This window comes from Ictidomys tridecemlineatus, chromosome X (assembly GCF_052094955.1).
Source record: "Ictidomys tridecemlineatus isolate mIctTri1 chromosome X, mIctTri1.hap1, whole genome shotgun sequence".
In the NCBI taxonomy this organism is placed as follows: domain Eukaryota; kingdom Metazoa; phylum Chordata; class Mammalia; order Rodentia; family Sciuridae; genus Ictidomys; species Ictidomys tridecemlineatus.
The window spans coordinates 49098458-49170546 of NC_135493.1; the positions used below are offsets into that span (position 1 = coordinate 49098458).

Sequence of the window (72089 nt, forward strand, 5' to 3'; positions counted from 1 at the left end):
GTTCCATTTTGATTTTGTAAGCCACAGTATTAAAACAGAAATTTAGTCATGTCCTCTTGATGTTGCTGCATCACACTGGGAAAGGGGTAAGACAGAAAGAGTAAATGAAAATTCCATAAATTTTCTATTATTTTAATATAACCTTTTTTTGATTGAGCAGTGCTATAATTTTTGCTATAGGTATTTGATTATATTTCAGAGCTCCTATAAAGTTATTTCAGTCAGAATGTATTAGCTTCTTTTTTGTTTCCATGGGAAAAGAAAGGCCTAGAACTTCTAGTCTGCTATTTTACTGATGTCATTCTGTAAATTGATTTCTTGTGCTCAATACATTCTCTTATGCTCATCCATTGCTATTTCAAATTATTTTATTTGTATGTGTATGTAATATTTTTCACTTTTTCAAATATGCTAGGTTTTTATAGTCTACAGTTCTTTCTAAATATATTTATGCTTCTCATTTATTTCCTAGACATTTTTAACACAATTAAAATTTTCATCTGATAACACAAATATATAAAGTACTTGTGGAAAGCTTTCTTCTGATTTTTTCTGATTTTTATCACAAAGTGTTCTATTCTATTTTGTTTTACTTTTCTGTGAATTTGTTGAATGTGAATTGCTAATATTACTTGAAAAAATAATTGTTGATAATATGTGAGGTCTAGGGCAAAGATATAATCCATTGAGAGAATTTGTATTTACCATAGTCAGATTCTTTGGGGCACTACCATCATAAAATTACTATATTTTGTTTTGGCTTATTTTGAAAGTATGATTCTGAAGTGAAATACTGCAAGAAGTGATTTTGAGTATGTTCCAGTATCATTTATTTTCAATCCTACACTTCTCAATATTAGCATTCTAACTACAGTGTCTTAGTGCATATGATGACATAGTTTATTTCTTTTTAAATATCTTTTATTAGAGCTTCATAATTATACATAGTAATTGGCTTAATTTTGATAAAATCATACATGTAAGGAATTTGATTCCAAGTCCCATCTCACTCTTTTCTCTCCTCTTTCTCCAACTATTCCCCTATATTTTATTAAACTTCCCTTTTTCTACTTGTACATAAAAGTGAAATCCCCTTTTGGTGCCTTTAACATGGATCTCTTAAATTAATTTCATTTTTCTTTTCTTTCCTTTCATTCCTGCCTCTTGTTATTATTCTGATACTCTGCTCATCTTCCCTGTTTCTTTATGGCATCTGTATCCCTCCCCAAATACCCTTCTTACCTCATTATGTTCTAGCTACCACATATGAGAGAAAATATTCAGCCTTTTATTTTCTGAGTCTGACTTATTTCACTTAACATGATGGTCTGTAGTTACAACCATTTTCCTGAAAATTCCACTATTTCATTCTTCTTTATAGCTGAGTAAAATTAAATTATATATATATATATATATATATATATATATATATATATGTGTGTGTGTGTGTGTGTGTGTGTGTGTGTGTGCGTTTTCTTAATTCATTTATCTGTTGATGGGCATCTTGGTTGATTCCATAAGCTATTGTGAATTATGCTGCTATAAACACTGAAGCAACTATATTATGATAGTATACTGATATTAAATGTTTTAGAGAAACACCTAGAATTGGGATAGCTGGGTCATAATGTAATTCCATTCCTAGTTTTTTGAGGAATCTCCACACTGGTTTCCAGAGTCACTGTACAAATTTGCAGTCTTACCAACTTTGTAAGAGTATACATTTTAACCCCATTCTTGCCAATATTTATTATTATTCATACTCTTGATAATTGAGATTCTCACTGAAGTGGATGAAATCTTATTGTTGTTTTAATTTACATTTCCTTAATTGCTAGAGATGTAGAACATGGTTTCATATATTTCTAGGCAATTTTTTTTTCTTTTGAGAAGTTTCTGTTTAGTTCTTTTACCCATTTTTTTGATTTGGCTACTTGCTTTTTTTGTGGCATTGAGGTTTTTAGTTCTTTATATACTCTGGATATTAATCCTTTGTCAGATAAGTAGCTAGCAAAGATATTCTCCAATTCCATAGGCTCTCCCCTTACTCTCTTAATCATTTCCTTTGTTGTTCAGGAGGTTTTTAATTTGGTGGCATCCCACTTATTGATCTTTGGTTTTATTTCTTGAGCTTTAGAGGTCTTATTGAGGAAGTTGGTGCCTACATCTATATGATGGACTGTTGACCCTATGTTTTCTTCTACCAGTATCAAGGTTTCTGGTATAATATGTAATTATTTGATAAATTTGAATTGACATTTTTGTATGGTGACTGTGTCTTTTCTTTTTGAAAATGATTTTAGGATTTTTTTATTGTTCTGTGAAGCATGTCATGGGTATTTTGATGGGCAATACTCTGAATGTGTATGTTGCTTTTGGTACGTCCATTTTGGCCATATTTATTCTGGTTATACAAGAACATAGGTAGTCTTTCCATTTCTTGATGTCCTTTTCAATTTCTTTCTTTAAGGGTTCCATAGTTTTCATAGTAGAAATCTTTCCCCTCCTTTGTTAGATTAATTTCCAAATATTTTTGAGGCTATTGTGAAGGGGATGGTTTTCCTGATTTCTTTCTCAGTGAAATCATTGTTGGAGGTCAGAAAAGCTACTGAATTATTAGTATTGGCCTGTTTTGTTAAATTCATTTATCAGATTTAGAAATCTTCTGGTGAAATTTTAGGTCTTGTAGATACAGGATAATGTCACCAACAACAATGATAGTTTGACACATTCTTTTCCAATTTGTATCCCTTTCATTTCTTTCTCTTGCCTGATGTCTTTGGCTCCAGTTTTATAACTATATTGAATAGCAGTAGTGAGAAGAAACATTGTTGCCTAGTTCCAAATTTTAGAGAAAAAGCTTTCAGTTTTTCACTAGTCAGTATGATGTTATCTATTAGTTTATTGTATATAGCCTTTATAATATGGAGGTAAATTCCTTCTATCCCTACTTTCTCCAGTGTTTTTAACATGAAAGTTGCTGAATTTTATCAAAGGACTTTTTTTTGCATCTATTAGGATAATCATGTGATTCTTGCTCACAATTCTATTTATTTGGTAAATAAATTTATTGATTTGTGTATGTTGAACCAGAATTCCATTCCTAAGATGAAGACCACTTGATAATGGTATATTATTTTCTTTATGATTTTGAATGTGATATGCTATTATTTTATAGAACATTTTTGAATCTATGATCATCAGAGATATTGGTCTGTAGTTTGCTTTCCTTGATAGGTCTTTGTCTAGTTTTGCTCTCAAGGTACTACTGAATACATAAAATATGTTTGGAAGTGTTCTTTCCCTTACAATTGCATGGAATAATTTGAGAAAAACTAGGGTTATTTCCTTTTTAATGGTCTGGTAGAACTTTGTTGACAATCCTTCTGGTCCTGGGTTTTTGTTTGTTGGTAGGATTTTAATTGTTATTTCAATTTTATTACTTGCTATTGGTCTGCTTAGGCTTTCTATATCTTCTTGGTTCAGTAAGGGCAAATCGTATATGTCTATAAATCTGTCAATATTTTCTAAATTTTGCAGTTTATTCAAGTATAAATTTCCAGAATAGTTTTTCTAGTGATTCTCTGGATTTCAGAAGTATCTGTGGTAATCTGTCCATTTTCATCTCTGATCTTGTTGATTTGGGTATTGTCTCTCTCTTTTGATTGGTTTGTGTAAGGGTTTTCAATCTTATTTATTTTTTCTCAGAATGAACTCTTTGTTTGTTCATTCTGTGTATTGTTTATTATTCTCAATTGCCTTAATTTTGCTTTTTGATTCTTATTATTTCTTATTCTTCTACTGACTTTGGAGTGATTTTATATTTTTAAGGCTTTGAAGTCCAGCATAATTATATTTATTTGTAATTTTTTAATGTAGACACTAAAAGTAATTAATTTTCCCCTTAATACTGTCTTCATACTGTCTAAAGATTTTTATATGTTGTGTCTTAGTTTTCATTTGTTTCTAAGAATTTCTTGATGAATTCCCTTAATGAATTCTCCTTTGTTCCATTCTTTATTTAAAAGCATATTGTTTTATCTCCATGTGTTCATGTACTTTGTCTTATATTTTTTCTTGCTGTTGGTTTCTAGTTTTATTCCATTATGGCCCAATAGAATGAATGGGATTATACCAATTTTTTTAACTTACTATTATTTGTATTGTGACCTAGAATATGTTCTGTTTGGGAAAAGGTTTCATGACCTGCTGTAAGAAGGTGAATTCAGCAATTTGGGGGTGAAATAATCTGGAAATATCTATTACATCCATTAAATGTATAGTGTTACATAAGTTGCATATATTTTTTTGATTTTATGCTTTTGATATTGTTTAGAACTTCTGCTTTGCTCAGGTTTATTTGGTATCATATATTCATGTTGTATGTATATGTCTATCTTATTTCTTAGATATGTAAATTTTTCTGCCACAATCTCATTGAAAATATTCTTAATGGCTTCAGATTATATCTTCACATTCTCTTCTATCCCTAAGATTGTCAAGTTTGGTCTCTTGATAGTGTCCCAGATTTTTTGTATAAACTAATTATACCCTATCATTTTTACCTTTATTGTATTCCCTATATTCAAACTCATGTATCCTGTCCTCAAGGCCTGAAGTTCTGTCTTAGAGGGTTGAAGTTTTATGTTCTATACAATCTAATATGTTTGTGATGCTATCAAGTGAATTTTCAATTTTTTTAAAAAGGTCAAATCAAATTTTAATTTGATTAATTGAAGGGTTAATTTCTAGGAGTTCTTATTGGTTTCTTTTCATTATTTCTATTTCTTTATTAAAGTTGTCTTTCACCTCCTGCATTTACACTCTGAATTCATTCCTTAGATTTTCTTTTAATTCAGTGGACATTTTAATAATCGGTTTGTACAATCATTTCTGGAATCTCATACACTTATGTTTCTGTGGGATCCTTTTTTGAAAGGTCTTGAGTTTGAGGAGAGGATTTTTTTTGCCTGTTTTCTCATGTTTTCAGCAGTCCTGGATATTTGTATCAGTTGAAGTGGATCCACCATCCTCTTTTATATGTGTCCATACTTGAATAGTTTTCTTTCTGTTTATTTTAGTTATTTGATTTCTCTATGTTTTGATAAATGTGTAGATGTCAAGAGGCAGTCAACTGATGTTTCCCTCTAGCTGTCCTCCTTGTAGCCTCCTTTTGTTTGGGGAATTTTGTTTCCCCCTCTATGAGTTGAAGTTATCTTTAGGCTAAGGTGGGATTACGATTTTTTGTGGAATGAGATTCATTGTTGTTTGGCTAATAATAATTTCTCAGCAGCAGAGTCTCTTCTCTGTAATATTGTAATGTCCCAATAACTTTCCACCCCCCCTTAGAGAAAGGGATGCCAGGAATAGCACTAAAGTCAGTCACTGATGATATATAAAATAAATGTTCAGAGACTACTTTGATGTTTGTTATTTTAATTGATTGACACCACTTTCCACAAAATTCTCCATTCTGGGCCAATTTTCCTTTTATCATAAATGATTGCATACTAAGCCTTAGAGTGTGAGAAATTCCATAGTTTATTTCCTGTTGAAACTTTTCTATATGTTATATGTACTTGGGTTTCCAGATTTGGGGGAAGAAGTCTCCTGTTTGACACCCCAACTTGGGGATGCACTATTGTTTGCTTGAAGTTCCTCAAATCCTCTTGCTAAATATCTCTCCTTTGGCAAAAATCTTGGGATAAAAGTACAATTTTCTTTACTCATTCGCCTGATAATTCTTCTCTGTTTTGTCCATCTTCCATGACTTTTTTTGAAATTTTGAAGAAATATTTCTTCCAATATCTTTATATTCAGGAGGAGTGTGTGTGTGTGTGTGTGTGTGTGTGTGTGTGTGTATTACTTGCAATCAAAGAATAGTATTATCACAACCACAAGCTCTAATTAGAACAAAGTTTCATTGTGAGATGAAAAATATACAAACAAACACGTTTTATAAAGGTAAGTTTTTCCAATATGTCTCCAAATGGTTTCTATGAATTGTTTGCATCTCAGTTACCCATGATTGTTGTCAAAATAAAGATTCCATTCAATATATTATGGATATATGATGTTTGGTGATGCATTGAAGAAATCTATAGTTTTAACAACCACCATAATAATTTAAACACACACATAATTTTAAGGTTCATGAATTTTAAAGCACAGTTAAGATAATTTAATTGTGTATCAAAGTCCTCTCATTGAAAAGGTCTAGAATAAAAGGAAATTCTAATATAAAAGAAATATCAAATGTTTCAAAGATGGCTATAGCATGAAAAAAGAGAGATAATGGGAGAGAGGTGCAGGCATATAGCTCAGTTGGCAAAGTGCTTGCCTCACAAATATATCCCACTCTAGGTATGGGGGGTGGTGAAAAAATGGGAATAAATTCTACACCTCAATATAAAGTTAATTTTCAAATAATTAGAGAAGTATAACTCATAATTGGAGTATGAGTTGATTAATAATAACATAATATGTTTAAAGACATCAAAGAGTTTTATTTTTTCAGTGATATTTTAAATTAGAAATAGATTTGTATGACAAACAAATTGCTAATCATGCAGTTCATAGCAGAACATTGTGCAGGAATTCATTTGGCATGCCAAAGAACAATCCTCTTTAATCTTTGTGAAGAGTGTATCCTAGAGTCTGACAAAGAAGTTCAAAATATATAATACATGATAATTCTAATAAGTGAGTATCTAAAAATTATGTTTACTCTTCCATTAATAATTTAAAAATCTTGATTTACTAATAATAGTTTGCGTATTATAGAACTAATATCAACATGAATGAAGGAATATGATTGACTTGAAAAATAGTTTTATCATCCAAAAACAGGAAAAGTAGTAGTATCTGGAAATTGTCTTTTAAAAACATGGAGAAAATCTATAAACCTTTACTTCCAAAGTGCTTTATAACTATGTTATAAATGTTGGTTTGATGACTGCTAATATTTAATCTGCAAATAAAAAGAATTTAATATATTTAGGTGAATCATATTATACTCTAGGCATATGTAGACCGGGAGATTATTAGTGGCATAGATAATTAGATAGATGAATGATATACTTCAATATAAACTTTGTATTGTTGAAGACAAGAACATTTTATGAGGCAGACACACATGAAGGTAAATCCCTAATGAGCCAAAACATTACATAAGCTTCTTTCCTCAAGTTTAAACATAGTCTGTGACATTTTACAAGCAAAAGAACACAGAAAAGTTGATAAAATGATAATCCTTTTATTATGTTACATTGTTTTATATACTGGCATGTTAAAGTGAAAGGTTCTTGCTAACCCTAAGAGGTGAGCTTGTGATAGGGCTAAGAGAAAAAAATGTGAAGAACTTCTTGGAACTGGCTGACAGCCAGGAAGAAAATATGAACTTCAGTCATATAAAAATAGAGAAAAGCCTTATGAGCTTGGAAGAAGATATTAAACTCCATAATAAAATGAAGCCAAACCAACACCTTGATTGTAGCCTTCTAAGAACTTGAACCAAAGACCCAGTTAAGCCCTGCTTAGACCTCTGAACTATAAAAATTGAGATGATAAATTGGTAATTATTTAACCTACTCGAAATGCTATTTTCTATGTTAGTGATATAATCAGCCAAGTTTGACTTACAGCAACAACTTTCAGTACTAATTAAATTTATTACAACATAATTATAAAGCACTTTAGAAGTAAAGGTCTCTAGACTTTCGTATGAATTGGAAAACAATTATTACACTTTGATATTTCCTCGAGCCTGGCTACCATTTTACTATTAATTTTGTGCCTCAGATCCAGTTAGGTTATCTTTAAAATTTAGGTTAATAAGTAAAAACATAATTGTGTTAGTCAGCTTTTTATCACTGTCAACAAAACACTTAACAATAACAATTTAGAAGAGAACAGCTTTATTTTGGGCTCAAGGATTCAGAGATTCCACCCATGGCCCACTTACTCCATTGTTCTGGGAACAACATGGGGCAGAACAGCATGGTGGAAGGGCATGGCAAAAAAAACGTTGCTCAGCCCATGGAAGTTGGACAAGGCAGAGAACAAGGCAGAACAAAACATGACTCCCATGAGCATGCCCCTAGGGACCTAATTTCCCCTAGCCATGCCCTATCTACCTAAAGTTACCATTAGTTATCAGTGATCCATTCACATTATTAATCCACTAATAGTTTACAGCTCGGGTAATCTAATCATTTCACCTCTGAACTCTCCTGCATTGTCTCGCACATGAGCTTACGGGGGATGCATATACAAACCATAACAACAAACATATTTGTAGTTTTATTAATATTTTACAAAGATTGTGACTATAAGTGCAATGGAAATAAGGCAAAAGTTCATGATTGAAGACACACACTCTAGACACTGTGATGAATATACTAGTATGGAAATGTCAGTCACACTAAAAAATGCTCATACAAATCATGTTCAAATTAACATACAGTGTAAGCTATTGATAGCCACATAACCTGTAAAACATGAATGTGGTTATTCAGATAAATTGTTTACCAAGCAAATTAGAATTCAAAATATCAGAATGTATAAGTAAATTGTATAGTAATAAATGGGTATAGTCTTCAATTACTTACTAAAAGATGAGAATTACATTACAAAATTTCAAAGAGAGTAATTAAACTTCAGTAAAATATACTGTGCCCTTATGTTTAAGTAAAACCCATACTGACTTTGCTTTATTTGAAATTTTAATTTTCAAATCTTTAGTCCCTTCCCAGCCAAATTTTAAACAAAAAATTTTAAAAGATAAGAAAGTATAGAAAGTTTAAAACTCAATAATATTCTAGTGATGCCTAAAATTTATGTTATAGCATGCATCAATAAGATTGAACATTAGTTTTTATTTCACGTGTGTCTATTTATCATCATAGTTCTCCTTACTACAATGGGAAATCAATGAATGCTCTACCTAACGATTTTTTACCAGTAATTATTTAATAAACAAATTTTAGATATTTGCAATGCTTCAAATGAAAAAAGTCAATAATATAAAATTTGTTATTGAAACAAATTATTGACTGTGGTGACAGTTAAATTTATGGGTCCATTAGTTAGAATACAGTTTTCAGATATTTAGTCAGAAATCAGTATTGATTTTTCTGTGTAGGTTGTTTTAGATACGTTAACATTAAAAACAGTATATTTTTATTAAAACAGATTACCCTCCCTAATATGGGTGAGCCTCACTTTATCAGCCAATGGCCTTAGGGGAAAGAGGACCTAGATCTCCTGGGGAAGGGCGCATACAGCCTACAGACTGTCTTTGAACTGAAAATGAACACGAGGAAGTGTTCAGTGTGCTGTCCTACCTGTAAATTTCAGAACTTCAGGTTTTTAAAATTTGTATGACCCAATTCCTCAGAATGTATCTCTATTTAATTTTTTTCTCTTTCTCCTCCCGTATATGTGTGTGTGTATGTGTGTGTGTGTTTGTGTGTGTGTGTGTGTGTGTATGTAGAGACACAGAAACACATATCTATTGGTATTATTTCTCCAGAAAACCTGAAGAATAGAAATCTTGGTGTCAAGAATATTTCTAGAAGAACAGAACCATAAGGATGAATTTTCTGAATTGATTTGGGATTTCTGAAATTGTTTTCTAATATTATTAGCTTTAATGGCACTAATTATTCTATTACCAATTGGGAGGCAAACACTCATGGTCCATAATCATAGTGTGAGGTTGCAAAAAAAGATATGACTGGATAACTACTGAGATCCAGGTACCTATTGAGAATCCAAGCTACCGTATGTGGATATTTTTTCTGATATATGAGATTTTCAAATACCTTTGTCAATTAAGTAGCATAATGAGATGGCTGGGTATTCCTAGTTTTGTAAGAGAAATTGGGAAAAGAAAGAATGAATTCAGGGATTCAAATTTTGTATATATATTTTAAAAGTTTCAGTGCCTACCCCAAAGGAAACCCTTATCTGCTATAGCCACAGAACTGAGTATATCTGAAAACCAATCTCATAATCATATGATACCTGGTATCAACTTATAAGACAAATTGATTCACAACCTTTAGTGTGTATATTGATAAAGTTAGGACATTGATTAAGAAAGACCAGGAGCCTTAAAGTTGGAAGGAGACATATGGAGATATCTTAATGAAGTTTGAAAAATTGATCCCATAGATTCTAATGAATCTTTGCCAGTAGAAGTACACATGACACTCTGAGAATATAAACTCTCCTTTAACTGGGGAAACTTTAATGGAATGAAATGAGGAAACCATTTACTTCTCCTGAAGTACCCCTGTGTTGACATTGTTAGTTCTTCTCAGGATCTCTCATTCATCCTCTGCTTCTAAACTTAGAATTGAGCCAATATCCCAAAAAATCCCTAAGGTTGAAGTACAAAGTGTGACCCATGAAGAGGTCTACAAAATTATTTGGAATATAAATACAATATGAAAAAATCTTTCTCAGTATGAATGACTTTTTAAGTATCATTTTATTAGTTCTTTTTATATATGACAATAAAATTTATTTTAACATAATTATAAATGCATGGAATATAATTTGTTCTTAAATCCCTTCTATTTTTATGAAAATCCCTTTTATCAATATTTACTGTCTAGCTTCCACACATGAAGGAAAGCATAAGACACTTGACTTTCTGAGTTTAACTTATGTACTTAACATCATGCTCTCCAGTTCCATTCATTTACCAGAAAATGACATAATTTCATTTTTTAAGAACTTCTTCCACTATATTTTGCAAGCCAAGGCTAGTGGTAGCAAATTTCTTAAATTTGTGTTTGTCTGAAAAAGCTTTTATTTTTTCCAACAGTTTTCATACTATACAATGACTTAAATTCCTTGTCTGATAATTTGAACATTATTGCCATCTGATTTTATATCAGAAACTTTTTCAATCTCTTATAACTATATATTTACTTTTTAGTATGCCTTGTATTTTTTTTCTTTTTGATGATGTTGTTAAAAGGTGGACATGATGTGCTGGGTAAAAAGGAATTTGTATATATAAGCTTTCAGTAATATAGTGGTAGGTGTGGGGCAAGGTAATGCATTCTATAGTCTTATATTGCTTATCAGTCTTTTGATTAACCTGTGTCCCTAGAATATGAACTTTATAAATACTTCTCAGATCCCCCTTTTCCTGAAGTGGACAGGGTGGCTGAAGGGAACTGCAGTTAGATATTTCCCTTTTCCTAGGTGATAGGTGGGTAGAGCTGGCTAGAATTGGATATTTCCTTTCTTCTGGGTAGGTTAGGGTTACATATAAACCCAGCAGATTAGTCCCTAGTAAAATAGTTTCTCCTGAGGGCAGGGAATATTAAAAGGTGCAGCATGTTCTGGCATATTTCATAATGGTTCACTTTTTCTATTTCCTTTACCAGATGCACAAAGTTTTTGTTTTCTTTTTTTTCCCCTCCAGTATTCAAAGTGAGGAACTGGTAGAAGATCCTGAATGTAAATTTTACAAAAATATGCAGACCTCCCTATGACTGCATCCTCATGGAATTTTCATCTATCAATCTTGTCCACATTGAGCTTCCAGCAATTTGTCCATTACAATTTATGTTTTCCTACTTGGGTATGGCTCCTGAGAAAGTTTTGCTCCTGGATTTCTTCTCAGGTAAGTTGCAAGTCAATGCAAATAGATCTGCCCCTATATCTGTGGTTCTCTTTGTGTCCCACTTTGGAGATATTGTTTTGCCCTGTGACCTAACTTCTTTGGTGATTCTTTTTTTTCTTTATTATTTTGCTACTTATGCTTGCATCTTCAAATATTATAGTTAGTATTGCCTGTATTAAAAGAAAAAAATATAGACAAATTAAATTTGTCAAATTTTATTTAAGTAATGCATTAGGCAGCACTCCAAACCAGGAGAGGTTAAGGAGCTCTTCCCAACAAGTGGACAGGCAGTAACTATAGAGAGAAAAATCCAGTGACGTATACAAACAGATTGATTAGTTAAAGCTTACATTTCACTTATTTGAGTGTTGTGTGAAGAATCATGTGCCTTATATGAACACATGATTAGTTGGCAGTTTGTGATTGGCTAATAATTGGCTACCAGAATTGACAGATATTCAAACACCACTTATGAGAGAGGAATGAAATTTCTGAGTCTAAGGATATGTATTTATCAGTTTTTGAAGTGTTTTTGTAGTTGTAGATGGACACAATACCTTTATTTAATTTATTTGTTTTTATGTGGTGCTTAGAATTGAACCCAGTGCTTCACACATGCTAAGAAAGTGCTCTAACACTGAGCTACAACCACAGACCTGTAACAGTATTTTTATTAGTTAACTCCCAAACTATTTTCACAGTGGTCTTATGAGCTTGAACCCTCAATGGCAGAATATAAAATTTTATAATGTTTTAAATGTGTTTATATTTATACATAATATTGAGGGGGTTTTGACATAATCATATATGCGTGCAATATAATTTGCTCCACTTTAGTGCTCAGTATGTCCTCTTTCCTTCTCCTCTTTCCTCTCACTGTACATCTTCCTCTATTCTAATGCTTCTCCTTCTATTTATTTATAGTTTATTTAATTAGTGCTTTATAGATGTGCTTAAAGTTGAAATTCACTGCAATGTACATATAGCATAATTTCACCAATTTCATTCCACAGTTCCTTCCTTTTCCCATTACTTTCCTCCCCCTCTTCTTTCCCTTCCTCTACTTCACTGATTTCCCTTCTGTTTTCAGAGGATTCCCCCCCCTTCTCCTCAATACTTTACTCTAGTTTCCACATATCTTAAGAGTGGTAGCTTTCAATGTTTCACCACTAAGAATGATACTTTTCTACTTTTTTAATATGCTCCCTATTAGACTAAAGAAATTCACCACTGTTAATAACAACTTAAATGTTTCTAATACAGAATAAACAAGAGTATCTGTAGCAGCATAAAATAAATTTAAACATTATAAATTTCTGCACTCTAGCATTATATCGTGATTCTTTTGTGTGATATTAAATTTGTATTTTCTTGATCATTAAGTCAGGAACCTCTTTACATATATATTTTGAATTTTGATAATTTCTTGTGAATTCATATTCAAGATAATTGCCCATTTTAAAAAAATGAACAATATTTATGTATATTTTTCTATAAGTATATATTATATATACTCAGAGAAATTGTTCTGTGTTATACATTGTGAATATCTACCATATTTTAATGCTATTTATGATTTTTAATTAGTGGAATTTTTCAAATTTAATATATACTAATTTGTCAAACTTTTCCTTTGTTATCATATAGATATTCTCTAATACAGACTCTAGAATGTTTTGTATTGTTATCAATTCTACCTGGAATTGATAATGCAGTGAGTGGTATGTATTGTCTCTGCATATATAGTGTTCCAGAATACATTTTTTTTAATTTAAAAATTGTCTTCTTTTCACATCTTTTCTTCAGATCAAACTTTGTCCTATAATATCCATAAAGATGTTAAGGTAACTTTCTGGGCTTTATGTTCTGTGCTATAATGAACTCACTATCTTTATTATTACAGTTTTATAATAGTTTTTCTTGTAACTTTGTATACTATTAGTATCTAGCAGAGCTCTTTCTACCACCACATTGAAAAAAAAACGTTCAGTATTATCCTGAAATAGTATTCTTGGCTCTTTGAGTTTCCATATACATGTTAGAATTAGCTTACCAAGATTATAAGGAAAACAGTTTCAAATTTGGCTGGTAATATTTTAAAGCTATAAGTCACTTTGGGATTGATCTCTTTTAATAAACAACTCTTGCAGGGCTCAGTGGCACAAGCCTGTAATCTCAGAGGCTCGGGAGTCTGAGGCAGGAGGATCACAAGTTCAAGACCAGTCTCAGCAATTTAGTGAAGCCTTAAGCAATTTATCGGAACCTGGTCTCAAAATTTTAAAAAAATCAATCAAAAGAATAAGAAGTGGCTCAGTGGTTAAGCCACTTTGGGTTCAATTCCCAGTACTAAAACCAACCAAACAATCAAAAATTACTGTAATCTACAATCATCATAACTCACTCATCTATTTAGTTCTTATTTCATAACTCAAGATGAATATTTTCAATTTTTATAATTTCCTGTTGTCCATTTCCTAGTTAGTTGATATTCTTGAGCCATAAATAATGATAGTTTTAAATATCTAATATTTTTGTTTTCATATAGAAAGACCAATAAAGCTATATTGATCTTCTGTCCAGCTCACCATAGAACTCAAATTTTCATCCAAATTATTTGTTGATTAATTTGCATTTTCAATCCACAAAACTATATTTAATGTGATTAATAGCTTTATAATTTTTTAGTTGTAGATGGACACAATACCTTTACTTTAATTGTTTATTTTTATGTGGTGCTGAGTATCAAACCCAGTGCCTCACACATGCCAGTAAATGCTCTACCACTGAGCTTCAACCCATCCCTAAATAATAGCTTTGTTTCATTATAATCATTTTACCTTTTATTAATTTCTGGATATATGCATTTATCTATTTATTTATGGCTTACAGAACTGTCTAAGACAGTTGGTACATGATAGCAACATTTTTGTCTTGGTCCTGTGCTTAGAATATTGATTCAGTTTTTAAATGATTAGGCTAACTGAAAAAAAAAAACAAATTTAATATTAAATTGGAAGGGAATGAGTTCTAAAACTATTCAATTAATTAAACTGTCTATTTTTAAAGTCACCAAATGTATGACTTGCTTCATTATTTTTGGGCTCCTTGCTAATTCTGCAATGGTTTTACTATTAACTTTATTTTTTGTTGTTTTGAAATAGCCTTTCACGCTTACACTTGCACATGCCAAATTTATCCAGCTTTGGGGTATTTTCTAGTAATAATTTTAAAAACATATAGACTGAGATACTGGAAACAAAGTTGCTAGTAAGTTTTAAGATTCTGAATGTATTTGAAGACTTAGTCATCATGATTTCCTGACATATTGAATGTGGGGCATGAGACAAAGAAAGAAAACAAGAGTAACTCCAAGATTTCTGGCCTATGAACTCCAAGAAATTAGCTGATATTTACTCAAATAAAAAAAAAAGATACAAAGAGGAACAGGTTTTAAGGGTGAAGACATAATAAGTTCAGCTATCATGTGATGTATAAAATAATGTTTTAAAATAGTTGATTTTTTTATTAAAGAAGTTCTACATTTTTACTTGCTTTATGTCCCACCAAAATTCATGTAAAAATCTTAACTCTCAAAGTGAAAGTTTTGAGAGTAAAGGCCTTTTAACAGGTGATTAGATCATGAAGGTGGGACCTTCATGAATGGGATTAATACCTTTATGAAAGAGGCCCAAGGAAGGGTGGAGGCAGAGCCTGTGAGGATCATTCTCATGAAATGCTTGTTCTGCCATAATCTTGATTTTAGGCTTCCTAGCCTTAAAAACTGTAAAGAATAATTTTACATTTTTCATAACTATCCAGTCTATATCATTTTCTTATAGCAGCAGGAACAGAGTAAGGTGATCCTCTAGAGCAGTGTTTATAGATTAGGATTTAGAAAACTAGAAGTTGAAAGCCAAATCTTGACTGCCTCTTGTTTTGTACAGGCACAAGCTAAAAAATATTTATAATTGAATACATTTATAAGAGATCTGAGAGTTGAACCCTAAGTAAGTAAAATGTAATCCCTCAAAATAGAACTGTACTACTAACTGCATTACTCTTTTATTGACATTGTCACCACTCTATTTTGAATTTATCAACTTTAAAATATTTGGAGTTTTTAAATTTTATTTTATTGATTGATAGATTAATTGATATGTAAATGCCTATATAATATACTTGATGTTTTCTCTTGACCAGGAAGGCTGAAATATATGCTATCTTGTCCTTTACCAGAAAATATTTGCAGATCTCTCTTCTGGATATTTTAAGTGTGCATAAGAATCTCCTGGTGGCTATGAGAAAAATGTAGATGTTTTCTTTACCCATTATGCTATGAATATGAGGCTTCCCTCAAAAGTTCATGTTTGAGAGAGGTTAGGAATGTTAAGGTGTGAATGATTAGATTATGAGAGTTTTAACCCAATCATTGTATTAATCCACTTGATGGATCAGTAATTTGAAAGGATTACTATTCTCGGTGATAACTGTAAGCAGGTATGGTATAGCTGGGGGGAGTAGGTCACTGGAGGCATGCTTTGGAAATTCATGTTTCGTCCCTGGAACTGTCCCTTTCTGCTTCCTGGCTGCCTGAGCTGAGCAGCTAATGCAACACCACCATCACCACTGCTAGATTCATTTTGATTCAGTAAGTCAAGATTGAATTCTAGGAATCTGTTTTAACAAAACCACCAAATGATTCTGATACACCTTGAATCAATTTTTGGGAAACACAGAATTGTGACTTTCACTGAGTAGGTTTCAGTGCTATCTTTTTACTAGAGTCATATATAGCTTAACAACAGTGATATATTCTAGACAGTGTTTCCTTATTAATTTCAAGTATATATGAACATCATAGAGAGTGCTTACACAAAGTAGGACTGCTACAAAATCACAAGGTGATGCAATCCTTTTGGATTACTTTTATATATGCCATCTGTCATTTAATGAAACATTGTTATGAGGTACATAATTATAATGTAAACCAAGCTTCCCCACTAGCATACATAAATATCATTTTAAGATCTCTCCAGAGTGAATTGCCACAGGTCTGACATTTACCTTTGGCTCTTTCAGCCAGTCATCCCTTCTCCAATTACCTTTATTAGAGCACAACCTTACTTTGGAACCAAAGCCAGTAATACTAATTTGAGCCTATATGATAAAGGATATATTGTTATTCCTGTGTTCTGTGAGTTTGTTCTTAAGTATCTTTTTATTCTTACTTTATCAAGATTTATCATTTATATATGTATATATGTATCTGTCAACCCATCCATCTATCCATTTATTTATATATCCATCCAATTTCCCTACAAACACAAACATTTTAACTTTACTATAATTACCACTCTTTTTCACACCAGCTGCCATGCAAATCTTGAATTTTAATAAGTATTATCTACTATTTGTGTCATAGTAATTGAGGAATTTGCCAATATTCTTTGAGCAATGTGGGGAAATCTGAGTATAAGTAATAAAACAAAGGATCTCTTAAAAATCAAAACACTTTAGGACATTTTTAGTCATTATTATGAGAAATTAGAAATTATTGATGGAATACCTTATAATTCTAAGATTTCTTGGAGGTTTTGAGAAGTATTTATAGGATTAAAAAAGAAATAATGCATCTTCAGTGACAATTTCAAACATTAAACACTGATGCTCTTTAATGATGTTTCAAGGAGGTGCTACAAGTTCATATTTTTAAGGGCAAAATGTTTACTTTTTCCTACATTCTCTTTGTCCTTTGGGCCAACACAGATGGTATAACAGAGACACATAGCATTCCTCTCACAGTTGTGAATAATTTTTGCAGCTTTTTTTTTTTTTTACCATTTTGTATCCAATCATTACTTGTACAAATTTTGTGAGAAGTCCCCCACTGGGGAGAATGTATTAACAGAATCATAACCTTCATTTTTTCACTGTAAAATTCATTTATTTGCATTTCAGAACACATGTATTAAATTTTATTTGAATCTTTTCTTGTCTTTTTTTAATATTTATTTTTTAGTTGTACTTGGACATAATACATTTATTTTATTTATTTATTTTGACATGGTGCCGAGGTTTGAACACAGGGCCACCCTTGCACATGCTAGGAGAGCACTCAACCACTGAGCCTCAATCCCAGCCTGAATCTCTGAATCTTTTCTGTTTTTAAATAGTAGATTCAGTTTTTTGTTTTTTTTTTTTTGTACTGGATATTGAACTCAAGATGCTTAACCACTGAACCATATCCCTAGCCCTTTTAATTAATTCATTCATTACTTTTAGATACAGTGTCTCACTGAGTTAACTAGGGCCTCACTAAGTTGCAAAGGCTGGATTTGAACTCACAAGCCTCCTCCTCAGTCTGGAGTCACTGGGACTACAGGCATGCTCCACTATAGGTATCTTTTTTTTTTTTAAGAGAGAGAGAGAGAGAGAGAGAGAGAGAATTTTTAATATTTATTTTTTGTTTGTTTTTCAGCGGACACAACATCTTTGTTTGTATGTGGTGCTGAGGGTCGAACCCAGGCTGTGCACACGCCAGGCGAGGGTGCTACCGCTTGAGCCACATCCCCAGCCCAGGGTCTCTTAATAATATATTCTTAATGATCATTTAGGTCATCTACTACAGTGTTAATCATTCACAAAGGTGTAATTTTGATTTTCAGGAAGAGATTCCATACTACTTCATGTATTTAATAACGTTTTCAATTTAATTCAGAAAACTGAATGATAAATTTGCCTTTGCACATCTACCAGGCAAAGATAGCAATAGTCTAAAAACATATGACCAAAATATCAACTGAAACAATTTTCATATCCCCAGGTTCTTGGTCTCAAATTCCAGGATAAATTTTATGCAAGCAATTATTTATATCAAAAATTGAGCTTTAGGGGCTGGGATTATGACTCACAGGTACAGTGCTCGCCTAGCATATGCAAGGCCCTGCATTGTATCCTCAGCACTACATAAAAATAAGTAAATAAGGGCTGGGGTTGTGGCTCAGGAGTAGATCACTAGCCTAGCACATGCAAGGCCCTGGGTTTGTTCTTCAGCACCATATTAAAAATAAATAAATTGATAGTTAAATAAAACTTATTGGGTCAACTGCAACTAAAAAAATAAATATTAAATAAATAAATAAATAAAGGTATTGTGTCCAAATATGATTTAAAAATAAATATTTAATAAAAAACTCAGCTTTAAATGATCTTTATGTTCAAAACTTCTCTGATAAAAATTTGTGGTACTGTTTGCCTGTTTATATATCATTTTGTAATATTTTAAGGAGATATATTTGTGTGTATATATATATATATATATATAAAACAAACTAAAGATAAATATAGACAAAGTGATCCAATTGTCTGAGAAAATTATTCTGTCTAAAGTAAAATTGTTTTTCTTTTGGATACTCCAGTAAAAGGCATACCTGGCTCATACATGTTATTCACTCTCTCATGGTTTTCTTCACTTGCAACAATATATAATAAAAGTTTCAAAAGACTGTATCTTCCTCTGTATTTTTTTATCTGCCTAAAATTTTTTCCTTTACTGTTGTATGTCTTCAGAAAATAAAGCCTGCATATAGATAATTGTATCACCTATATTGCAACTTGAGAAAAGTTGAGCAGTTTCTCTTACCAATATCTCTTAATATGGTAGGAATATGTTTTCAGGCCTCAAAACTTATCCCACATTAAACTATATATTTCTAGTTGTACTATGCAGTCTTTGGAATTCAAATGTTCTAGATCATTATATGAAACCACAATTCCAGACCCCATAGCTTTGTTGTTGCTTTAATTAGCATCATTGTGAAATGTACATTCTTTGAAAAAGTGTATCTTCAGTTAAATACATTCATTCATATAGAAACAGTAGAAAAGTTTTCCACCATCTACTGTGGCTTAACATGCAAATTCTGAAAATTTTTTCTTAACAAATTTGCACAGTGTCACAAACATGCATATCTAATAGCTACAAATAAATTTTGGAATTGATGTTTAGACAAATTACATAAACCAGGAATACCCTACATAATCTTGAGTATTTGCAAGGGTGGGGTTCAGTTTGAATGGAGGTAAGAAAGTAGAGGGGTGTTGATTAGCATCAATAATTCTTTAAGAAAACTCACTTACAATGGAAATACTCCTGAGGTCTAATATCACTGTAGTAGTCATATCAATGATAAGATTACAAATTGAATACAAACTGTGATGCTTCACCTTAAAGCAATATCATACTAGGCAGAATTTTAATGGTTTACAGTATTCATTTACATTTCTAACATGTACATTACTATTTTTCTATACCCCTTCTCTCAGTTATTGGTGAGTTGATTTACAAATATCCCACATTTGCATTTCTATAATGAAAAAGCAAACAAAATTTTGTTTTCTACTTTTTTTCTTTCTCTCTTTAGGAAACAATTTCGTCTTAAATTGCACTGCTTGGTTAATGTCCGCATCATAATGTAATAAAACCACCCTCTGTCAAAAAGAGTACAGTAAGGTATTCATTCCCTTATTCAAGAACAAATTTTTGTGCAATAAAACCACATATTGACATGGCTTAGGAATTCTGAAATACTGAAAAGAATAGCATGCAATTTACTCTCTGTATTTTTTTCATATCATGTATTTAGATTGCCCAAATTTCTCAGACACACGACCTAAAAAAACAGTTTGTGTAAATTAGCTTAAAATTTCTTTTAAATAGCCCCACAGATAGATATATAAACTCCTTGATCTTTCAAAAACATAGTTTACCCTTCTAGATGTTATAAATGAATCCCCAAACAATATAAAATTATTTATTTAACAGTATAGAATGCTTATTTTAAATTCAATGGTCTCAACATCTCGTGTTTCACTTATTGATTAATTCTAAACCAAAGAAAAAATTGACTCTGATGACTGTAAAAGTTGTACTATACAATATCAGCACACATCCCCCTTTTCCTATATTTTCCCTAAAACTCTTTGAATACCTTTTTTAAAAAATGAAATAAACTGTGAAGACCCCAAATTGTTGATGAGAAATTTAGTGAGAAGACTCTTTTTTTGTGTGTGCCAACTAATAGCTATTTAAAAATTGACTGTGACCTTTTGAGGGTGAAAGTACTTGAAATTAATAAGAATTATATATTTAGTATTAGTACTTTTAGCTAGTTAGGCTTTTGTTTCCTCAAATTTCCAATGGTGGCCACATTATTTATAAATACTATGATCCCTTGGAGCCACTAGGGATGGATTAATCCTCTTGAGGCTCCAAGGAACCATTTGTTAGGTTACATTTCAGGGTCAATAAAAAGCATCCAGAAATGTATAAGAATCCATTACAGATGAGCAAACACTAGTATTTCAGGGATAATTGTGGTCATATTGTTCAACATAGTAGCAAGATTGTGCAGAATAATATTGGTCTTGAAGCAGCATACCATTAAATTTTAAATAAGTGTTCAAATAAAAAAATAAAAAGTTTAAAAAAGTGTTACTCCATATATAAACTTTTATTTAAGCTATGACAATTACTAGAAATTTTGTGTTTCAGACAGGCAAATCGACCAAGAATTGGACAAAAATGAAAAACAAAAAAATAACATGAGAATGAATGCATTAGTAAAACATTAACATCATATAAATGAGTCCACATAGCCAAGACCTTATGCATAAGCACCAGTCTATGTGACCAATCAGTTCTGAACTAGTTTTTCATAGGATATTTAATAATATCACATATTGTATAATAACACATTTACTTTGATACATATTAAAATGAAAATTAGGAAGCTAACATCTGGAGGAATATAATTTACATTATGAATGCATTCACTCAACAAGTATGTGTGAAATTCCTACTACATTTCAAGTATTTTTATAGGTACTGGGAACATTTCTATTACCTATCTTCAGTCATTTATTGATATATTTATCATTACTTATTAAAATAAATGACCTTAAATTATGTCATTTATTTACAAGGAACATAGTATTTTTTTCCATTTCCAAGTTTCTCCTTAAAGAAATATGTATTCTTGCCTTTTTACACTGTACTAAAAATATCACTTACACATATAACACTTTTTTCCCCTCAATCATGGATATTACATTAGGACCAGTATGTGTGAAACTTCATGTACATAAGATCCTCCCCCCAAATAACCTTGATGATGAAGGTTTTAAATCACAATATTCTTACTTTTCTTCTCTATGGAGCTATTTAAAGTTTGTACAGGTGACTGTTTTAAAAATATAAGCAAAATAAAACTCATATTATACAGTCCATTCATAACCTAAACATTCACAGTATAGTTTTACTAAATGTACTAGAAAAAGATAAACAATAAATTTCTTTTTAAATCTTGGCATAATTATTTATAGTCTATGAAATTTCAGCAAAAATAAAACACACAAGATTGAAAAATTATGAAGATTAAATGTCATTTATATTTTCCCTCTGATTTTCACCAAGGGAATTTACAGAGTTTATTCAAATGTTTGGCAGGGACATAAACACAAGGATTTTACCAGGACTTTGGCATATTTTAATTTCTCCTGTTTTTTGTTAATACAGTCTGACCTTTGAAAAATAGAAATAATTTAAATACATAATCCCCAAAATTTGCATTAAATACTTATTCTTGATCATTTTCACTTTGTAGACATCTTTCTAGATTTATATTGAATCAAAACATTTGTAAAACATGGAAGCTAACACTGATATTTTACGTTTATAAGTTTAAATAAAAACTGGTACTATATATAAAGAAACAGAGAGTATATGTGATAATTACCAATGTAACTATTTAAAATTTTATTTGATATGTCAAAATGAACACAATAATGTAAAGCAACTAGATTCGTAACATATGAGAAAACTGTCTCCTGTTCTATAGATTTCCACTTGTCAATTTAAGTGCAGATTATATATTAAAGTTTTTCCTAAATTGTGTTAGATATATATATAAGATGTGCATTTTAATTTGCTAGCAGATATAATCTTTTACATCATGGAGATACTTTTTTCTCTGAACACATATAATTCACAATGTTTTTAAGAAAGAGATGTTCATCATGGTATTGTTTATAAATGTAAAAAAATATTGAAAACATATAAACCTTTTTTAACAGCAACCTTTTATATACATTATAGTATATCCACACAATGGAATACTATGCAATCACTAAATTAATATAAATTGATCTTTATTGCCATGAAAATATGATTATGGTTCAGTTTATAATTAAAAACAATATAAGTAGTAAGTGTTTTAAGTAAAAAACACATGACCTTACATAGGAAAAAAGATATGACAGATATGCACATACTAAAAATATTAATAGTGGTTATCTCCAAATTGTGATTATTTTACTACCTTCTTTTGCACTGTGTACATTTTTATAATGATCAAATATTATGTTTATAATTAAAAAACAGTGATTTTTATTTTGAAAATACCTGGTCATAAATCACATTAAATTTGTAGGTAAACCGAAACAGTTTTTTCTCATTATTTTATAGTTCAAAAGGTTAACAAGTGTTAATAAAATTATATATTTATGTTGTAGTATGTATGAAAATGAAGATTTATATATAATGAAATAAGAACCAAATAACAATATAAACAAAGCATTTTCTTGTGTTTGAATATGTGGTAGAAGTGAATCAGATTATATAAAATCAGTTATTTAAATTTTACATAAATTAGGTATTTATCTCCTTCTCAAATGGATTTGAACTGGTATGCATAAGAAAGGCAATGAAAACGATATAAATGCAATATGGATGGGAGGCAGACAACGAGAAGAGGGAACTGCAAGTGAAATGTGGAGAATTTGCAATCTAGAAGTTGACTGACATAAGTAACATCAGTATCAAACAGAAACATTATTTTTTCTGAATTTCCAAGCAGCCACAGACATAAACACAACTGTGTCAAGTTAAAGGTTCTCACAATGGACGGAAACCAAGAGACAACCTGTTCCATAACTTTGAAACTTCTGTGTTTGTTATCATATGGATACATTCAAGAATTTACAAGGGATAATAATATGCTTAATATATGATCTTTAAAGTAGTTTTCAACATAATTCTATACATTATTTAATATTAACATTGACACTTGATAAAAGATGAAGATAAAATATTAAATTATCTATGGATAAAGGCAATTTAGTGTAGTTATTCATCTTTTTAATTTAACATTACCTATGTATGAACTAAGGAATTTAGAAATATAAGAGTGGTCCTTACAGCGTCCTGGAATATCAAATATTCCTTGAAAGGTATATAAGATGCAAATCATAATTTAAATAGCCACTACATAAAATGTTAATTTCCAAAGGTACTTATTGTGAAAACAGGGCATGAAGTTAATACAGAACTCCCAACACTACTTAAAGCCACTACCAATTCTGCAATATAGTCACAATATATTTAAAAGGGAAAAATACAAATAAATAAGGGAAGAAAAGAGAAATCTCACATCTTTCTAAAAGAATATTCATATTAAATAATGATTTAAGTGAAATTATGTATATGTTTATTGGATCATTTTCCAATAAACATTTTCCCCTGCTCTGCTGATTTCTCAAACAGCAAGTTAGAAGTTTTCACTGTGATGGACTCAAAAGTAAGGACAATGCCAAGAACATTTTTATGGAAGAAATTAAATGAAGTATTATTGAATTAAAAAAGGAAATATACTCAATCAACTGCCTCACCTTGGCTGTTCAGGAAAAATGTGGAATAAATTTTATTCTACATATCACTAAGGATATTATATCAAAAATTGTATAAAAGGACAATTTTACAATTAGAAATTATGTTCACTAAAATGAACAAGTCTTTCTAGTTTCACTTTGTTTTCAAAAGAAAGTATTCACTTAAAAAACAACAACAACAACTGTGAATTGGCATAAAATAACCCCTTATCACAAAGGAGCCTGAACTAGGCACCAGCTAAGGCTGAAACAAATTGAAATTCTGATTCTCACCACCTGCGCCTGGCCTGGCCCAGGGTGACATGCAGGGGCTTGGAGCCCACTACTCGACCATTCATCTCATCCACTGCTTTGGTAGCCTCTTCAAAAGAAGAAAAGCAAACAACACCAAAACCTTTGCCTTGCCCTACTTCCATCATCACTTTGGCTCTGCTAATTGATCCAAATGAAGAAAATTCCTCCTTCAGTTTTTCATCATCGATGGTCTCATCCAGGTTTTTAATATAGATAGGCACCCCCGGAGGTCGACTTTTTTCTTTTAATCTTAGCCGTTCAAATCTCCGCCTTAACTCAGCTAGGCGTTCAATTTTCTTCTGTGCTCGCCCTACATACAGGACTTTCCCATCAATTGACTTTCCATGCAGGTCTAGCACAGCCTTTTGGGCAGCCTCGTGTGTCTCATACCTTACAAACCCAAAGCCTTTAGATTTCCCACTGGCATCTCTTATTACCTTTACACTCTCAGTTGGCCCATATTCACTGAAAAGTTCCTTCAGTTTTTCGTCATCCATGTCATCTCCAAAGTTTTTAACAAAAACATTAGTGAATGTTGCTCTATCCCTGGTTCTGACTTCAGCTGCACGCTCTTCTGGGAATTTGAATCTACCAACGTATACCTGGCGATTGTTCAGCCGAACTCCATTCATGTGCCAGATGGCCCTATTGGCAGCGGCCAGGCTGTCAAAATGCACATAGGCATAACCCTTAGAGCCATTGTCATCACATACAACTTTGCAGGAGAGAATGTTCCCAAAAGCTGAAAACAAATAGAACAGGGCCCTATTGTCAATTGATTTATCCAGGTTTTTGATGAATATATTTCCAACACCAGACTTTCTTAAGCGGTCATCTGGCTGTGACCACATGAGGCGGAATGGTTTGCCATTAATCAAATCAAAATTCATGGTGTTCAGGGCCCATTCAGCATCCGCTGGAAAGCGGAAGTTAACATAGCCATAGCCCAGGGGGCTGCGGGTCACTGGGTCACGGCAGATTCGGGTGAAACGCAGAGGGCCAGCGGGCCTGAACTTCTTATAGAGCATGTCCTCAGTGACATCAGGGTCCAAATCACCCACGTACAGGGCGGCCTTGAGGTACTTCTTTTTCTTGCCAGCAGGATTAGGCTCCCCGCTCCCCATCTCTCTTAGCATAGAGAGGAGGCTCTCTTGGGAAAGAAAAAAAAAAGGCTGTTTTCTCTAAACTATGGGCCAAACAGCTGCTCACGAACAGAATAACCCAAGGCAGGCGAAGGCAAGCTAAAAGCAGACTCAATCACTGTTGAGGCTGAGGCTGAGAAAATGAAGTTCAGAAACAGCTGGTCAGCAGGCTCAGAACAAACGCATCAGACAAAAAGGCACCCCAATAACGAATCTGTTCTCCCTGAGGGGACTTAAATTTTTCACCCGTGCAGATTTAAAATCAGTTTCAAAAGCCAGTATTAGTAACGAAAATTCTCTTTCCCCTTTAAATTTTAAGAAATCACCAAGCAGCTGGCTGGTTCCCCACATCTAGCATTGCCAACAGAGGCCTTGAGACCGGTTTTCTGTATAAATATAGGCCTCGAGCTCCTGTTGGTTTAAAATGCTATCAACAAGGGCAGGGGCCGAGTGTGTATTCCTCCGCCGCTGCCTAGCTGGCCGAGGTTTCAGGCAGGCTAGCAGCTTACTAAGGCCGCTCTGCACTCAGCGTCAGCGAAAGGGCATACTAGACACTTGGTGCGTTGGGATCAGCAGACAAGCTGCTGACACCGAATCAGACAGAAAGACAGACAGACAGACAAACGCGCGGGGAACCGGAGACCGCCCAGATACCCAAGATGCCCACTGGGTACGGACCGAGTGAGGCGCGGTGATTTCAGAAGCTTGAAGCTCGTGGCAGGTCCGGAGGGACTGACTCACAGACGCGTAGAGAGGGTCAGCTCAGACGCGAGGCGGGTCCGGACAGATGCAGGGCGGAGTCAAGAGAAGGGCAGATGCGCGGCGGGCGGGCCCTGAGGGGACCGGTGGACTGGGGTTGCTTACCTCAGGATAGACCGATCAAGGGACCAAGAGCTTATAGCTGTGGTAGAGTGCGGGCGGGGCGTGAGGAAACCCGGAACCGTGCTAAGTAACTTCCCGCTTGCTCTGTGCCAAGATTAAAAAAAAAAAAAAAAGCAAAAAAAAAATCAATATGATTTTTTCTTTTAAAATTTGTACTTATTTATTTAAAAATTTAAAATATTTTCTTTATGCTGTTCATCCCCAAATCAGAGGAGGTTATGACAATGGCAGAAAGAAATCATAAGATTTTTTTTTTTTTTAACTAATACCCTAAATCATGTTGCTTAGGAAAGCGGATATAAATACTTTCCTGAGTGCTTTGGAAAGTCAAAGTTGATTGCTGGACTGGGCTCCCAGTCTAGTGCTAAATGATCACAGGGTCAAAGAGAACACCCAAGCCATGTTGTGTTTGGCCTTTATCCTTACTCCATTAATTTCCAGCATAATGGTACCATTATCCCGAGGTAGCAGGCAGAATTCTTTCCTTTGCTTCAGTAATATTATGGTTTTAATGACTGGAGAGTCATAAAATGGCTTTTGATGGTTTCTAGTGCCAAAACATGTTGAAGCTGTTAAACTGAATTCAGAATCATAATTATAAAACCTCAGTTAAAGAGAGTTACAGAGATCTGCAGATTCTGTGCAAAATATATAATTAATATGATAAATGAAGTAAACATGTTAAAGTATTACACAATTATGTATTTGAAAATGAGTTGTCAACTATAAAAAATTGCAGGGAAAAATGTTGTGAGATTAGATTCAACTAGAAGTCTTTCCCCAAAAGACATCATCACTTCAGAGTTTTGAGAAATTTGGAAGAAATTTAACTCCCACATTAAAAAAAAATGACAAAAAAATTGCCATGATTTATCATGCACAAACTAATCCTTGAGAAGCCCCATGCTCAGTTCCCTCCACCACCAAAGAAAACCCAAACAAAACCATTTATCAGTACTCTTATACTGGAAAAGGTCCTGGGGAAAAAAGAATCCAAGAAAAGGACGCTACCTTAATGTATGTTTTCCTAAGAAGTTCTTAGAATTCTAAATTTAGGTTAAATTTAGGTGCTGCTCCATTTTTTACATTTTACAGTTTCTATTAAATTGTACATTTGGGGAGCGATGACATTTATTCAGACTTATTGCTTACTCAAAAATTTAGTTGTTTTCTTTATTGTGTTCTTGTGCTGGCTTTCTAGGGTTCTATGACACATAGTAAATAAAAGTCTATTCTAGGACACAGACTATATGAAAAAAGGCAAATATGAAACAAATATTATACATATAGAATAATAAAACTGATCTTATAACATGAACACAGTGACCTACATGGGAAAACACTTGTGAACATCTGGTTACTTTATTGCATTTTACACAAGTTTTTATAAACATCTTGTCAGGGCCAGTAGTGTTGCTCAGTGGTAGAGTACTTGCATAATACATATAAAGCTCTGTGTTTTATCCCCAGTACCACAAAAAGCAAAATCAAAATAATAAAAATAAGCATATTTCATTACATGCCTGAGTATCAATTGATTAAAACTCTGGTCTGGTTTTTATTTTTTCCTCATTTAAAATATTACTTTATTTTAAATGCTATATTAGAATTAGAAATGCAAAGAATCTTTTCAATAAACTCAGCATTGAAACAAATAAATATTTTCATTTGTTTGTGTGACCATCTAAATGTTTTCTGTATTCAAATTTAATCATCCATATTTTCTCTAAGATTATAAAATTAGGTCCCTAAAATACATATTTTCAAAATAACTTTCTCTCTAGGCTTACCAGAAATTTGGAGTCATTGCAATTTGGGTAGATTACTAGCTACTAGTATTCTGAGGCTACAGCATCAAAAATTCAGGGGTATATTGGGCATGGCAAAGCCATGGTTCAAAAATTTAAAAAAAAAGTGATGTAGCTCAGTAGTAAAACACCTGTAGGTTCAAGCCCCAGTAGGAAAAAAAAATGGCTATACTATCCAAAGAGAGCTATAGATTCAATTCAGTCCCAGTCAAAATTGCAATGGCATTTTTATATAAATAGAAAAACAACCAGAAATTCATATGGAGCCAAAGTATTCTTGAAAAAGAAGAAAATGCTAGAGGTACTTTAATTACAAAGCTACAATAATTGAAACATCATCATACTGGCATAAAAGAAAATGTGTATATCAATGGACAGAATAAAGAGCACAAAAATAAATGTACAAACATATACAGTCAACTGATCTTTGTAGAGTGCCAAGAACCATAAAGAAGAAAGGATTGTCTCCACAATGGTGTTTAGAAAACTCAATAACCACTTGCACACAATAAATTTGGACTATCACTTCATACCTTGCACAAAATCATCTCAAAAAAATATATTATGATTAAAGATTCATACATAAGACCTAAAATTATATAATTACTGAAGAACACCTGGGAAAACTTTATGACATCATTCTGTTATTTTTTCATTGGTTCTTTTAAGTTAAACATGACATTGGAATCCATTTTGTTAAAATTATACATGCATGGAATGTATCTTATTCTAATTAGGGCCCAATTCTTGTGGGTGGATACAATGGTAGGATTCACTTAGGTATTTTAATATGAAAATATTTGATTTATTTTAATGTCTTTCCTATTTCTATATTCCTCCCTTCCTTTCCTTCCCCTTTGTCTAATCTGCTGAACTTCTCTTCTTTCTCTACCCTCCTTTATTGTGGTTTAGCTTCCACATATCAGCAAAAACATTTGGGTTTTGTTTTTTAAGGATTGGCTTATTTCATTTAGCATAATAGTTTTCATATCCATCCATCTACTGGTAAATGTCATAAAGTCATTCTTCTTTATGACTGAGTAATATTCCATTGTGTATATGTGCCACATTTTCTTTATCTGTTTTTCTGTTGAGGAGCTTCTTGGTTTGTTCCATAGCTTTATACTGTAACTTCTGCTGTTATCAAAATTGATGGGGCCACATCACTGTAGTATACTGATGATGGCAATTATCAAACAATACAAGTAACAACAAATGTTGATGAGGATATGGGGGGAAAAGAATACTCACATTGTTGGTGGAACTGCAAGTTGATGTAACCCCTTTAGAAAGCAGTATTGAGATTCCACATAAAACTATAAATGGAGCCATAAGTTTACGTATTTACCCACTCCTCAGTATATATCCAAAGGATTTTAAATCAGTATACTACAATGACACTTGTCTTGACAATGGATTTGTATGTGACACACAAAACTACATGTAACAAAAGTGAAAATAGAAAAGTGAGACCATGTTAATCTAAAAAAAAGATTCTTCCCAGCAAAGGAAATTATCAACATAGTGTAAAGTTAGATTATGGAATGGGGAAAATACTTGCAAATCATAAATCTGATAAGAGGTTAACATCTAAAACATATTAAGAACTCCTACAACACAATAGAAAAATTAAACACACACAAAAACAGAGAAAAAGAAAAAAACTTGAATAGACATTTCTCAAAAAAATAAATAAAAATGGCCAGTGAATATATTAAAAGATAAAATATATCAAATATACTGTCATGTATAACTAAAAAAGAACAAATTTTAAAAGAAAAGATACTCAACTTCAGTAATTCTCAAGGAAATGAAAATCAAAACCACAGTGAGATATCACCTCACATTTATTTAGATTGCTATGATTGAAACATTAAATTATAACAAATATTGGCAAGGATATGGAAAAAAGTAGAATCCATGTGCACTGTTGATGAGAATGAAAAATGGTACAATTGATGGGATAAACAGGGAGCTTTCTCAGAAAATTAAAAGTGGAATTGCTGGGTATACATTAAAAAGAACTGAAATCAGGATTTTAAAGGGATATTTTCATTCTCTTATTAATTCTCAGTACTATATAGAAGAGTAAATATATGGAAACAATGTTAATATTCATTGATGGATGATTGGATAAAGAAAAAGCAGTAAATTACTTGAAACAGAACATGACTGGCCTATAAAAGAAGGAAATCCTGATACATGTGACAACATGAAAAAAAACTTCAGACCATTATTCTATGTAAAAAAAATCACAGAGGAAAAATACTGCACAATTCCTCTATATGAAGTCCATAGAATAGTCAGGTTAATAGAAAAAGAGAGTAGAATGGTGAGTGCCAATAGCTGGAGAAATGGCAAATAGGCAAATGGAGGAAAGTGTATAAAACTTTGGTAAGGCAAGAAGACAATGCTCTGGACACCTGTTGTGGAACATTGTACCTATGGTTAAATAATATTGTGCTCTTAAATTTTTGTTAAGTGTTCATGTAAAACCACAAGAATGAGATCCTAATTAGCATAAGTTATAATCCATTTATGAATAATATGTCAAATATACTTTACTGTCATGTATATCTAAAAAGAATAAATAAATTTAAAGAAAATAGTTTCAAGTTGATCTTAATTTTTTTACCACAATAAAATACAATCATGCATTCAAAGAAATCTGTGTTATAAAAATTATTAGAAAAAATTAGCTACATTTTGGGTTAGTTTGGCTCTTCTTAAGGTTATTTTTTAAATATGAAAATATTTAACTTACCAAGAATGAGTGTATATATTTAAAGTGTACAATGTGATTACTTGATGCACATTGTGTAATGACTATCACAATCAAAATATACAGCACATCTTAGAATTCTCATTTAATTTGATTCTATTACTTTAAAATGATACATAGAATACTACATATGAACTTATGTAATTACTATGTATTCACAATCCAGTTTATCTGGAGTTTTATATCATATGTCGAATCATCTTTTCTGGTATGCTGCATTGAAATAGGTGATTTTTCTCTTAAAACATCGTGTAGACCCAAATCCTTGTTTTGTGCCTAATAACATACTAATTATTCAGGATATTCTTCTGAAATACGGTGCGACTCCTCTTGCATACCTCTCAGTCATTCCTATTAATCCATATAATAGGCAACAGAAACTGTTTAACCATTTTATTTCAAAATTGATTACTATTTGGATGCTTTGTTACATAAGCAATAATTATATTAATCAGGAATTATATTTAAAAGGTAAAGTACCTTCATTTTCTATCTGTACTTTAATTCTTTAGTAAATTAATCCATAAGATCAAGAGAGGAAATACACATTTTAATTATTTTTTATGTTCCTCAATAAAAAATCATCAGTAATGCTTACCTTGTAAATTATACTATAATTAAAATTAAAATAATCATTCATTGACTTGGAGCAATACCTAAACTCTAACGTATTCCCATTAGAAATATAGCCCTCTTTAAATATTTAAATTTAAATGGAATAAAACAACCATAATGTTTCAAATGGGTCTTGGGATAATTAACACTGACTAAAGGTACTCTGTGTCTCAATTTTTCCCATTTATTTCTTTTCATAACCTGTTTGCCATTATTTATAATAGACATTGGTTGCTGATACACTCTTGAAATTGATGTACTATTTAGACTAAAAAGTATTCATTAATAATGAGGGTGATATTTCTCTTTACTAATTTAATTACCTATTTTGGTTCCAATAATATTTAAATGACTTTTAGTATGTTTGGTCACATTATTCATCAACTTAAGTGAGTTCTGTTTCAATGAGCTAGCTAACATGTATGCTTCAATTATCTCTCTCAACACAGTATACATTATTCTTCACATAACTGTTTTTAGAACTTATCCAATTTTCATGACATTTGATATCTGATAATATCAAAGTACATTTTAACATTTGTAGTTTATTGACATATAAAATGTATTTATTTAAGGTCCCCTATTATTAGGCACCATGCTAAGCAAGAGGAATAACATGTTGAACAACAGATGTAATCTCTGCTATATATGCTAGCTTACATTTTAATGGGGAATGTCATGGCCAAATTTTAAAAAAACAATAATTCTAATTTATGGTAAATCTGTATAGAAATATACTGAGTGCTGTGAAAACAGTTAATAATGGAGAACAGACTAAAACAGACAATCTTGAAATATAAGGGACACTAAATACTTATAAAAGGTTTAAATAAATGTATGCTATAGATACAGTGAGAAATCATTACACTGAATGAGCTCTATAGATCCCAGAAAATAAGTCATTACAGATTTCTTGAATAGCAGTTGAGTGAGATATTATATAGTCATATTGAAAAGAATATATATTCAGAATCTGTTATTTTTGTGGTAGTGTTTATTTGCTTTTGGAAGTAATGAGTCGAGCATTAAATTTGGTACCTGTATTAGACTTTTCCACAAACTGAGTTCTTAGAAGAATTACAGAGAAATTTAATCAATCAGGTGAATGAATTGTCCAAGTAAATAAGAATACAAATGTTCCAAATAACTTTGTTTATATTCATAGACACTCTTTTTGAAATTTAGTTCTATCAGTTTTGTTTATTGTTCCCAGCATATGCTGTTGTGATATTCTTGTCCCCCCTTCCGTCTTCCTCTCTCTTCTTTTTTTGGCCAAGCTGGAGTGATGGTTCCTGATTTAGAACAGAAAGATAAAAGTGCTAAATATATTTCTTTGCATTACTGAGCTATGACTGTTCATATCTTCTGTATTGTAATTATCTTACAATTACTACATTCGGAAAGCTAATTTGAAATTTAAAAACAAATAAGCAAAATAAATAAAAATGAAGAAACCTCTAGAATGAAAATATATTAACTTTGAACTTATTTTTTTCCACTTAGGAAGCCTCAGAAATGATTGAAAATTAAATAATATGTAGCACATTTTGTGTATTAAATTTCAACATATATATATATATATATATATATATATAAAGAGAAGAAGGGAATTATATATATTTATATATATATATATTTATATATATTTCAATTTCTTTATATATATATATATATATATATAAAGGAGAAGAAGGGAATTATGTGTATATATATATATATATATATATATATATATAGTATAATTTGTAATTTGAGACCATAATCAATTTTAACTTCCTGATCATTTCCTTAAGAGGAAATATATATATTATATGAAGGGATTTATATATATATAATTCCCTTCTTCTCCTTTTGAAACTCATCTTCAAAACCTTTTATTGATTTTGTTATTTGAAGAAAACCACTTCTAATCTATTAGATAACTCTTTTTCACTTATGTCTTGTTCTTATTTGGGGTCCTTGACCATCATTTCTGAATGAAATTTAAGATCCTATGAAATATCTTATAAATACTGAACTTTCAAAGAAAATATATTTTCTAAGCTCTTATTCATTTTAGTAGAATTGGAATTATCTAAAAATGACTAAATTGAGGAGCTTTCTCACAATCAACAAATATTTAGGGTGTGTGCCTCTCATAGCCAAGGCAGAGAAGATTAATAAGTCTTATGCCACTGAGCTTGTACTTGGTTTCATCACAGATTTGGCAAGCAAGATGTCACCTATTAGAGATCACAGTTCCTCTGAGTTTGTTATTACTTATTACTTTAGTGTGGAATAAATATAGCAATATTATCAAAAAATTTATCATTTCTAGCTTTCATCATACTACTTTTAGCAAGCAGGAAGTATGACCATTTATTTCTGAACCAAAGGAGAATTTTCTGCTACATATATTATATGAAAAGATTAATAATTATTGCATTATGAAGCTTATTTATTCTTCTTAGCGAAGCCTTTGACTTAAAGAAACATCATTCTAAACTCAAAGTATTTTAGCTTCAACTGAGTATATGTAATTCACCTTTTTGTGTGTCAAATACTATTTTCATAAAACATTGAACATCAAAATTTACACTATGAACTATACATATTGCTTTCTATAATATGACTTTCCACCATAAGACTTTAGGTTTATAAAAAGGAGATTATTTAAAAAACAAATTCATCTGTTGATCTTAATTAAGGCTTAATAAATAAACTTTTAAAAATATTTTTTAGTTGTTGATGGACCTTTATTTTCTTTATTTATTTATATGTGGTGCTGAGAATTGAACCCAGTGCCTCACACATGTGTGGCAAGCACTCTACCACTGAGCCACAACCGCAGCCCAAATCCTCAATCTTTTAGGATAGAAAAAGTAAGACAAATCAGTGATACAGCTTTTCTTACTCTAACAGACATATACATTTGGTTGAAACAATGGTAGCAATTTTCACTTTCTATACTGCAAATATATACTCATTTATCTTTGTAATAACATTTTTGTTAAATTAATATTAATGGAAATTTATCTATAGAAAATTAACATTCACATATTTTACTTTAATTTTATGAATTCATCCTATGTTCCCCAAAATTGGATGTATATTCTAAGTAGCTTTATTCTTCCTTTCTTCCTTTCTTTCTTCTGTGTGTGTGTTTGTGTGTGTGTGTGTGTGTGTGTTTGTGTGTGTGTGTGTGTGTGTGTGTGTATGCATGTGTGATTTTAAGAAAAATTCTGTGAGCTCTTAAGGAAATGATCAGGAAGTGAAAATTGATTATGGTGGCAAATTACAAATTATACTATGAGCTTGAGTCTACATTGACTTTATCTTTCTTCCGCTTTTATGTCCATCCAGGTCCTCAACCTATTGAACCATGCCAACAAAATTCAGCGGTGTCTCTCTCCCTCACTTTGCTGTCCCACGATGCCAATCATCTCTGGCAACATTTTCAGTGACACACCAAAATGTCTCTGAATCTTATGTGTGTCTGAATCCAGTTAAATTGACTGTCCAGATTAACTATGACAATTGTCACATTATCTTCCAAAGTGGCTATAACATTCTGCACCCAAAATGAAGAGTTCTCTTTCTCTATATTCTCTTGAGTATTTAGTGTTGTTCTGGATTTGGCACATTCTAATAGTGCTGCAGTGGTATCTCATGTTGGTTTTAATTTGCATTTTCCTAATGACATAATGTGGAGCATCTTTTCATAAGCTTATTTGCCATCTATGTATGATGTTCTTTGTTGAGGTGTCAAGGTTTTTGGCCATTTATTAATCAGATTGTTTTATCATTGAGTTTCAAGAGTTTATTTTATATTTGGATATCAGTTCTTTATTAGATTTGTCTTTTACAAATATTTTCCCAAAATCTGTGGATTATCTTCTGATTCTCTTGACAGTGTTTCTGCAAGAGCACAATTTTGATTTTAATGCAGGACAGCTTATTAATTTTTCCTTTCCTAGATCATGCCTTTGGTGTTTTATCTAAAAAGTGATCATCAATTCTAGGGTCACCGAGGTTTACTCCTATTGCTCTCTTTGTGTTTTATGTTTAAGTCATATATAATTCCCAGTTAATTTTGTAAAGAGTATAAGTTTTTTTTTAATTTCTGATTAATGTTTTCTATGTGTACATCTGATGGTTTCCAGAATCATTTATTGAAATGACTATCATCTCTCTATCATCTCTCTTTGCTTCTTTTTGAAACATCAGTTGACTATATTTATCTGGGTCTATTTTTTTGCTGTCTGTTCTGTTCATTGATTTATGCATCTATTCTTTAGTCAATACCACATTGTCTTCATTACTGTAGCTTTACAGTAATTCTGAAATTCATTAAATGATAGCCATCCAGATTTGTTCTTCTTCCATATTGTGTTGACTATCCTGGATCTTTTGCCCATCCATATAAACTTTAGACTTGATTTGTAGATATCCACAAAATAACTTTCTAGTTTTGTGACTCTGATATCCTTGAATATATAGAATAGTTTGGGAAGAAATGATATCTTGAAAATTTTAAATCTATTTTTTGTCAATTTGAAGAAGTTCCCTGTTACTCATAATTTTTTGAGATTTTCTGTATCATGGATAGATTTTTATTCTATCAAATTGTTGTCTGCATCTACTGAAATATGATATTCTGATTTTTCTTCTTTAGTCTACTAGCACAATACATTATTTGATTTCAAATATTGAATGAGAATTGCCTAATTGGAAATATATAATTTTATGCATTTCTACATTTTATTTGCTGATATTTTCTTGGTGATTTTTATATTTATGTGCATGAGCAGTATTGGTCTTTAGTTTCCCCATTTTGTATAATTTTTATCTGGTTTTACTACAGGGGAATGTTCACTTGGATAAAATGATTGAGGATATATTTCATCTCTTTAATTTTCTATAAAAGATTGTAAAGAAATGATGGAATTTCTTCTTAAATATTTGGTGGAATTCACCAGTGAAATCATCTGTGAATAATACTTTATATTTTGGAGGGCTTTAAATATTGTTTCAATTTATTTAATGGATATAGGACCATTCATAAGATCTATTTATTGTATGATTTTAGAAAATTACATTTTGGAATAAATCATTCATTTCATCTAGGTTATTGAATGTATGGGCTTATGGTTGTTTATTTTTCTTTATTCCTTTGATTTCTATGGTACCGCTAATAATGGATCTTCTTTCATTTTTTATATTAGTCATTTTAATATTTATCCTTTTTTTCTTAGCTCCAGGAATTTCACCCTGGTATTTGAAACAAGAAAGAATAAAGCAGAACATCCTCTTAATTTATCATTCCAAATTATGGAAGAAAAACTTACTTGAAAGCCATACTGCCAACCCAGAAAGTTTCTCCTCAGATTCCCTTGCCTCAAATTTGTTTCTCAGTCAGTTCAAATTCTATTGAATAACTGGGTACAAACATTACAGAGGCCATGTCCAAATGGCTACCTTTCTCTCTGTTGGAATCACTAAGGTATTTTACTTTGGTCTTGATTATAAGAACCTAGTATGTGTTCTATTTTTAAACACATGCCCAGAGATTCATAAAATTTACTTGTCTTTTAAAAGAGCCAATTGTTAGTTTCATTGATTTTATCATAATTTTCTATTTTTATTTTATTTCATCTCATTTACTTGTTATATCATTTATTATGCTTCCTTGGGAGATAATGGCATTTTTCTAGTTTCTGGAGAGAGAAAATTATTTTATTAATTTTATATATTGCTTATTTTTAGCATATGCATTAAATGGATGGATATATTTCCTCATAAGCACTGCTTTTGTAGCAACTCACAACTTTTGATTAAGTTGTATTTTTGTGTAGTTCAGTTATTTCTTAATTTCTCTTGAGACTTATTCTTTGATCCATGTCTTTTTTAAAAGTCTGTTGGGAAATTGTAAGTATTTTATGGTTTTCCAGCTATTTTTGTTGATTTTCATTTTAATTTCATTATTTTTGGACAGCATATGCTCTGTGTTTTCTGTTTTTTATATTGTTTTTATATTCTTTTACTGAATACATAATATCTGGCATTCAATAAATGATTACAAGACAAACTAAAGACAATATAATAGGAAGATTAAAGACAAAAATGAAGCATCAACAAAGAACTAAATCTGACAGTGATTTGGTGATTATCTGGTAGAGAATTCAAATTAATTAAAGTTAATATACTAAAGGATCTACTCGAGAATGTACACAACATGACGATAGATGGATAATGTAATTTGAGAGAATTGAAACTCTATGATACTACAAAAAAAATTGCTAGAAAAAGCAATGAAATGAAGAATGTCTTTCATTAGCTTACCATTAACTAGGACAGCCAATCAGTGGTTCAAAGGTAGGACAATAGATTCTTCTCAAACCAAAATGCAGGAAGAAAAAGATAAATAGACCACAATATCCAGGAACTATGGGACAATTAAAAATGTGTAACATATCTTTAGTGGGAGTTCCATAAGGAGAATAAATGGGAGAGAAAGAAGAGAAGAAGAAATGTTTAAATAATTTTTGTTGATATTTTTAATAAATGACACAACAAAAGATCTAGGAAAACCCAAAATCTAACAGGATGAATAACAGAAAAATTAAAACTACTTATATTATATACAAATAACAAATATTAAAGATAATTTTTTAAAATCTTAAGTAAAACCAGATGATTTGACCTGAATTGCTGTGTCCCCCAATTTATATGTTAAGTGTCAATCACCAATATGCTTATTTTAGGGGGCAAAAATTTGAGGAGGTGGTTAAGTCATGAGGGTAGAGGCTCCATGAATGTCTTTTCCCTGAAGATATGTTTTTTGTTATATTTTTATTTCCAGTTTTTACTTTGGTACCATTATATAGTTTTCTTAGATCTCCTTTGTGTTTAAGTCCTTTGGGTACAATATGTACTGCAGCAGGGTTGTAGAGCATCATTGTCTCTGGTGCCACATGGTTATGGGGATGCCAGCAACCCATACTGGTGTGGGACTAGGAGCATTGGTAAGGTGTCCTTTGTGCTTCCACTCTGAACTTATGCATGTCTGATTGGTAAACTCTCCATGTGTCAATGTGGCATAAAAGAAGTCCAGCAGATTAAAATTTAATTCTTGTCAATCATCTGAATTTCCTTGTTGGCATAATAATAAAGAGTTATGTTGAGGGTACTGACCCATGAGCCTTTTACAGTGGTATATGTGAGCAAAGCAGGGAATTTATGGTGGTCTTTGAAATTTTTATAAAGTGACCTTGTCTTTGTTGCACCTGATCTTTTTAGATTAATATTCTAGCCATGATTATGAGATCATTAGAAAATTAGATGTAAGTACAATTACTGGATTGCAACATACCAATTTTGTGTTGGAGATACAGAAAGTGTTCCTATACATGGAAAGGGAACCACTTAACTCCTGAAATAACAGAGGTTAAAAAAATACTAACAATATTTATGTTTTAGAATTTTCACTACACAAATAAAAATGACTGCTTTGGCTCTTCCAGATTGTTCAAAATATCATTGTGTTAGTCAACTTTGCATTGCTGACTTTTCATTGTTGTGACCAAATACCTGACAAAATAATTTAACAGAGGAAAAGTTTATTTTGTCTTCACAGTTTCACCTCAGGTAATGATCAGTTGACTCCCCAGCTCTGGGCCTGAGGTAAGGCAACAAACACATCATGGAGGAAAGTCAGGAAGAAGAGAAAGAAAGGCAGAGGCTATAGACTGGTATAGTCCAGGTCACATCCCCAGTGAACTATTTCTTCCAACCATGCTCCACCAGACTATAATTAACACTCCATAGTACATTTAAATTATTCACCCATAATATTGACTAATCTGCTGATTAGGTTACACATCTCATAATCTGATCATCTCATTTCTGAACATCCCTACATTGCCTAACACATGACCATTTGGGGGAGACTTTAAAGATCCAAATCATAACCACCATAAATTTGACTCTTGACTGCTTTCCACCATCAGACATTTCTGACCAGCATTTGGTCAACATTTCCCTTAGATTTACCATACATCCTATCAGAAACAGCAAAGAATGGCTCCAGCTTCTGCATCTCCAGAGCATAATACATGTTAACACCTCCAGCTATAATTCCTACTATTATTCCCTTATCCATTACTTACTTATTACATGAAATGAGTTAATGACACCTGACTGGTAGTATGGCATAAACATACAAGACACGTTGAATTGATAGTCTTCAAGCATTTCTTACAATAAAGTATAACTAGAATCAATTATTTGACCTTAACTAGGAACTAAACTGGCTTGTAAAGCTGGACTCTGGTTTGTTAAACTGTCAGAGTGAAAGATGCTGGGATACATGGTTAAATTCAATTTTAGTTGTTGATCTCCTTACACTATTTAGTATTCTGTAGATAGTTGCCTTAATTAAATGCTATATTAGGATAGCATTTTCAATAAATGCTAAAGCAATTTGATAGTTGTAGCAATAAATGAACCTTAGCTTAAATATCATAGCTTATGCAAAAATTAACTAAAATGGATCAGCATTTTAAATGTGAAGTATAAAGTTATAAAAATTTTAAAATAGTATGTCGGAGAAGTAAATATCTGGCACAGAGTTTATTGAAGATCTTTTAGACTTGATACCAATATATTCTCTATAAAAGTATTCCACAAATTCTAACCTAACAAAATTTAAAAAATATATATTTTCTTTGTAAAAAAAATCTTTTAAGGGATGAAAAGATTAGTTACTGAATGGGAGATAATATTATATGGTACATATTTGACAAGTAATCATACCTAGAATATCTAAATTATTCTAAACATCAATAGTTAGTTTTTTGAAAGGGAAATAATCGAATTAGAAAATGGTAAAAGATTTCAAAACATATTTCACAGAGGAGGTTGTACAAATTGCAAATAAACACTTAAAATCTTCACTATTGCTACTGGCAGAAAAATGCAAATAAATAGCATAATGAGATATCACTATACACCTACTAAAAAGTTAAAATGAATAATTGTGATCATAGGCAAAGCTGAAGTGAATGAAAAATACAACTCTCTCATGTATTACTAGTGAGGATGTAATTTATAAAGATACCATAAAAAACAGTCTTTCTGTTAACTTAAAAAAACCTAATCCTAAGCATACAGTATTACTCAATAGCCACATTTTTATCCTTTACCCTAAGAAATAAAATTCCCATCATTACAAAATCCATTACTGATTCTATAGTTTGGTTTTATTTTCATTACTCTAAAGTGGAAATAAAAAATGTGTCCCACAATGACAGTACATTACATCAAGTAGAAGCGGACAAGAAAAATGAAGAAAATCACTCATACACGCAATAGTTGTTTTTTTCTTCTGGGCAGGGTGGGTATGAAGGATTGAACTCAGGGGCACTTGACCACTGAGCCACATCCCCAGCCCTATTTTGTATTTTATTTAAAGACAGGGTCTCACTGGATTGCTAAGTACCTCATCATTGCTGAGGCTGTTTTTGAACTCATGTTTTCCTGACTCAGCCTCCCCAACCACTGGGATTATAGGTCTGCACCACTGAGCCCAGCCATGCAAACATTTCAATGGGTATCAAAAGTAATTAGGCTGAGTGAAAAAAGGCTAATCTGTAAATGTCATGTACTATTTGATTCTATTTATATAAAATACTCATAATGACAAAATTATGGCGATGAAGTATTTGCTTCAGGGAAAGGATTACTTCTTGTGACTATAAAAGGGGTAAAATAGGAGTATATGTATGGGATCATGTGTGGTGATGGAATAGTCCAGTATATTGTGGTTTCATACAGCTAAATATGACAAAAGATAAAGAACCATATATACCTTATGTCAATATCACATTTCTGCTTTTAATACTGTTCAACTATTATATAAGGTGGGAGAAACTGGGTGAAAGCTATGACAGACCTCTCTATTCTTTTTGCAATTTCCTATGAATATATACTCACTTCAGGAAGGCTGATTAAAAATCCAAAACTCTTTCAGTGGAGAAATTCTATTAATTTATTCTATTAGCAAAAAAAAACAAATAAAATATGACTATTTTCAGTAATCCAAAAAGATGTTTAATAAAGTTTACCTCACTTTAATTAAAAATGCTTAGCAAAATAGTGTTAGGAAAGAAATATTTCAATGCCATAAGAGAAATCTACAAAAATTATCCAGCTAAGATCATATTTAATCATTGAACTTGATATTTGGAAGGGGAAATGGAAGCTCAGTACACTTCCATTCAGTGTTGTATGGGAATTCACAAGCAGTGAAATATTGTAACAAGAAACAATGTGATAAGAACAGAAAATTAAAACAAAATTTTCATCCATTTCTATGTAATTTGAAAGAATCCATTGACTATATGTTAGAAGCATACAAAGAATATTTGTCTTTTGTATATAAGATAAATATAAAATGAATTCATTTCCATATACTAACACAAAAAATAAAAATGATGCTAATTAAATAATCAGAAACATCACATATCCGCAGCATTAAATGTTTAATATCTTACAGCAAAAACAATAACATGCTTTTTTGAAAAATTAAAGAAGAATTAAAGAAATGGAAAGAAACATTTATTTAATTAATAAAAAATTCAAAATTATAAATGCAAAAATGTTGTCAAAATTAGACTACAAATTTAGGACCCAATATTCAAATAAAAATACCAGCACTTGCTTTAGAAATTGACAGATATTTTAATAGTTACATGGAAATATAAAAGTTTAAGGATATCAGGGCAATTCAGACTTAATGAAGAAACAGAGGACATAAACTAACATATATCATAATACATTTTAAGTCTACATTTGTTAAAATAGTATAAATACATATATGAACAAATAGTCTAATAAAAGAGCAGAAACATATCAACACATATTATTAAAAGTTATGACAATGGTGATACTGCAGTACATTGAAAAAAGTTACAAATATATATTTATAAGTTCATAATTCATATATGTATATGAATTATGTATATATGTACATGTATTTGCATATATGATATATTCAGATATATAGATCAATAGATAGATAGATCAAACTCATGTCATACACAAGTGCTCTATGACTGAAATACATTTCTAAGTCTAAAGTACATTTTAAAGAATCTTCATTATATATTTATTAAAAAATCATCCAACTAAATAGAATACTGGGCAAAATATTTATACAGACACTTCACAAAAAGAGAGTTTTAAAATGGTCAAAAGGTTTTCAGATAATCACAAATTAAAATCACAATAATGCAATGATACATTTCCCAGAAAACTGCCAAAAATTCTGCAATGCTGATTCTCCAGGTTAAGGTACCACACTTTGAGAATTCTGTTAAGAATAATGAATATAAATGAATTACCTCAACAGGCAAGAGCATCAGTTAACTTCAGATACATAATGTTGAACAAAAGAAGTTTAAGGCACATGGATACATATTTATTCTTTTATTCCAATAAAGGTAAAATATAGGGAAAAGAGTCAGGTTTCAGGGATGACTATGTAGGGAGTAGTATTAGGAAAAATGGGGAAATTATGTTTTGCTATTTTTTCCCTTGATATTGTTGGTACTTTCTTCTGTGCTCACTTTAAGAAATTTCACATACCTTAACATTTATAATTTATGCACTTTAATTACATGATGTAATTTCATTACATTTTCTTAACTACAAAAATTTCAAGATTGACACAGTTGATAGAAATATCAAAAAAAGAGTTTCATTAAGATGAATAAAATGGAAGCCTGATTACATTGGTTTACTCAATATCATTTATATTTTCAAATATCAAGAAGCTCCGTGGTTGAATTCCAAGAATATACATTCTACGTGTTCTACAGCATCTTTAAGATGTTCCTAATGTGCCCAGATTTAATTATCTTTAGTATGAGCATATTACACTCAAATATCAAAGTGTTATAGTTTGTAAATGATGTATTTCCAAGAAGCTCCTTAGTTTATGCAAGAATATTCATAATAAAATGATTACAATATGAAAACTATAACCCAATCAGTCCATTCTAATTTGAATAAACTAAGTGGATAGGAACTGTAGGCAGGTGGAGTATAGTTGGGGGAGGTGGGTCACTGGGGGTTTCCTGGAATGGTACATCTTCCATGCAGTCCCTTCCTCTTGCTCTATCTGCTTCCCAGCCTCCATAAAGCTTCACCCATCAGCCATGATGCGCCTTATCACCTTGGGCCCAAAGCATTGAAGTTAGCTGACCATGGAATGAACTTATGAAACCATGATTCAAAATAAATATTTCCTCTTCTAATTTGGTCTTGCTGGGTATTTTGATCAAAACAATGTAAATCTGACTTAACACAAATCATAATTTTGTCATCCAGACTCTACTAGATCTAAAGAAAGATGATAAATGAAGTAATTAAGTAATTTTTAAAAGATAAAAATAAAAAATAAGATGTGGATATAGGATAAGCAATTATCAGTGTTTTACAATGTAGGTGATTGGATAAGCAACTAGCAGTATTTTACACTGTAGGTGATTATACTGCAAAAAATATCCCATAGTAACAAAATAAATACCTTCAACATAGTCCACATTCAAAATTATGTATCTCATTTATACAGTTCTACACAATAATTGCAATCAGTTATGATACTGCCTCCAGCATTGCTTTTATTGCCCAAGATTGTGTTGCTTACTATGAACTTTTTGTTCTTCCAGAAATGAATTTTATGTCTGTATGTTTCTAATTGGGTGAAGAATTTCATTGGTATTTTGTTGAAGATTATCTTAAATCTTCAGATTGTCCTTAGTAATATGACCATTCAATAATATTAATTTTGCTAATCCTTGAACATGAATTATCTTTCCAGCTTCTATTATCTTCTTCATTTTTTTCAGAATTGTACAATTTTTCTTTTAAAGGTCTATCATCATATTTATTCCTAGGTATTACCATATTTTGAAGCTTTTGTGAATGAGATTGTTTTCCTGAAAAAAATAAAACATGCTACTGGCATAAAAAACACACAGACAAACAGAATAGAATAAAAGACACAATGGTAAACCTACAAAGCTACATTCACATGATTTTTGAAAAAAGTGTCATAAACCTATGTTGAAAAAGACAGACTCGTGGTAAGTGATGTTGGGAAATCTGGATAGCCATATGAAGAAGACTGAACTAGACTGCTATTTCTCACCATGTACAAAAAGCAACCCCAAAAGTGATAAAAGGCCTAGATATCAGAACAGAAACTTCAAAACTTCTAGAAGAAAACATAAAGAAACACTTCATCATATATACAGAGGCAATGACTTTCTAAGTAGGAATTCTGTAGCTCAGAAAATAATAATTATCAATATATTGGATGATAACAAAGTAAAAGTCTTTTGCACAGCTAAGATGACAATTGACAATGGGAAATGATAGCCTACAAATGGGAGAAAATTTATGCTGGCTATTCCTCTGAAAAGGAATAATATCCAGAATATAGAAAGTACTCAAAACCCCACCAAAATAGAATGATCCATTCAATAAATGAAAATGTGACATGAACAAACACTTCTCAAAAATGAACTCATGGACAACAATTGTATTGCATACATGCAAGTTCAGGTAAAACAATTGGGGGATTATGGTCAGGTCTTGGAAATTTCTATTAATTTAAAAATGCCATTTTATACATGTGTGTGGGTGGATGGGTGTGGGTGTGTTTGGGTTTGTGAACAGAAGAAGAAAAATTGACAAAATTCAGAGAAAAGGGGATTGTCCAGAATAGGAATAAACTTATTAAAACATCCAGCAAATATTTGAGTGACTATTTTATGCACTATGTCTGCTGAATAAAGAGTAAATGGATGAATAAGTGAATGAATGAATAAGTGGATGAGAACATTTATCTATTACCTTTCTGGAAAGGAATAAAACATGCCAAGTAAACCTATTGTAAGCAATAAAGCACATAATATTTTCTCAAAAGGCTGAATTTTGGAAACGTTATGACAAGGAGGAAAAGAAACACCAAAATTCAACTTGAAATTTTACTCTATTATTGATAGAGCAAATTTGATTAAGTAGAGGTTCAAAAACCATAACAACTTTACAAGTTTGAGTAAACAAGCTCCTTTTTCTACCTGAGTATCTAATTTCAAGAGAACCATCTGGTCCCAATGTCTTTCATTCTCCATTCTCATCTCTTCAGTTCAATTTGATGACTGTTTGCCTGAGCATGCACGAAGTGCTTGGCATGGCACTTAGCAAGAAATGGTTATTTTTACAGATCACAGAGATGATATGCTCACTGCCCACGAGGAAGGATATCACAGGAAAGAGCTTCTTGTCCAGATGTCAGTTTTTGTGAAAATGGCTCACATAACACATGTTATCATTTGGGGCTTTGGAGTTCTGCTCTTTTGAATCATGCCTAAATTGTATTCCAATTAGTTGCCAAAGAATCCTCTATATGACAAGTTTTTCATAATTTACGTGAAAATTGAAATCCTGATATTCTAAATTCTGTGTAATAAATTACTCAGACACTTGGGAATAGAAAAAAATTTTTACTCATTAACTTAGGTCAGGAAGAGAGGAAACAGAAATAAGGAACAAAGGTATAGAAAAGATTTGGACATTTTAATTTGTATTTACTAGCCACATAACTTGTGTAGATTTTTAAGTGAAAAATGTGAAGACAGAGTAAAAGCATGCAGTACTTAATACTAATAACAAAGCACTTAAATCATTGGGAAGCTCCGTGAACAAGTAAGTAAAAGTGCCAAATTACATAAACTTGTATTCCACATTATGCAGTGTAAGTTATATGCTTTCTGTAGGATCAAGCCAGACAGTCTAACACTAATCTCAACCTTAGTGTTCAAATCTGAGAAAATGCCAGGGTTGGGGGTCACAGTGTCACAGGCCTGTAATCCCAGATAATTGGAAGGCTGACACAGAGGATCATAAGTTTGAGACCATCCTGGGAAATTTAATGAGACCTTGTCCCAAAACAATATTTTTAAAAGGTTGAGGATGTATCTCAGTGGTACTGCACTCCTGGGTTCAATCTCTGGGACCAAAGAAAAAAAAAGAAAAAGAAAAAAGAAAAAATGGGGAAGCTTTATGAAAGATTCACAATAAATAATTATGCTTCATTGTCACTTGCTTATTGATCCATGATGTCAAAAAACACACTTTATTATTTTGCCTTTCAAAAAATAAAACTAGAAATGACAAGGAAAGTATATTTTATTTTTAAAAACTAAACTGTTTTGCTGAGTGCAGTGTTTAGAAGTCAGCCAGAAAACATTTCAGTAATCTTTTGCATCAGGATAACAAATGTGACCAAAATTGATATGTACATCTAAATATTGTACCAAATTTTCCTGGTTTGCTTTCATGAATTTTATTTATAAAAGCACCAACCATTATGGAGTATTCTGTTTTCTGTATAATTACTGAAAAACAGTTTAAATCTACATGCTTTATGAAATGAAGTTAAGATAAAAATAAAATATGCAGTATTTATTCCTGACAATAGAGCATTTACATTATTTTTGGTAATATCAGTGAGTAAGTCATTATTAGATGAAAAACACACACTAGCAATGAATAAAATAAGCTTTTTGTTGTTTTCAGAGTTCATCTTTTTAAAAAAAAATTGGGAGCAGTGATCAATCTAGATAATAGTATGAAAAAACAGTGTGAAGTCCTCCCCAAAGCTAATGCAACTTTGAATTTCTAAAAATAATAACATAATATTACAAATATTGAAAGTGGCAAGCCTATTCTCTTCAGGTTGGTTCATACATGATATTTGTGGTATATTTTTTTCATTTCTAAGTATCAGATATTAAGGGAGAGCTGGGTGCTGTGGAGCATACTTGTAATATCAGCAACTTGGGAGGCTGAGGCAGGAGGATTGCAAGTTCAAAGGCAGCCTCAGCAACATAGCAAATCTTGGAGCAACTCAGCAAGATGCTGTCTTAAAATTAATATATATATTAATACAAATGGGCTGGAAATGTGGCTCAATGGGTAATCGCCCCTAGGTTCTATCACCAGTACCTGACCCACTTTCCTGAAAAAGAAAACATTAAGAGAGAAATTAATTAGATAAGAATAACTAAGTTAACAAGGTCTGAAAAGAATGACAGTCTGTTGGTGTATTGACCCTTTAATAAGGCAGACAGATAAATATAATACATTTGTTTATACAAATTGAAAGATATTTAGTTTAAACATATTTTAAATAGAAGATTTTCAAGTTATGATTCTCAAATTCTTAGCTTTTGTCAATGAGACCCTTCAGTAAAAAGGGGAAAATGAGCAGCTCAAAGAACAAGAAGTTCTAGACTTTTGAAATTCTACTATAGTATGTCCACTTTGATGTCATTTGTTCTGTATATTCCATCTATGATTTTTTAAATATTACAGAGCACATTGTGTACAAGAGAGACGAAATAACCTCTCTATTTACCTCAATCTTAATTTTATGACAGACTAGCCAAAAAGATTAACAGACTCAGTGCATGGGACTGGCATAAAATAGTGCCATATAGATGAATGGAATATAAAAGAGAACTCAGAAAAAAATTCATTCATCTATAGCCAACTTAATTTTCACAAAATTGCCAAACATACACATAGAATAAACAATAGTCTTTTCAATAAATAACCCTGGGGAAATTGGATATTTATATATGAAGAAGAAGAAAACTAGATTTCTATCTCTCACTATGAACACAAATAAACTCAAAATGGATTAAACACTTAAACTATGAAACTTCCAGGAGAAAATGTGGGGAAAATGCTTCTGAACATTGGGACACTAGAAGCAAAATTTTAAATAAATAGACAAATGGCGTTATATCAAACTAAGACGTATCTGCACAGAAAATGATATAATCCGCAGAGTAAAGATAAAACTTCTAGAATGAAACAAAATGTTGCAAAACTATTCATCTAACATATGGTATATTTGAATACATAAGGTATATTCAGAATACATAAGGAACTCAAATTGCAAGAATAACCAAAGGTTTAATTAAAAATGAGTCAAGGCTGTGTATAAGCATTTTTCAAAGAAAATATACAAATAACCAACAAGTATATGAAAAAACACTCACAATCACTAGGCATAATGTAAATGAAAATTAAAACCAAAAGAAGATATTACCTCACTCTAGTAAGAAAGGCTATTATAAAAAATACTAAAGATAATCAATGCTGTTGAGCATGTGTAGAAAGGAGAACATGTATACTGTTGATATGAATTCAAATTGGTACATCCTTATGAAAACAGTATGGAAGTTCCTCAAAATATTAAAAATAGGACTACCATATGATCTAGCAATCCCACTACTGGGTACACATACAAAGGAAATGAAATCCAAATGCTGAAGAGACATCTGAATTCTACTGTTTATTACACCATTATTCACAGTAACTAAGTAATGGAAAAGACCTAAATATTCATCAACTGTTGAATGGATAAAGAAAATGTGGTACATATACACAAAGGGATACTTTGTAATTTGTGATAACATGGATAGAACTGATGGTAATTATGCTAAGTGAAAAAGTCAGACACTGAAATACAAATACCACATCATCTTAATCATGTTTGGATTCTAAAAACTATTATCTCAAAGTAGAGAATTAGAATAGTGATTACTAGATGATAGGAAGTGTAGGTGAGACTAGGAATAGAGGGTGGTTGGATAACAAGTCCAAAATGCAGCTACATTGGAGGAATTAGCTCTAGTGTTCTACAGACTGGGAGGATGAACAAAGTTATCTACAATCTGTTAAATATTTCCTGACAAAATTAAGAGAAGAAATTAGGAAGCAATAGAAATGCTAGTCACCCTGATTTGGTCATTATGTAAATGTATTAAATTGTCATACTCTACTGCATAATATGTGAAATTATTATGTGTCAATTAGAAAGAAAAATATTTATTAAAAATAGAAATAACAAACAGAAGCTTCCAAGATATTTCACTGATAGAATGCTTGCCTAGCATGTGTGAGACCCTGGAGTTTAATACCCAGAGCTAGAAAAAAGGATGAACTCCAAAACCAAATCTCAAAATGACAAATATTGTATGATTCCAGTTATATGGGGTAGTCAAATTCAGAGATTGAAAGTAGAATGATCATTGCCAGGGAAGAGGGGAAAGGAAAATGGAGATGTGCTCTTTAATATGTTCAGAATCTCATGAGATGAAAAGAGATCAGCTTATGTATATCTGTGGTGACAGCATTGTGCATATACTGTTCACTACTGAATGGCATACTTAAAACTTTTGAAAGAATATATTTTATGCTATATGTATTTACCAAAGTTTACAAAACAAAACATATTATGACAGTATTTATTGTCAATCTATTCTTTGGCTTTCCTGATAATGTTCTTTCTTTGCTTTATTTGTCTTTTCTTCCACCATGGACAACTAACATATTCTATTTCTTTTAATTTTTTAACATTTCTTTCACGAGTACAATTGTATAAATTACTATTGCATTTCTCTATGTTATGATATAAAGAGAAGGTCCTCAGTCCATGCTAGCTCCTTGATATTAGACTTCTCAATATCCATAATTATATATTTTTTTAAATTACCCATCATGCTGTGTGTTATAGCAAAAAAAAGTGAGGCAGGATATTTACAAGTTGATAAGTATCCCTAAGATATTTTTTAGTTTTCTGGTAAAATTGTAAATGAATTACAAACTATAAATAATATTCTAATATTAAAAGCAAAGATGTTTTCTAAATCTAGAGAATAATTACAGTTCAACTTTGAGGTAAATATATACTGCTTTCATCAATAAACATGGTGTTGTGAGGCAATAATGATTTGGGGTCTAATCTCAATTCTTCCAAACTTTAGTATTATTTCATTAGACACCTTCCTTAATCTTTCTGATCCACATTTGTTCACTCACAAAGTGAGAATATCACCCCTATTGCTTACTTCACTGAGTTTCTGAAATCAACAAATTATGTACTGCAGAAGGCTGTCTTATATCTTAAAAACTGCTATGTAAATAAAATATTAATTCCATGTATTAATCAGGGTCTTGAAAGAAATGGAACCAACAGGGGTGTGTGTGTGTGTGTGTGTGTGGAGAGAGAGAGAGAGAGAGAGAGAGAGAGAGAGAGAGAGAGAGAGAGAGAGAGAGAAGAAAAGAAGAAGAAGGAGGAGGAGGAGGAGGAGGAGGAGGAGGAGGAGGAGGAGGAGAATGAGAATGAAATATATTACAAAAATTAGCTTGGGCTGGGGTTGTAGCTCAGTGGCAGGGCATTTATCTCGCACCTGTGAGGCACTGGGTTCTATCCTTAGCAACACATAAAAACAAATAAAATACACACATCCTGCTCATATACAACTATATAAAATTAACAACAAAAAAGAGACAAATTAGCTCACTTCATTCTAGAGGCTGAAAACTCCCTGATCTATTATCTACAAGCTAGAGACCTATGAAAACTGGCAATGTTATTGCCAGCCTCAATGTGAAGGCCTGATGATCAGGAAGAAGATGGTATAAGTCCCAGTAAAAAGGCAGGAGTTGACTGATTTCTTAGTACAATCAAAGTGTGAAAATTTATTTTCCTGTACTCTTTCATATTATTTTGTCCTCAGTAGGTTTGATGATAACCACCTACATTGAAGAGGATAATTTAAATGCTAATATTTTCCAGAAACACCCTCATAGGTGCACTCACAAATAATGTTTAAGTAGATATCTGGGCATCCTGTTACCCACTCAAGTTAAAATGTAAAGGTTACCATCACACAGTAGAGAATAGTATGATATAGGAAAATTCTAATAAATAGCACTTGGAAAATTAAAACAGAAACATTTAATTATGATTTGGGTAGGATAAATATAATATAGTTGTTGGATCTACCTGCAATTTATACTATATCTGAGTTCATATTAAATCAAGGCCATTTCCATCAAATGGACCTGAAATAGAAAAAAATAACTTCCTAACCTGACAACCTATATAATTCTATAAAGTTTTAATAAAGGGATATTATTTAAGTACAAGTTATGATAAATGAACAAGAAAAAGATGTATGATATATATTCTCTTGTGAAATGACATCTCAGTGCTATATTACTTCCTTACCCCCTCCCCAAGGAATACAACAGACTTCTGTTACAGTGGTTGTCTAGAATAGTGATTTATTTTCCCAATAAGGATGCCATAATCCCAAATGCTAATAATTACTAATACATTAAATGTATGAGATAATCCCCCAAATCACTTTTCATTCCACCATAACTCCATTGAGAACATAAAATTGTGTTTCCCAATATGGTGGCCACATGCCATAAGGCACTGTATTATAAATTAATTGAATTAAGTAAAATCAAAATTCTAGTTCCTTTGGCACATTATTCACATTTCAAGTGCCCATCAGGTACATTTTCATCCTCAAAAAAATGTTATATTGCATAGTTTGGAACAAAATAAAACTTGTATAAAGCTATAATAAAAGTTGCTAACTTCAGTGGGTGCTGCATAAGCAAAATGTTAAACCAGAAATGTTGGACCAAAAACCAAATTAATGGCCAAAAACTACCAAGAAAGAAAAAAAACTGGAGGTCTCTTACTTCTTGATTCTGAAACATATAAATAAAGTGACAATAGCCAAAACAATGTAGTACTGGCATTCAAAACAGACATAGAGATTAATGGAACAGAATGCTAAATCCAGAAATAGACCTGTGCATATTATGATCAGCTGTTCTTCAACAAGAGTGTCAATTATTCATGATGGGAAAAGGATTGTCTCTTCGATAAGTGGTGATGGAGAAACTAGATATCAGATGACAAAAGAATGGAACTAAACTCTTACATTTCAAGTAAATGCAAACAAAACCTAAAGCATGCAAATATATATGAATAAATTGGGGATGTAGACCAGTGGATAAGCTCACCTGTGTTCAATTACTAGTACAAAATAAAGAAGGCAAGAAAGAAAGAAGGAGGAAGAAGGAAAGAAAAATGTCAACACAAAACTCTTTAAAGACTTTCATTTTAGCCCTAAAACTGTAAAATTCCAAGAGAAAAAAGAAAAAAAAATTATGACATCGGTCTTAGCAATAATTTCTTAGACACAAAATCAATAGTTCAGGCAACAAAAGCAAAAAGAGACAAGTGAGACAGCATTGAACTAAAAAGTTTCTTAATAAAGAGGGTGAAAAAGCAACCTATAGAATGGGAGAATATACTTGTAAACTATATACCTGATAAGAGGCTAATATAAAAATATATAAATAACTACTAAAACTTAACAACAATAACAACAACAAAAACCCCACAAATACCTTTATTTAAAAATGGTCAAAAACTTGAATAAACATTTCTTCAGAGACAACAAATAGCCAACGTGTATATGAAAAGGTAAGCAATATTACTAATCATCAGGAAATGCAAGTTGAAATCACATGAAATATCACCTCATACATTATGGATGGCCATTAAAAACAGAAACCAAACATATGCACAAAAAAACTGCAAGACTGTGTAATGATGTGAACAAATCAGTATTCCTGTGCACACTGGTGAAAATGTTAAATGATTTTGGCACTCTGGAAGACAATGTAATGGTTACTCAAATAATTCAGATAAAAATAATATATTATCCAGCAATCTCACATTTGGATACTTATTTCAAAATACTAAAATCAGTATCTTGAAGTGATATTTGCATTACTATGCTCACTGTTTTGCATTTATCATAGCCAGGTTATCTTAGAAACCTAAACGTTCAATCATTGATGAATAAAGAAAATGTGGTTTATACACACATTTAAATATTACTTAGCTTTAAAAAAAGACTGAAATTATGGCATTTGCCAGTAAATGGAACTATGGAGCTAACCGAAGCTATGGAATCAAACTAGGTGTCATTCAACAAATGAATGGATAAAGAAAATGTGATATACATACACAATGGAATATTAATCAGTCATAAAGAAGAATGAAATTATGGCATTTGCAAGTAAATGGATGAAGTTGGAGAATATCATGTTAAGTGAAATAAGACAATCCCACAAAACCAAAGGCTGAATGTTTTCTTTAATATGAGGATGCTAATTCACAATAAGATGGGAGACACTAGGGAAGAATAGCATTACTTTAGATTAGGTAGAGGGAAGTGATGAGAGGAGAGGGGAGGGGATGTGGGAATAGGAAATATAGTAGAATGAAACAGACAATATTACTGTATAAATGCGACTACATGACCAATAGGATTCTGCAACATGTACACTCAGAAAAATTAGAAATTATATCCAATCTATGTATGATATATCAAAGTGCATAAATGCAGTCTATTGTTATGTATAACTAACTAAAACAAATAAAAAATTTAAAATTAAAAAAAGAAGAAGTATTGTCATATGTGATAATAAGCATGAACCTGTAGGACATCATGTAAAGTGGGAAAAAAAATCACAGAATTGAAACAAAAGGACCAATGCTAAATAATTCCTTATGATTCCTGAGGTATCTAAAACAGTCCAATTCATAGAAGCAAAAGATAGAATGGTGACTTCCAGGGGGTGGACAGAGGAAGAAATTAAAAGCTGCTATTCAGCTGGCACCAAATTTTAGTTATGCAAGATAAAAAATCTGTATAGGTATGTTATATAATATTTTGGTTAAGCTTAGCAATACTGTAGTATTCAAATTTTATGAAGACGGCAGATCTCATGTGCTTTTTTAACCATAATAAAAAATCATGTACAAGTATTTGTCAAGATTTATTCACACTAGTTACAGAGTGCATGTAGCTCACATTCTATATAGATAGTATAGTGCAGTGTTGAGTTCTGTATTAATAAGAGTACTAAGAGTGACCAATAAAGAGAAAACAAACTAAGACCTGTAGAAGAGGAAGACAGGGAAAGCTTCAAAGAAACATAATACTCTGATTCAGAAGTGGGGTGGAGGATGGTATTAGATGAAAATGGGAAGCACATTTTCATATATTCTATAAATGTTTATAAAAGAAGAATGGATAAGAATGGAAGAACCTAATCATATCAATATGGCTATAGACAAAATCTAGAGGATGTGGAGTTAGAAAAAAGGACTGATCACAACATGGCTGACAAGGTACAGCAAGTAGATATTCAAACTCCTGTTAAGTCAAATAAGGAGTTTGGACTATCTAAGAACAATGAGTAAACATTGGCATTAAGGCAATAAGTGATTTGTCAGAGACAGGAAGTTTTGTTAAAACACTAAGGTAGTAAGCCTATTGAACTGATTCAATATTCAGTAGGAATAATTGACTGTCTTTCTGATTGAATAGATGTGGAGAAGAGACAGTCAACAAGGATGATTCCTAAGTATGTACAGAAGAGATTTGTATTCACTGTGACAGAAATATGTAATGAAGATGACAAATAGAATGTGACAACATGAGAGATACTATAGAATTTACAATTTTGAACAATTTCTCTATAATGAACATTTTTTTCTTGGAATCTGAAACCAAGATGATGCTTTCTAATTTAGAATGTTTCTATTTCTAAATCTCAATTCATGTATTAATATGACTCTTTAATAATATATTTTTACAGTATGCTCATTATCTTTTGCATTGACTTGAGAGAGCTTTCATATCTGTCATACTAGTATTAGTGAATTTTACTAGGAAAACAAGTTGGAGATAGATGTTAAGAAAAGGTCCAGTAAAAGGAGCAGTTTCTGTTTATGAAGTGGCCCAAATGGCAAAACTACAAGGATTTCAATAACAATACAATGTAGCACAGCCTATGGTTACTATTATTTCTTCCTGGTAGAGACTTTTCAACAATGCTTTTTAGAGTTATTTGAAATTATTTTCTCCTAGGAAGATTTTGATTGCAAGTTTCCATCTTTCTTTGATCTTGTGACAGCCATAAGATTCTCTGTTTTGCTACCTGTTAGTATGAATAAAATTAGACATTTATGAAATATTTGCTAATGAGAGATGAAGATATGAAGATACTATAGTTAGGGAGAAGAATCTGCTATCTAAATGTTGCTGATTCATGCACTCTAATAAGACAACTATTTATGAATCAGTTCCTATAAATAATTCATGCTCTCTAACATGGTTCTTTGGAAAATAGTGCCAGTCATCTATTTAATTATTAAACTAGTGATGGAACCATTGCCCTCTGATTTGAGGTGATATTTCAATCTAAACTTACTTGTTACATTCCAACCTATTTCATAGTCAGCCTTCATAATTAAAAGCATAAAGATTCTCAACACTCCTGAAAACTAAAGATTAAACAAACTAAGTTTTATTTTCTGTTCATAATCTCTTACACATTTCCTTCTTTCACAGACAAAACTTTTACAAATATAATCTGCTACTACTACCTTCATTTTCTTACAGATTATTTTTTGTTCCTTGTTATCTAGTTTCTGTTCTAAATGAAAGGGCTTTTAACAGGAAGTTGGCCATCTCCTAACTGTGAAATCTGAATGCATGTTGCCAATCCTCATTGGCATTTGACAGTGTTCACTTACACCCTGTACTTATCATGTACTTTTCAAAGTTATGCTTTGTTTTTCATAACATTGTTTTCTCCTGCTTTGTCTTCTGTCATCTATTCACTTTTAAAACTTGCCCTTATCTTTTAAGAGTAGATTTTCCTTATCTTTTATCTCTCTTCATGCTATACACTTTGGTTTGAATCACCACACACAGACAATTCTGGCCATGCTACCTCTTTCCAGCTCCAGACTCATTTTCAACATATGGCTTGGCATGTGTCTACTTGTGAATATCGCACTAGATCCTAAATCTGACATTTCTAATATCAAACTTGTCTGAGTCACCAAACCTGTTCTTCCTCCTGTGTTCCCAATCCTTATTAATTGAGTTCTCCCCTTTAAAATCACTTAAATTATAAACCTCACACATTTTAACACATTCTTTTCCTTCATTTTGTATTCAATCAATTTTGATATCCTATAATCATGCTTTTTTAAGGTTGTTTATATCTATCCTTTTTCCTATCCAAGGTCATCCTTCATGCCTCTATTAATTCCCTGTTGTTTCTCTTTTCAGCATTACTTTTGCTATGGTTTTTCTCAACTAGTAAGATTATGCAACTACACAGTTCAAAAATATTTCTGTTTTCTACTGTGTAAATGATTATGTTCACACTTCATAGGAAAACATTCAAGATATCCTGACCCAAAATTTTCAGCCTCATTTTTCATTGACTTTATGCTTCTGTGTTCTGACCGCAGTGACTTCTTTATCCATATACTTTATCCATAACTTCATGCCCACTGTTTGATGCTACCTGCAGAAACTATACTCAGCCCTTATTATTCAGCTGAAACTATCACCAATTCCCTGGAACTTCATTTGTTAAAATCAGGCTCTTCCTTTCCTATATTATTATAACATTTTATTTTTACCTCAGTTATAGTTCTTATTCCTTGTTTAATCAAGACATTTTCAAATCCTTTTTCCCTGCCTGCAACAGAATAAATAATACACAGAGATAATAAATATGGAGACAGTAAAATTGCTACTGGAAAGTAGACAAGAAGGGAAAAGAATAGCAATACGAAACAATTAAAATTAATGTTTTAACATAAAAAAAATTATCTTTGCACAAAGCACTAAGCATAAACAGATACAAAGCTATACATCATGATCAAATAAAATTTATTATTTCTAATTCATGTGTAGAAGACAGAGAATGTTAATCACTTATTTATATTTTTAATCACACTGACCTAACCACAGTAACACTTTAGGAACATAATTTTGGGATATAGGATTAATATTAACATTGTGTTTCAACATACTCTTAAAATGCCTCATTGTGAAAAATAATCATTAAGAATTGTTAATCCTCTTTGTACACTTGGACTCTCACTAGTGCAGGTAAGGCTCTAAAATTATCAATAGCCCTTGCTATTATTTCTGAAGCCTCAGTGGCAGTGTTTCTTGAATAATGAAAATAAAACTGAAGACAAATTTTTCTTCTTTTATTGAACAGGCTCACTTGTTAACACAAAAAGTCTTCTTTCATCTGTCTCATCACCAATTTTATTTCAGGCCTCTCTGAGAATTATGGGGCAGTAAGAAAATTTCCTAGTTACAAAAGTAAAACTTTGGACTATTTTGATAATTTATCAAATGGTTGGATCAAATAAAATTGATTTAACTGCAAAATGTCAAAAGACCCTTTTGAAATAAGTATATAATGATTTATTTTAACTAAGGTTTTCCAATTCTTTTTTGCATTGACTGAAAGACTTAAACTCATATGAAACAATTCTTCATGAATCTGTCACATTTCTGCATGTCTTGCAAGAAGAGGCATTGTCTGCTTTTTTTGCAGACTATCTTTCCAAGAATGTTTGAACAGTGAACTGTTTCAGAAAATAGAGATAATTTCTCTCCTAGAGCACAGAGCAGTTTTGTTTACTGTCCAGTGTAATAAAGATAATGTTTCCCTCAAGGGCAAAGGTCATAAAGGCTTACTGACTGTAATAAAAGCTCATGATACTCCTTTTCTGTAATACAAGCCACTGCAGTAGAGGTATCACCTGGGCCTCTGAACATCCCCTCTGAGAAATGAGTCTTAGGGAGCTAGCACTAGTGCTGGCACTCTGGCTACTGTTATTGTCATAAATAGTAAAAAATTTTTTTCTAACTCTAAAGTCTCATTTCTTATGCTAGCATCTATGAAACTGTAGCAGGCCTAACTCATTAGCTTCTAACTAAGATAAAAACTCAAACTCTTCAAATATCTTCACACACTCATAGATGTATTCTTTCAGGAAAAAAGAAAGAAATGAGAAATGATCTGAAGGCAATATTGCTCTGGAAAGAGGTTTTCAGCAGAATAAATGACTATATAGATTCGAATTTCCTACATGTAAATTCATTAGTATTAATTGTAGGCTACTTGGATAGCTACTACTGTTCAAATATTATTTTTCTATTAATTTAATGATTTAAATTGTTGCATAATTTTCTTTTGGATGGACTTTGTATATTCTATTGTAAAATCAGTCAAAAGGAAAAACTAACCAAATACATTTATGTGCCTATACTAATGGGTATGTAGACTTTGCTGCTTTAGAAGAAAATCAGTTAGTGCATATTGAACAGTTATGTTTTCAGAGAATGTGGAAAACACTATTTAGTTCATGGTAGGGGAGGCAAGAGTTGTATGCATGACAAAAATTGTAAGAAATATAAATTTACTAGAATTTCTTTTGCATATAGCAATGTTTTGTAGTTGTGGCTTCAAAAGAAAAGTCATTGTGATAAATCAAACTTTAGCTATTTTCTGTATTCCTGAGTTTAATGGTGGAAGAACTTTTTCTCCTTCTGACATGCTTACTTTGCAAGAGATTCTGAACAAATGCAACCTTATTTTCAGTTCCTTTCTAAGAATGCTACTTTGTGAGAGAAGATTTTGGAGTAAATCAGCATAGAGATCAAAAACAAAACAACATCAAAAAACTAACTAACCACAGATTGTCTTCTATAGAAATAATATAAGTAACCATATCTTACAATGGTGATATTTCAGCTATTGTTATAAACACCACAGTTTAGAAAATATTCTATTATCAAAGTGATGTCTTTTAAGTTGCAAGTTATGCCATATCATTAAGAAAAGGAATATAAAGTGCCATGATCTGCTTTGAAATTATCTTACAAACATTTGACTTAGGCATGGATTTAAAATTGGAGAAAAAAATAGAAAAGTCATTATACACAAACTATATTCATTCAATATTTCTCAGATTGCTTAATAAATGATAATTTGCTAAGAATAAACTCATTTGAGTAGTGTTACACATAACAGAGTTTACCATTTGGGTTTTATTGATATTTATGAATGTCTTAAATGTCTTAATAGACAAATAAAAGTAAACAATACTATTTAAATTATCTCACTCATCAACCATTTACAAATAAAGATGAAGAAATGGAAGAACCAGAAGAAAAAGATTTTCCAAAATAATTGAATGCTTGATAATAAGAAGGAGCCAACTTTCATTTCACAAGATTAACACATATGATATAAACAACATAAAAATTTTCCTTGTGATTATGTCTTTGCTAATTTAGAAAGATAAGAATGTACATAATCTTTATTAGTTTTGTAAAATTTAAATAGTACATCAGCTTGGGAGATGATACAGGAGGATTGTGAGGTCAAAGATAGCCTTAGCAACTTAGTGAGAACCTGTGTCAAAATTTTTTTAAAAAATAGAAAAATGGGTTGGGGATGTGTTTCAATGGTTCAGTGCCTTTGGATTCAATCCTTGTTACAAAAAAAGGGGGCTAACTACACACATTTCAGCTAAAGTGTAGGTAAATATTTGTAGATATGAAATTCAAAACCTGTCACTTTATGTTCAAATATTAAATTGCTTTCTACTCAGCATTGTAATTACTGTAGCATCCAATTAACTGCAATACTTGTGTAATCTCACAAGTAATAAAAATTTGTTACTAATTTGGGTATGACTAAGAAAGCTCTGCTCATAGTTATTTAAAAATAAAGTAATACTGCATATTTTTATAAAAATTATCAGTAAGTGTCATCTGTCATTAAATACAGATGATCTAGGAAGAGAGAGAGTAAATAAGTAGAAAAAATAAGTTGGTAGGGTGAAGGAACAAAAGTAGACAGAAGTATAAAAGTGAAAGTTTGTAACGAGCATATGATAAATGCTGTTGAGACCTAGTCATTTTATCAAATATCCTGTATTTATATGTTCCAATTTGCCTAGAGAGGTCCATTTTATGCCTGTTGTCCTGAAGGCATCTCCTTTCACCCTCAATAATTTCTTGATTTAGATGATAAATTATACACTCATGATATTTATATTACTTTAAAAATCATTTAAAGTATATTAAATATTGCTTTTTTATTTTTTATTTTTATTAAGGTAAAATTACAAAATATATATGTTTAAGGTGTACAAAATGATATTTTGTTTACTTGTATAACAATCCTATCATCAACATAGTTAACATATCCATCACTTGACATACTTATTTTTGTTTATGTGTATGCTTATGTGTATGTATGCGGAAAATAGTTAAGATCTATTTTCTTAGCAAAGATCACGTTTCAGTCATAAGACAAATTATTCCTTGAGATCTAATATACAACATGGCAATTATAATTGATTATTTTTGTAATGAATATTTGCTAAGGAATAGATCTAGAGGTCTTACTTAAAATATTTTATATGTATATATTTAATATTATTTTCATTTAAAATAAACTCTATAGGTTAATGGTGGTATAGCTCTTGTCTAACTTGTAAAATGCCTTAGGTTTGATTCCCATCACACACAAAAAATCAACTTTGTAAAGGTCAAATTTATATGTGACAAGAAAAACATACATTTTAAATGTATATATGACCAACTTTTGAATCATGTACACCATGTGACAACCTTTTCAAATTAGTTCACAATATTTCTATTACCCAAAATATTCCCTTGTACAGCCTGGCAGTAATTCCCATCCCTATCTCTACTACCATTCCTCAGAAAATAGTACTTCATATTTCAGTAAAACATATCAGTGTCAACCATCATTAAATAAAGATTATTCATTAGATTTTACTTATTTATGGTTTTCAGTGAATAGAATCACACTCTATATTCTCTTTTGTTTTCGCTCAATAAAATGTGTTAGAGATCCATAAATGCTATTGTATATATCATTAGTTCTTTCTTTTTCCTTATTGGTGTTCCATTATTGGCATAGATGTGTTACCTTTTGTTTAAACATTCACATATTGAAAGAACATCGGGCTGTTTCCAATTTTTGTTTATTACGAATGTAACTGGTACAAACATTCACATATAAATATTTTTGTGAACATATATCTTTCTTTCCCTTGGATAAAAATCTAACAGTGAAGGAATCATATTATAAGGAAGTGGCATATTTTTACTTTATATTAAACTACCAAGATATTTTCAAAAGTGGTTGAATGAGCCAGCATGGTGGCACACACCTGTAATCTCAGTGATTTGGGAGGTTGAGATAGGAGGATGGTGAGTTCAAAGCCAGCATCAGCAACTTAGTGAGACCCTAAACAGCACAGTGAAACTCTGTCTCTAAAATAAAATATATAAAAAGGGATGGGGATGTGTTGCTCAGTGGTTAAACACTCCTGAGTCCAATCCTTGATACAACAAAAAAAAAAGTGGTTGCATGATTCCAGCTGTGTATGAAAGTTTCAGTTGTTCCACATCATTGTCAATACTTGGCATTGTCACTCTAGACTGGGCGGTGAGGGTACAGAGAAGATAGAGACATAAATAGATTCAAAGCTGGGTCTCTGTGGTTAACTACAACCCTGGTAGGGAAGTAATGACAAACAACAAGCTCAGCACACTTATTATATAGATATGAACATCAAAATTATTTATTGTGAGAAAGTTTCTTCAAAGTAAGCAGAACTAAGGTCATGAGTATGAGCAGCTCAATTATGATTATCAGCTTGCACCCATAACTTTCTAAATGCCCCCCAGTAGTTGACATCTGACCCTAAAGGTCAATAACTGAATAGCTCTGTGGCTGGCACAGAAGCTCCTATTGAACAGAACATCACTATAGCACCTGGGCAGTCTAAAATTGATGCCTTTGCACAGAGAGTTCCCAAGAGAGGTATCTCCTTTGTCACAGGACAGAGTTCAAGACCCATAATTCAGCGCCCCCCTCCAGAGATTATGTGTCTGGTCATGAGGATACAACACAGGCTCTGATTCATTAATAAACACTCTATCACTGAGCTATGACCCCAGCCAATTCATATATAATCTTTTATGAAACAACTCTTCAACCTTTTGAACATTTGCTTAACAGTATTTCAATTAATGACTAGAAAAGAAATTGAAAACTGCACTAGAAGGTGTAATCCCTACTATTCATACAATTACTTTCATATATCAAACACAGATTAAAAGGAAATGAGTCAAAATTATAAATTAATAGAAATGTAAAAACATGCTAAGTTTTCCAAATCTATTACCTCATCTTTCATTATTGAAAGAATGACTATACACCAATGGACTGAATCAATCTAAGCTCTGATCCTATTTCTTTAAGATTCTTACAGACTGTGCCTAGTACAGTGCTCTATATGCAAAAAGTGCTTAATAAGTACCTGTATTTCCTACTTATCTTGTAACATTTTAGATTACTATATTTGGTAGTTAACTTGGGAGTGGATTACTAATTTTAAAAATAAGATTTTCTATATTTTATACAATTATTGAACTTTTTCCTCTTGAAAGCAAACATTTTCACTAATGAAAATCTGCTTACCACGTTACTGAAGTATCCATGTTCTTTGCTTCTTTTACCTTTGGCTTGTTTAAGCTTGTTCACTTGTTATTTACAACAGAGGAGGCATACCAGGAAGAGAAAGGGAAAATTAAACCATTCAATTTTTTTTTCTTACAAGCTTCAAAAACAAGATGCAGTTGTATAAAGGTAAAAGTCATTGGCAGAAAGTGATTTTTGCATTAGATACAGATTTAATCATATCTATTAATCTCACTTATACTCAGAAAACTCTTAGAATGTACTTATAAAAACACATCTGCAAGTAAGTCTACCCATTACTTACATGTACTTTATCTAAAACACTGTACAGATATGATTTTTTTAAAGATCCTAAAACCTAAAAATAGGTTCAGATACTTTGAATCTTCTCAAACACTTTAAGGAAATAGCATGTTAAACAAAAGATATAAAACATCACTATGAGGCCTCACTATACTTGATTCTTAAAAGGGAAAAAGTATCATTTTTCTATTTAGTATTTAAAATGAACCCTTTTTATTTTTATAGCTTTGTTATTTTTAATACTATATTGCAAGGTGCTGATTTCACTTGGTTTAGCTTGTACTTGAAATTCATTAGCTTTTCTCTGTCAGATAACCTAGAAAATTTTTAGTTGACTACAAAATATTCTTAGAATTTTAAATGAGTTTACATATGCAAAGTAGTATGATCTTTTCTATGTTTATAAATAGAAATTTTATATTTCAAATGTATTTCAATAAAAGCATCAGATTATGAGAAAATACATTAATTTCAGATATACATCTGAATTATAAAGAATTGAGTATAACATTTCTGGCCATATTTACACAGTAATAAATATTATGGTAGCACTGCTGTAACTCAAGAAGAAAATATATACCATTTGAATAAACAAATAAATGATGAATATGTAAAAATGGAGGACATAATTCACTTTTTGAATCTAGAATATTTCCATATAATCTATGTCTATACCATTACTGAGCATAGCTGTATATTTATGAAATGTTATATGCATATGAAATGAAACATGTATTTGGCATGTATAAATTCAAAATTAACTTGAATTCTAAAAATAAGACTTTCACTTTGATCACATTAATATCATTATCAGACTATTATTTTCTTTCTCTACTCTTCTGAGGGCCCTCAACATACCAAGGCAGTCTTCACACAAAATTCCATCAAATGCAATGATAGGTAAAATCTTCTACTTTTTTTCGTTTCCTCACTTAAAGAAAATAGTGTGTTAAATAAAAGATATAATATATAAATTATATATATATATATATATATATATATATATATATAAAAGATATGTAATTAAGATGAAGATTCAAATTCAATGTAGTTACTAATAAAGCAGGGTTATAAGTGTACTCAATACTTCACAATGTAGAAAACTATAGATGATCGTGCAGCAAATAGGTGCCCTGAAAATGAGAACCAAGAATTGCTGAGATTTCAATATTATTCCTTCAGCTTTTCAAGGTTCCCTCTCTGGGACACCCTTAAGGAAGTGTATTCTTCTTTTCCTTAATCTTACTTGCTTGATCCAGGATAGTGAAGCACAACTATAATCCCAACAATTTGGTCAGCCTCAGCAATTTAATGAGATCCTATCTCAAAATAAAAACAGGTGGGGATGTTGGTCAGTGGTAGAGCACCGATGAATTCAATCTCTAGTACACATAAACCCACAACACCAGTTCTCCTTGTTGTTACCTCTTCCTCTGATGATTAAGTATATAAATGATGTGGGCCTTGGTTGAACTCGCAATCCAACCAGAGAAAGTAACAGGAAGGAAAGTCCAGTTACAATTTTGTGCAGAGAAAGCTGCATTTAGGTTCTTCATCTAACCAGACTGATGTTTTACGCATAATTTCTACTATGGAGTAGATATACCCAATTATATGAAAGAAAAGATTGCCTATAACTTCAGTTTGACACGGATGAATACAGTTTCTGAACTGAAACATATCTATGTTTATCCCTGAAAGGAAATCAAGAAAGCAAGAGACAGGAGAGTGAGAAATGAAGAATGGAGACCAGGCAGAGATCCATATGAAAGTTTATTTGTCAAAGATGAAAAATAAAGGCCATCCCTCTATAGAGAGGAGAGAGGCCTCGAGATGTTCGGGTGTTCAGATTTTGTGGAGTAGGGGTTTGGAGCTGTAGTTGTGGTGCTATGGGATAGGCTCCTGGGTGCTTACATCAGACCTAGGCTAGTGGGAAATAGCATGGGATTTGCTTAAGTCTATGGTACCGTGGGCCTTTCCAGAGCGAAGGAATAGGAGTCATGTCCCTCTGGGATTGGTTTAGGGTTATGGTACCATGGGGTAGGTCACTAATGGGGGTGGGGAGAGTTCAGGTAAGAGGAAGTACAGGAAAGCAAAACTTATAAGAATGTAGTTAACATCTAAGATGGCTGCTCAAATGTTAAATCAATACCCTATAATATCTATGTATTGAAATACATTTTAACAGATATTTATTAAATGTCTACTGTGTATAAAGCATTTGGTTGAGCTTAAGTGTAGGAAAATATGAAAAAGCTATCTTTGTCCTCAAAGTGTTTTAATCAAGTAAAGTCAGTAAAATTGGTGAAATAAACTTTCAACCAAAACCAGGCAGATTAAGGAAAAAATAGATAAATTAAAAGTGATAAATGAAAGAACATAATTCTCGATTGTGGGGAGCCCAAGAAAGGCAAAATTATGGTGTGAAGAAGAGGTCATATATTCTAAGAGAGGAATAGGTCAAAGAGAACAATATGAACAAAGGAATAGATGTGGCAAGTACATATTCTAGATTGTACATATTCTAGATTGTAACAGAAGTAGAATCCAGAATGAAAATGTTTAATGTTGATGATGCCTAGACAATCATTTTTTCCTTTATGCATCATATTTTCCAAGGCATTTGCAAAAACAAGTTATATAACCCAAAGCTAAGGTAACAAATATATTCCCATAACGTTTTTATTATATGTTTTATATATTAATTTTTTTTCATTTTTCACTGTGAACAATTTTATATATTGTTGAAGAGTTTATGGGTCAAGTTTCTTCTGTTTCTTGTGTGCACATGTCTACCAAATTGTTCAAGTATCATTTGTTGAAAAGACTACTCTTTCTTCATTTTTCCACACATTGTCTTTGCACTTTCCTTTTAAAAACCTACAAAATGGGTGATTTATTTTTATTATTTTCTTTGCGGGGTTATATTATTTCCTTTTTCATTGCATTGATATATCAGTTTATCTTTTTTTTTTCCAGAACTACACCTGCTCCCTTTTCAAATAGTGCAAGTCCTCCAATTTGTTTATCACAATGATAGTGGATACTTTTATTTTTGGAACCCAATGATCATTCTTTCTCTCTAGGCAAATATTTCATGATACAATATATAAAGGTGATCCCTTTAGGATCTTTACAGTTGCACACATACTTACCTAGTTTTAAAAAATGACAAAATTTTCTATGGTCTTTTAGGACCTGAGGTAGATTCAGAACAAAAAAAAAAGTAATAATAGGATACAGGTCAATGAGAATATATGTGAAATGATAAAAAAATCTTAGTGATGTTTATTATAGGAGAGAATAATTCAATTAGAAGAAAATGTAAACTTATAATTAATTATTTCAGCTTTGTAAAAATGTATTATGACAAGTCATTTGTGTGAACTATTAGATTAAGGTCTAATTACAACAAAGCATACTAATAACTGTGTGTATCATTGTCAGACTAAATTTGTTATGTTTTCTTTGATTATAATAGGAAACTCCAAGCAGATTCAGTAGGCTTCATAATTTCTTGGTAATAAAACAGAGATGTTGCAAATTGTCAAAATTGTATATTGAACTCTTTTAAAAAATCTAATTATTTAAAATTATTTGTTGAAAGATTTTCATAGTAGAAAAGATTTTAAAATAAATTTTAATTAAACAGAGTGGAAAAGTATTATAATTCAACACAATTGGAAAAGGCTCACTCCCTTAACTACAAAAATCTTTTTACAAATCAAAATGGAAATGCATAGGCTACTTTTTGTCATTATTTCCTAAAGAATGCAATATAATAAATATTTACAATGAGTTTTCATTAAGTATTGTTGTTATAGGTATATTAAGTATAGGAAAAATGTGTACAGATTATATGCAAATATAACATTTTATAGAAAGGAATCACAAATTCACTAATTTTGGTATATGTAAGCGGGAACCCTGTGGATATGGAGGGATGACTACATATTGTTTTGTATATTTTTATGTGGTACATTTTTTAGATAAAGAAACAAATTTAAAATATGTGTTGTCCCAAGTCACTTTACAAGTTAGGTTCTAGTTCTTTGCTCTTGTTCTCACCCTTGCATCTCCTTTTCTTCCACATTGGTTCTAAAGCCATTATGTGAACTGCATACAGGAAGGTAGGTACCCACACTAGAGAATGTAAAAGCTTAGGTGGCTCAGATCATGGTGTGAGGGCCTGATTTGAGTAAGGAAAACATATCCATATGAGGGCTAGTGTGCATATTAAATATATTTAAAGTCATATCCAACTGAGATAATAAAGCTATCGTGGAGCGAATAGTCCATTGTGAGGAGCAAATAACTCATCTGAGGAGAGCCTCATGAAGTACGTGGTAAGGAGTATGCATATGGGAGTGGTAGAACATTAAGGACTATCCAGTATGAGGGGAGAAGACCCAGACTTGATTGGAACCAATGAAACAAACTGAATGGAGGCAATGTGCAGTGTACTGGGTTGGGTAAAGTTAAGAATGAGTTATGTACAAGGAGACCAAGTAAATAAGTAAATATATTAAGTATAGCATGAGCCAGATTTTTCACAATCACAGAAAAAAAAAGAAAATAAAAAATAGGAAGATGAATAAAACTAGAATGAACCATTAATGTAAATTCTAATTGATGATGTAAAAGAAGTTCATTGTCTTCAAAACATAGAAACATAGAAAGAAATATAATGGTGAAATTCTGTTTGTTTTTGCATACACACTAACACGCAGCCTATTCACTGAGAGGAAAGGCTTTGAAGTGGCAACATCCCAGTCTTAGCCCATGTAGTGCTGAGATCCTGATTCATAAATGCCATTTATTATAAGATGAACCCATGGTACTTAGAGAAAATACTGATTTCAGGAATGGGAAGAGAATATAAGATCTGATAGTTCTAATATGGTTGTATAAAAAAGTTTTCTTTATAGGTTATATGTTAAACTAGGGAAGTGATGAATATAATGTTGTTAACCTAATCAAAAATGATTCAAAAAATACCCTTAACTGAATTTAAAGCATTGTCTATAAATTTAAAAACTGCTTCAGATTTTCAAAATAATCACATTTTTTAAAAAATAATTCTTTTAAAATTAAGAATGAAATGATGCTCTCCCCCATCAATCTTCAAAGTTTAGAACAGATTAGGTCAGCTCTAATTTTCTCAAGAAAATGTGGAAAATAAATATTTAAAGAAAAATACACACAATCAAGCTTTGTATTATCAGAGAAACTGAAAATGAGCACTTGCTATTCCTGTTTTGTTATTTGTTTCTTTTTTAGTTTTATATTAAATATGTACTTAAATAAACATACTTAAGTTTCTACACTTTCAAAAGTATCTATTTTTATTTTTCAAAAAGTTGCCAAAGAGGTCTTTATATTTTTTAAAAAAAGGTAAGACTAATTAATAAGTTGGAAATTTTCAGTTGCACTGGCATTGAATTAATTTAAAATATAATGTTTTAATGATTTATTTATACTTTATTTTAAAGAATAAATATAAAACATGGGAATAAATATTATATACATAGTAATAAAAGTAATTACACATAGTAAGCACTTATTTAAACCAATGTTATTTCTGACAGTAAATTTATTCTACTACAGTAATCCAATAAATTTGTATTAACTGTCTCCAAGATATTTGAATGTTTTAATTTTTTTCAGTTGACTTCAAACATAATGGAAATATTTCTTATGTGGCAAAAAGAAACCTATGAAAGGAATAAATTGCTTAATTTCAGTAGCTGGCACACAGTAAAAACCTAATTAACAGTTTTTTACTGCTATTAAAATAACACCTGTAAGCATTCTGCATCTGGAAACAAAAACACTGTCACTTTCATTTGTTCTACAAACATGTAATCTGGAGCCTGTTTAAATGATTAACTTAAACTGTTATGTAAATATACATTATATTTTGAAACCTTTTAATGGAAATGATTTAAGAGAAACTGGTATAACCAGGTGCATTGGTGCATTCCTGTAATCCCAGTGGCTTGGGAGGCTGAGGCAGGAGGATTTCAAGTTCCAAGCCAGCCTCAGCAAAAGCAAGGTATTAAGCTACTCAGTGAGATTTCTAAATAAAATACAAAATAGGATGGGATATGGCTCAGTGGTTGAGTGCCTTTGAGTTCAATCCCTGTTATACACACTCCCTAAAAAAGAAAAATGGTATATATGTTTAAAGACCTGGGTATAAAATGCAGGAATTAATATGTAGAGGATAGTGTCTGGCAATGGTTATAACAAAGGTGAGAAGAAAAACTCAACACACTGTAGTTTTATAAAATTCAATGAATTCACCATTATAAAAGTTTTCCTGTCAAGAATATAAACATTGACATTTGCTTTTATAAACATCATTGTGCCATGTAAGCTAAATAGAAATCTCTTTAACTTTTAAGAAAGTACTTGAATTCAGAGTTCTGTTGAAACCAATCTTCCGGGCTATTTCAAATGACCTACTTCTGTAGCATCATGCAAACTCTATTGCAACAATAGTTAGACAATAAGATTGAAGGAATTTTGCAACTGTTATCTTAAGATTCATTTTGTCATTGACTATTAAATTATCTACATTTTTTAGGGAAATAAATTTAGTATTTTTTGTTAATGTGCCAACGTTTTGATTGAAACTTTACATAAAATATCAGATTCAAGGGGCTGGGATTGTGGCTCAGCGGTAGAGCGCTCGTCTAGCACGTGTGAGGTCCTGGGTTTGATCCTCAGCCCCACATATAAATAAAAATAAACAAAATAAAGGTATTGTTTTCAACTACTTCTAAAAATTAAATATTAAAAACATCTGATTCTATCTTCACAATGTTCCTTTACAACAACCTTAAAGTGTTGTGAAGATACAATCTGATATTTTTGTATACATTTTTCCATTTTGCATGTGTTAAGCTGAAAGGCTAAGCATCTCTTGATTTTAAAGGAAGGCAGAATAGTAGGACTGGCTCACACTGAAGGCTATACCATTCACTAGACTCCTTGTACTAATGCAATGCAGTTTAAATGAATGGAATCTGGTTTTAACAAAAAAGTCTTTTTAAACAGTTATTAAGTATATCTCACGACTTTTAATAATTGTAAAATCACAAGTTCAGCAAAAACTGCATAATAGGAGTTAAAATGGCAATATTAAATAAAAACAAAATATCCGTTCTTCAAATCAACAACAACAGAAAAGCAAAACCAAAACCTCCTACATGAAAAAGACTACTAATCTCCTAGGAGAGTGGATTTAGTATATAAAAGGCACTCAATACCTGTGTGTGAGCTCTCTCTCTCTCTCTCCTTCTCTTACCAAATTAGACAATAAATTTAGAAAGCATCTTGGTATCTATAAATCATAAACTTTGGGACAATAAATAACAAATTCTTTTGAATCCACTGTTTTCTGTAGATCTTAATTTTCTCTTTTAATTGGATTCTGAAGACTCTCATATCTAACATGGGAAATGGATTGTCAAATAATTGAAGACTAAGTGCATGATTAGCTGTAAGATATGGTGAAAGAAGACAAAATATTAGAACTACAATATTAACATGTTTTTATGTTTCCAAGATAGGATAATTATGAATTTTTCAAGAGTTAATTCTATAAAATATCAAAAAGACACATATACTGAATATGTTTAAGTACTTTTAAATACAAATCTGTGACTTAATAATGCATTTTGTTCCCATATAATCAGTGAGGCCTTGAACTTAAATTCCTCTAAGCATACTAATTGCTCAAACTTGTGCACTTAATATTGCCAAACATGAGGGTTTCAAGATGGTGAACTAGAGAAGGTTGCTTTCCTGGCTGCTCCATGACATGAAACCAAGAAAGCATTTAAAGTACCTTCTCAGCAAGGTGGGTGAACAAAAAATAGTGGGTGACACTTTACTGGAATTTAATACTGGTCATTCAAAGCAGATCAGAAACTCAGGAGGTTGGACATAATAAAATAAGGAAGAAACCTTCAGTGCCAAAACTGCTGCAGCAGCTGGAGGCACCTGCCACAGCATTCCTTTGGCAGGCAAACTGGAAGGATAAGGGAATTAAAGGAATGCCGCAGTCTGGCTGGGCACAAAATAACTGAGCCACCACAAAAGCCTTGTAGATTCCAACAGCAACTCTTTATTCCCAATTCTCACCAACACTCTACATGCCCGTTCTGGGAAAATACACACCCTCCACCAGGCTCTTGTACCAAATACCCTCTGAATCCTGGGAGAACTCAATGGGAACTCAAGGAGCCGGTGCCTGAGGCAGAAGGATACACCATATTCCCAGCAGGAGCCACCCTAATCCAGCAGGATCCACCCTAAACCTGGAGCTGCCCTAATCCCTGAGCAGGGTCACCTTTCAAACCAAAACTCTCAAACATTCATGCAATGTCACTTCAAATGACCTGGGTCCAAGGCAAGCCCATTTCCACAATGGAGAGTCCTCCCTCTAAGCAACATTGGGTAGGCTGACAAGGAAATTGCCATGCGTCATTCCTACTTGGCTATGGCTCTCAGCAAAGGAAATT

At 31.6% G+C, this 72089-nt stretch overlaps 1 protein-coding gene across 2 annotated transcripts; it reads right to left on the reverse strand.

Moving 5' to 3' along the window:
• Positions 1 to 21137: 21137 nt before the first annotated feature.
• Pabpc5 (poly(A) binding protein cytoplasmic 5) lies at positions 21138 to 26738 on the reverse strand. Of its 2 annotated transcripts, none has more exons than XM_040283717.2 (2): positions 26485 to 26738; positions 21138 to 25814 (listed from the first exon to the last, which is right to left on the reverse strand). In XM_040283717.2, the coding sequence occupies exon 2, from the start codon at positions 25798 to 25800 to the stop codon at positions 24640 to 24642; it is 1161 nt and encodes a 386-aa protein (XP_040139651.1). In that variant the 5' UTR covers positions 25801 to 25814; positions 26485 to 26738; the 3' UTR covers positions 21138 to 24639. The 2 variants fall into 2 exon arrangements, with proteins under 2 accessions (XP_040139651.1, XP_005335906.1); XM_005335849.5 differs by having other exon boundaries at positions 21138 to 25939.
• Positions 26739 to 72089: the final 45351 nt, after the last annotated feature.

Excerpts from the sequence above, each read along its gene's own strand:
- Pabpc5 (XM_040283717.2), bottom strand. The coding sequence starts at position 25,800 with ATGCTAAGAGAGATGGGGAGCGGGGAGCCTAATCCTGCTGGCAAGAAA.